At 44.5% G+C, this 70,359-nt stretch overlaps 3 protein-coding genes and 1 long non-coding RNA gene across 7 annotated transcripts in view; 3 read left to right on the top strand and 1 right to left on the bottom strand.

Annotated features, from left to right (window-relative positions):
* The window catches only part of LOC148214031 (zinc finger protein 202-like), a 7,052-nt gene extending 3,330 nt beyond the window's left edge, over positions 1-3,722 (top strand). Inside the window, exons 5-6 of one of the 2 annotated variants that reach the window (XM_088128912.1) lie at positions 152-281; positions 1,170-3,722. In XM_088128912.1, the coding sequence (XP_087985038.1) occupies positions 152-281; positions 1,170-2,836 (1,797 nt within the window). In that variant the 3' untranslated portion in view covers positions 2,837-3,722. Of the gene's footprint in view, positions 1-151; positions 282-480 lie in introns of both variants that reach the window. The other variant, XM_088128914.1, reaches the window with a different exon arrangement.
* An 8,663-nt stretch (positions 3,723-12,385) lies between these two features.
* On the bottom strand, positions 12,386-21,455 carry LOC148214030 (uncharacterized). Of its 2 annotated transcripts, none has more exons than XR_015793537.1 (3): positions 21,344-21,455; positions 18,684-18,776; positions 12,386-17,614 (listed from the first exon to the last, which is right to left on the bottom strand). It is a non-coding gene; the product is annotated as an uncharacterized LOC148214030 (long non-coding RNA). The 2 variants fall into 2 exon arrangements; XR_015793536.1 differs by having other exon boundaries at positions 18,684-18,781; positions 21,344-21,427.
* Positions 21,456-31,753: 10,298 nt separating this feature from the next.
* LOC103067752 (zinc finger protein 202-like) lies at positions 31,754-41,646 on the top strand. 2 transcript variants are annotated; one of them, XM_088128910.1, is made up of 6 exons: positions 31,754-31,988; positions 33,746-34,350; positions 34,652-34,766; positions 34,894-34,961; positions 36,303-36,432; positions 37,317-41,646. In XM_088128910.1, the coding sequence occupies exons 2-6, from the start codon at positions 33,817-33,819 to the stop codon at positions 39,044-39,046; spliced, it is 2,577 nt and encodes an 858-aa protein (XP_087985036.1). In that variant the 5' UTR covers positions 31,754-31,988; positions 33,746-33,816; the 3' UTR covers positions 39,047-41,646. The 2 variants fall into 2 exon arrangements, with proteins under 2 accessions (XP_087985036.1, XP_087985037.1); XM_088128911.1 differs by having other exon boundaries at positions 36,629-37,458.
* A 3,531-nt stretch (positions 41,647-45,177) lies between these two features.
* On the top strand, positions 45,178-65,867 carry LOC112543167 (uncharacterized). The gene is made up of 7 exons (XM_088128909.1): positions 45,178-45,305; positions 60,328-60,931; positions 61,240-61,354; positions 61,482-61,546; positions 62,897-63,026; positions 63,628-63,678; positions 63,915-65,867. Exons 2-7 carry the CDS (start codon positions 60,515-60,517, stop codon positions 65,735-65,737), a joined length of 2,601 nt encoding a protein of 866 aa, XP_087985035.1. The 5' UTR covers positions 45,178-45,305; positions 60,328-60,514; the 3' UTR covers positions 65,738-65,867.
* The last annotated feature ends 4,492 nt before the right edge of the window (positions 65,868-70,359 follow it).

The following is a 70,359-nucleotide window of genomic DNA, read 5'->3' as shown; positions in this document are numbered from 1 at the left end:
TTGGCTCTTTCCATTTTCTCACCTAAACCTTGGAATCCCACCAAGCGTTGCCATTTAACTTAGTGCATATCTTTGCTTTGGGAATTTGTGAAGAATAGGACAGATCTTGCAAATCCTCCTGGCCTGTTCTGTTCTTTTTTTCCTTGTTCAGGAGGGTCTTGTGTCCTTCGAGGAGGTGGCTGTGTATTTCTCCGAGGAGGAGTGGTCTCAGCTGGATCCTCACCAAAAAGCGCTGCATTGGGAAGTCATGCTGGAAAATTATAGGAACGTGGCCTCTCTGGGTAAGGGTTTGCTTCTCTCCCATCAGAGAGTTTGGAAGACATTTTGTAGTTAGATGCCATCAGCACACCTCTTTGGAGGGGGGGAAGGAAAAGATCTGCCCTTCTCCTGCTTGAAGGAAGGAAGGAGGTCAATGGCTCTCTGCTTAGATGCATCCCCTGCCATTTCTCATCTGGTGGATTTTTCCATTTCTTTTTAAAGGTATCAGTGAGAAACTCACTCCATGGCTTGAGGAGATGCTCAACTCCATCACACTGATTTCATCCTTTTGGGCCCAGATGCTTCCCTGTCTGTCCTCTGAAGGATTCTCATTTATTCAGGCTGTTGGGTTAATCACTTGTCTTCCTTTTGATTTCTATCCTGAGCCTTGGGGTTAAGGGCAAAATGGTGCTGCTTTTCCATTGCAAACATGCTGTTTAGGGTTAATAGAAGAGCTCTAGAACTGTTATCTCTGCAACCATTTGATTTTGGCCAGAGAAAAATGAAGAGCAAATGGAAGGCAGTTTGGGTAGGAAAAAAGGACAAATTTCAAAACTGATTTAGTTGTCACTGGTCTTTCCTGTTATTGACCACCCTTTGATAAATGTTAGGTTTTCTCCTAAGGCCTCCCTGGATGTTTCCCCGGGTTCTTCCTCAACTCAACGCTGACTCTCGGTAAGGTTTGACTATATAAGGATGATTCTAAACAAACCGGGTGCTGTAGATGTTTTCAAAGCTTTTATGGCTCATGATTATAGAAATTATCATTTCTATACCATGTGATTGTAAGGATACAAATGTGCGATATATTGAAATTTGAGGGAAATTCAGAAAGAAAATCGTATGACCTCCTACAGACTGATCTTTTCCCCCACCCTTGCTATAATTTTCATTTCTCTTTTCCTTTGAAGGTGATCATGGCTTTGAGAATAAAGATCCCAGTGAAAAATTCGAAGTGATCAGGCATGGAGGCGGAATGGAGAAGGAACTGGAGATGCAACTAGAAAGTCATGAGAGAAGCCAGTCAAAGACTTGGAATCAGGAAAGTTCATCTTCCATGGATCCCAAGACGCAAGGCTTTCTTGCCCAACAAGGAAAAATAAAGGAAAAGTATACTGGAAAAAGTGTAAGACTATTAAAAGACCAATTAGTTGTAAATGAACACTCTCCAACCCAAACCAAAAGAGAAGATTATATCTTGAGAGACAATAGAAAAAATCATAATTGGACTTTCACTCTTTCCTGTGCAAATGGGTCCCTTACTTCTCATAAAAGGATCCACACAGGGGAGAAGCCATATAAGTGCATGGAGTGTGGAAAGAGCTTCTCTCAAAATACATCCCTTATGTATCATAACAGGATCCACACAGGGGAGAAACCATATAAGTGCCTGGAGTGTGGAAAGAGCTTCTCTCAAAATACATCGCTTATGAGACATAAAAGGACCCACACAGGGGAAAAGCCATATAAGTGCCTGGAGTGTGGAAAGAGCTTTACTACTAGGAGTGAACTTACTTCCCATAAAAGGATCCATACAGGGGAGAAACCACATGAATGTATGGAGTGTGGAAAGAGCTTTAGAATGAGGAATCACCTTATTGCCCATAAAAGGATTCACACAGGGGAGAAGCCATATAATTGCATGGAGTGTGGAAAGAGCTTTTCTCAAAGTACATCCCTTATGAGTCATAAAAGGACCCACACAGGGGAGAAGCCATATAAGTGCCTGGAGTGTGGAAAGAGCTTTCGTACTAGGAGTGAACTTACTTCCCATAACAGGATCCACACAGGGGAGAAACCCTTTAAATGCACAGAGTGTGGAAAGAGCTTTACTTCTAGGAGTGAACTTAGTTCCCATAAAAGGATCCACACAAGGGAGAAACCATATAAATGCATGGAGTGTGGAAAGGCTTTTAGTGAAAACAGTCATCTTACTTCCCATCATAAAAGGATCCACACAGGGGAGAAGTCATATAAGTGCATGGAGTGTGGAAAGAGCTTTACTACTAGGAGTGAACTTATTTCTCATAAAAGGACCCATACAGGGGAGAAGCCATATAAGTGCATGGAGTGTGGAAAGAGCTTCTCTCAAAATACATCCCTTATATGTCATAACAGGATCCACACAGGGGAGAAGCCATATAAGTGCCTGGAGTGTGGAAAGAGCTTCAGGACAAGCAATCAACTTACTTCCCATAAAAGGATCCACACAGGGGAGAAACCATATAAGTGCCTAGAGTGTGGAAAGAGCTTTACTTCTAGGAGTGAACTTACTTCCCATAAAAGGATCCATACAGGGGAGAAACCACATGAATGCTTGGAGTGTGGAAAGAGCTTCAGAAGCAGCAGTCACCTTATTGCCCATAAAAGGACCCACACAGGGGAGAAGCCATATAAGTGCATGGAGTGTGGAAAGAGATTTACTACTAGCAGTGCTCTTACTTACCATAAAAGAATCCACACAGGGGAGAAGCCATATAAGTGCATGGAGTGTGGAAAGAGCTTCTCTCAAAATACATCCCTTATATATCATAAAAGTCTCCACACAGGGGAGAAAATGTATAAATGCATGGAGTGAGGAAAGAGCTTCAGAATAAGGAATCACCTTGTTCCCCATAAAAGGATTCACACAGGGGAGAAGCCATATAAGTGCATGGAGTGTGGAAAGAGATTTACTACTAGCAGTGCTCTTACTTACCATAAAAGAATCCACACAGGGGAGAAGCCATATAAGTGCATGGAGTGTGGAAAGAGCTTCTCTCAAAATACATCCCTTATATATCATAAAAGTCTCCACACAGGGGAGAAAATGTATAAATGCATGGAGTGAGGAAAGAGCTTCAGAATAAGGAATCACCTTGTTCCCCATAAAAGGATTCACACAGGGGAGAAGCCATATAAGTGCATGGAGTGTGGAAAGAGCTTCTCTCAAAATACATCCCTTATATATCATAAAAGTCTCCACACAGGGGAGAAAATGTATAAATGCATGGAGTGAGGAAAGAGCTTCAGAATAAGGAATCACCTTGTTCCCCATAAAAGGATTCACACAGGGGAGAAGCCATATAAGTGCATGGAGTGTGGAAAGAGCTTTTCTTGAAATACATCCCTTATGAGTCATAAAAGGATCCAGATGGGGGAGAAACCTTAGGAATGCATGGAGTGTGGAAAAAGCTTCACCAGAAATAGTTCTCTTTTTCCCATAAAAGGATCTACATGGGAGAAACCATATAAATGTGTCGAGCATGGGAAAAGCTTCAGGAGGAGGAATGACCTAATTTCACATATGCAGATCTGTTTGGTGAGAATCCATGTAAATTCTAGATTTAGTTGTTTAAATCTATACATTTTCTATTTGTGTACACTGAACTGGGAAAAGATTTCTTTGAGTTTGACCCTCACAGCCAGCAGCCCAAGAGAAATTAATTTACCATTGGAAATAAAAGGGTCGTTTTAATTATGAACTGTATTTTTGAACGTACTGTTATTTTAGGTGGCCAATGCTATTGCACACCAATAAGAGAAATTTATTGTTTATTAAGTTTACGTTTATCCCAGTGCCAGAAGGCATGGTTTGTCTCCTGTCCAGGAATAAACACGCAGGCAGAGAGAGAAGAGTTGATTTTCCAGAGCCAGATACACAAGAGGATCAGCTGTGGGGCAGCCATGCTCGGGTTTCCCCAGGAGTTCCCTTATAGGGTAGATCCTCTTGTTCCTGGAAAGGTGAGAAGGAATGCCGGCCCTTGAGGAATTCTTGGAAAAGGTGATCCCCGGATTCCAAGAGAGGTGAAATTTGTAGGATCTTTAGAAGGGAGCCTTCTCAAGTCAGGCGCCCTCCTGCGCTGGGGTTTCCTGTGGTTCCCTTACCTGGCATGGTCTAATTGGCATGTAGATCCCTTCAGAGAAGAAATCTTCGTATGATCTGATTGAGGCTTCAAGGAATGTTGGCCCTTCCTGCCAGGCCTTTAGTTATATAATTCTGGGCTGGGGTGGAGGACTCCCAATTCTTCCTGCTACGTTTTTAATCTTTTTAGGTGAGCCCGTTCTTACTATAATTTGATCATATGCCTTGACTGCTGTTTAGATAAACGATGGTAGGGTGAGACATATGGGAAGCTTTGAGTTCCTGCTGACATGGAGGGGGGGCAGATTTGATTTCCTTTTCACAATCCCTCCTTTTTCTTTTTGTGCAAAAACAGAATAATTTATGCACAATCCGTTAGGGAATCTTGTAGCTATACATCATCCTGTGACTCAGATTCGTATTTTTGGCCATTCTGCATCAAGATTAGGGATCCCTGCCTTGGGGGAAGGTGTTGATCTTACTTTGAGAACAGAAGAGCATTCCCTACAATGTCCAAAACAGGAGGATAAGCCCTGAGCAAAACAGCAAACAATTATTCCTATTACCACCAAGCCCATAATTCCCAGGAATGTTGTCTTCAGCCAGGCAAAGTCTGGTAACCAGGAGGGAAGCCATGAGAAATCAGAGAAGCCCTGAGTGTACCCAATGTTGTGAACCAAAGTTTTGAAATCCTCTATGCTTCCCTCTATCAATTTGGAATTATCAACTGAATGAAAAGAGCAAATTTCTCCAGGAGGGAGAAGGGAAATGGCTCAGGCGGGTGAATACAGGGCAGTCCACCCCTGGGGAGTCCTTGGGGCTCTCTGAGCTTGGTTGTTTTCTTGCAAACGTTTCTTGCTAGCACTGAAAATGTAACATAGCCGGGTAACGAAACGTTTGCAAGAAGACAACCAAGCTCAGAGAGCCCCAAGGACTCCACAGTTTGACCCTGAGCCGCACATATTCTCTTCTATTGGTTAGTCCACCCCTGCAAGCTCTCTTTTAGATCAGCATGCCCAGCCCTCTGCAGGATGCCCTGAGTTTCACTTGAGGTGCTTTACCTGCCCATCGTATGTATGGTAGACACATGGCCTATGAAGAATAAAAGCCTATTTAGAGTTGTGTTTGATCATTAGAGATTGCTGAGTTTCCACTCGCTCTCTTACAAAGTCAAAATAGTCACAAACTTTACAGTCATTCAGTGGCTTTGTGTAGACAGGGAATGTCCCTTTCCAGTAATGAAGCACAGAGGTGGAGACCAATATTTATACTGCTATTCAGCAATGGCAGTCTGGCAGTTGAAATGTCAGTGAATGCAGCGAGCAGGGTAAGAGGTAGGCGTTTTCAGCCAGCACAGGGACCTTTACTTTAAGCAGATTCTCGCCCCAAGTCAGGAGCTTGGAAGACTCCTCCTGAGGTGACCTCAATCCTCCTCTTGAGTTCCTGTTGAAGTCCACTGAAGAAAAGGACAATCCTTTGCCACTCTTGTAGGTAATATTATATTCAGAGATGCGAAGCATTTTTTTCTGGCAAGGCAGAATACTTTGCCTGCTTTCAAACGCCCGGTGCCTCCCTTCACCCACACGTTTGCTCCTGTGGCCCCGAATTGTCTTTCCCCCTTTCCTTTCCTCCCCTCTGGGCAGGGGGTTCCCTTTGTCACAGGAGGGGAGGGGATGTTGTGCAGGACCAGTTGCACCGCTCTCTCTCCCACTGTGCGGCTCCCTTCAGGTCCCTCTGGGCCTAGCTGGAGAAACATTCCTTGGTGCCCAGGGTCTATTGCATCCCCCCCCCCGGTACATCTATGCCCAGTAGTGCCATGTCTGTTATTTTTTATTTACATTGATGTCGCTGGGTACTTTCCGTGTGCTCCTGCACCTTCCTCATGGCAACCACCAGCATGAAAGCATCAGGGTCATACTTCCTCACATGGAGCGTGTGAAGCTCCTCTCCTGGGGGAGGTTTTGATATTGGGGAAGACTAGGTGGGGGTAAACAAAGCCTTGATGGAGCTTCAGGATTGCTTGATCTGATAGTGGTCTCCTCCCCTTCAACCATTTGTGGCCAGAGACAAGGTGGACTGGCTGCTTTGGGAGGCCTTCCGTGTGAAAGCCCAGTGCTAATATCCCAAGAGATCTCCAAAGATTGGCTTTGCCTCACAGGGCAGAGAGTGGCCGAATCCAGGTCCAGTGGATCACCTTCGTAGGGATCCTTGAGCCTTGTTAGGGTTAATTCGCTGATCATGCAGCGGAAGATGAAGCTGCTAGGCTGACTCTTACTGCCACAGGAAAGACAAATCATGGGAGGTCAGCATAACTCTAGAATTGCACCCCCAGATTGCAGGCCCTCCTGCTGTGAACGGGTGTGGGTGAATGCCAGCAGCCCTGAGACAAAACATGGACTGCTCATGACATTTCTACTTCGATGAAAACGTTATTATAGATGTCAAGTGCTAAGGACTTTAATATCCTCTCATTCCTAATAATTTCCTAGAATGACAACTTGAAAACCTGGAGAGAAAGAATCTGCACTGACAGGAATTTATAGAGTGCCTCGATTGCTTCCAGAGCCTAAAGTTCTTAAAAAGATTTTTTATTTTGTTTTCAGATAGACCATAGCAGTCCATGGAGGCTCTACCAAATATTGTCCTAAACATCGTTTCCCTTTTGTCCATAATATCCATATTGAGGGACAAAGATGAAAACCATCTCCCATTTCGTTTAAAAGTAAAACACAGGAAGACCCCCTTGAGGGCCAAGGCTGGATTCTTGTTGCAAAGCAGAGAAGGAGATTGCTGATCAAAGTGGAAATGCAAAGCAGTCCTGGGGGCAGCCCAGCAATTCAGAAATAGGGCAGAAATGGACCTCCCTCCCCCTTCTCTGAGCTGTTGCTCCTCTGAGGTTGCTGAGGTCTTCCTCAGAAAACTGGTCACTTTTTCCTAACTGTAGCTGCTGGAAGAAAATAAATTTGCAAAAGAAAACATTTGAAATGCAGATCTTTATTCTAAAAAGAAAGACTGACATTGTCCATTTCCTGCAATCACCTTTTTTACAAGCAAGCTCCCCCCCTCCCCCCCGCTTCAGGTCTGATGGACTGGAAGGAAAATATATCTTTTGAAAAACAGGATCAATATCAGAGATTACATGATTGGTTATGTTTGGCATTCTTTGCTACCCAAGTTTCAAAGAGCCAAATAAAACTTGAGACGAGACTTTTTTGAAAGTTAACAGATGGATTTTGATGAAGACACAGCTGGGTGAGCCCAATCAGTAATGGCTGAACCACACCTTACAAAGCAAACATCAGAGGCTTTATAGAAAGGTACAGGTGTAAAAAAATTCAAATCAGATCGTGCATCCTCTCATGTCCATACAAGGGGTTTTTGGGATGGTCTAGGGGAGGGGTAAAGGTGGGTCCTAAAGAGGTGAATCTAAGTTTAACTTTGTTCTTCTGGTTACCAAGGAAACCCTCCATGTCGGTCCTTTTCTCTTCCTTGGAATTTGGGGTCTCTACTGGCAACTCTCTCTTCCTGGTACCAGGCTAATTTACAGCTTGCTTGTTCAAGGACAGTCAGGCATCTAATGGCTAATTGTGGAATTCTGGGAGTTGAAGTTCACCCATCTTACAGTGGCCAAGCTTGAGAAACACTGGGCTAAACAAACCCTGTTCCTTTAATGGTTCTTCATGGGAAGAAGGCCACATGGAGCGTCATGCTTCGACCCCCTTCTCCCTTGCATCTCAGTCAGTTTAAGGATTCTTCTGGAAGAAAGCCAGTTGGCTTCCAGCCTTGAGTTCGGTTTTTGGGAATGAAGGGCATTATTTTAATACACAATTTTATACTATATATATATTTCACATAATGTATAAACATACATGTAACAGTGAACTCTATCTTATTTCTAAAGGGTTAACTTGCTTTTGCCTTCTAAAGAGCCCAGCATTCCCCCACCCCATTTCCTTTAGAAGCAATTAGCCAGATGCCTGACTGTCTTTGAAGCTATAAATCAGCTCGGTACCAGGCAAAGAAAGGAGAAGCCAAGAAGGAGAAGCCTCGCTTTCCAAAGAGATGAGGTGTTTCCTTTGTAACCAGAAGAACAAAGTTAAACTTAGATTAACCTCTTTAGGACCCACCTTTACCCCTCCCCTAGACCATCCCAAAAATCCCTTGTATGGGCATCAGGGGATGTACTATCTGATTACATTTGTAAATACTGTATCTATAAAGCCTCTGAGGTTTGCTTTGCAAGGGGTGGTTCTCTTCAACACTTTTGCCACTGTCTTGACTGAGCCATCCAGAATGTTTCTTGGCCAATAAAACTTCTGTTAGCTAATGAAGTCTCGTCTGAAGTTCTATCTGGCTCTTGGAACTTGGGTAAACAAATGAACCAAGGCGAGTGCCTAACATTTGAGAAACCCTGCTCTATCCAGTCCCCTGTGCTGTTGCTTTTCTCGTCTCATTTCTTACTTTCTCATTCCCACAGAGAGTCTGCCTCACCAAGAAAAAGGGAAGGTAAAGCACCTGTTTTGCACACAGAAGATACCCCGTGACTATCCCGGCATTTTCACGTAGGGTTGGAGGGTTTGGGGGCTTATGCAGGCAATGATCACTGATTATGCAGACAAGGGTCATTATGCAGACAAGTATATATTTTTCCAATCCAACCAGAGCTTTGTGAATGGCCACTGCCTATAGATCATGATAGATAATGATCACTGTCTGCCTCATGATGTTCAAGGAAGGCTCCATGTTTATGGAACCGGACTGTGGGCTATGCAAACGTAGGGCATGATTGAAAAGTTAGTCTTTTAAAAGCACAACTCTGTCCTGTTCATAACAGATGTCTCCCTCTCTGCTCTGTGTTAATGCAACTTCCTGCCTGATGGTTGCTGCTTCGCCATAGCAACCCAGGGGTTCTCTGTCTGTCTGTCCCGGTTGCCATGGTTTCCTCCATGGCACAATCACACTGAGCCAAGGTGTTGGCAAGAAAAGCTGAGTGGGAGCCAGACCAGGCCTGGAGGTTGGACTGGAGGCATCAAAGCTCTCCAGTTGCCATTTCCTCCCCTCCTTCCTGTCTCCATGTCTGGCCTTCCTTAACATCGTTCCCCATCCCCATCCTTCCCCAACCCACTCCTTCCCTCCCCCACTTCCCCTCCCCTCCTTCCTTCCTTCTTTCCTGTCCTTCCTTCCTTCTGGTCTGTTCTTCCTTCTTTCTTGTACTTCCTTTCACTCTTCCTCCTCCTCCTTTCCTTCCTGTCTCTGTCCCGCTCTCCCTCCTTTCCTTCCTTCCTAACCTTCCTTCCTCTTTCCCCTCCCTCCCTCCCTTTCCTTCCTTTCCTTCTTTCATTCCTTTTTTCTTCCTCCCTCCCTCCTGTCTTTCCTCTCCTCTCCTTTCCTTTCTAACCCTAACCCTGTCCTGACCTAACACTAACCGTAACCCTAACATTAACACGAACACTAACCCTTTCCTGTCCTGTCCTTTCCCTCCCCCTCCCTCCTTCCCCCCTCCCCTCCCCAATCCCCTCCCCTCCCAAACCCCGACCCCAACCGCAGCCCTTCACCCTTCCTCCCCCCTCCCAAGGCAAGGAGAGCCTCTATGCTCACAGCCTTTGGGAGAAATTGGGTGCTCCTCCTTTCGTAAGTATCCTTTGGAAATGAAAGGGCGACCCACCCCCAAGAAAACGACCTCGGCATGGGAAAGAGACAGGGGCAACAGGGACTCGGCCCCTGAAGGCTGGGCCCGGTTCAAGGACCGGGGTCTAGGAGCCAGTGGCTTATTGCGTTTATTATAATCTGCTTTGATCTAAAAAAGGAAGAGGAAAAGGGGCAGCGAATAATAGATGCAGAGATAGTATGTGGATATATTTGTGTGTGTGTATAGACACGCTATATCTGTAATAGACACACACTATAGTTTGCTTGCTCTCTCTACACCAGTGTTTCTCAACCTCTAACTTTAAGGTGGGCGGGCTTCAACACCCAAAATTTCCCCATCTCAATGCTGGCTGGGGAATTCTGGGAGTTGAAGTCCACCCATCTTAAAGTTGCCAAGGCTGAGAAACAGTGGCCTAGGCCATAAATGTGATTGGTCTGGTTTTGGCTTAGTAGGTTACATGAGCTGTAAACTCCAGCCAATAAACTCCAGACAAACATAGCTTAGGATAATGCACAAAGCCAGGTGTGGTTGACCAAGTTGTCTACTCGGCTCCATTTTGTGCCCTGCAATTGTAGGTCCCTTGTGCATACCCCAAAGACCTTTCACGGTGACCTCACAGTGCGAATAATACACATTTGTGTCCTTCCTGAGATGTCATGGCTCACATGAGGTCACTAGTGAGGTGGCTGTATTATTAACATCCCTTAGCCTGTTATTTCCTCCTCCTCCTTTAGTTCTCTTTTTATAGTTTTTCATGTTTTTAATAATTATTACATCTTGGCTTTATGTAATGACTGTGCGCCGCCCAGAGTCCCGTTTGTTGAGATGGGTGGCCGTAGAAATCTGATTAATAAATACAGAAATAAATCCCTCCCCCCCCCCCCGCCTTTAGAGCTCACGGAAATCTTCAACAGGAAAGGTTTTCATTGGCTATCTTGAGTTCTCCCCCTTCAAAAAAGAAAAAAACTCTGAGTCTGGGTATTTTTGCCCCAGAAGCCATCCTTCCTGCCTCTACGTTCGGTGTTCTCCATTTTCATGTGCACTGCAAAGCCCCTCTGACTTGAGACCAGGACACGCGCTTCTCTCGGTAGCTGGCTGAGTCGCTCAACGGTGGCTCGTTGCATTGGCTACCATGGCTGTGTTCACACATTCCTCTAAGCTGCCCATCCACCAGACCCCACATGGTTTGATAGCAGGCATTATCCCAACCCAGATGATCCCCTTCCTGCCTCCTTGTTCTCTATCTTGCTTTTGGAGTGTGTTGCCATTTTTTGTTATTCCAGTGTTCCAGCTGCACCATTTGCCCTCGGTGAGCCCGAATCAGGTCCTAATAAATTAAGGTGATCTTAGGATCTGCCGGCCAACACTCAAAGCTTTTGACAATTGTTGATTTCTCCCAACGGAGATGTATTGCATTGGGAATGTGTAATGGTATGTGGGAACAGCCTTGGGAGACAGGAGGAAGAGACGCAGACGCAGCAACCGGCATGTAAAAGATGCCTCAGCCCGCAGAAGGAGGGAGGGCGTGAGCCACGTTTCGGAAGGGACCCTCCCTAGTTTTCTGGAGAATAACAGGAGAGGAGGGGAGAAATACTTTCAGTCATGCAAGATTCTGCGAATGGAGCTTTGCAATCAAGGCAGAGCGAGTCCTCATGGCTGTGATTCTTGCCTGGACTACCTCACAGGGCTAACAGAATGAGACCCCCTCTTGGAATCGTGGCGTAAACACCAGAGAGGATTGGAGGTTTCTGTTAGGTCCTCAGCACGATAGGAGCCCGCGGATTGGAGTCTGTTCTGATAGAGCCTCTGCGTTGCAGGCACCCGGTTGAGCGGCTGGAGAACATGCAGAAGAATGTTGTGGGCAACGGTTTGTCTGAATGCCTTCTCTGCGGGGAAGCCTGGGGTTTCTGGGTAGCACTGCTGTGCTTTGCCAAGACTGCGAAAAGGTAAGCCCCCTTTTCCTCTGGCTTGAGCTGTGATCCCGGGAAGCCGAGCCTTTACGTGGCCCTTTCGTGCTTTTGAAACCTCTTCTGGAGTTTTTTGCCATCAAAGCCACCCACTTCTCCAGCTCCTGGAATTCCTCTTTCCTCCCATCCTCTATTGTTGCAGATTTCTGTGTCCAGCTCCACACTTCTGATGTTGGCTTTGCCAGCCCAGAAGGACCTTTTGGCCGCCCCAGATTTGCCAATTGCACATTTCACAGCTGCTTTGGGAAAACTTTGATGGATTGATTAAGTGCCACCCAGTCGTTTTCGACTCTTAGCCACCACGTAGATAGGTTTTTCTCCATGACAATCTATCCCTAACCTGTTCTTTTGGTCCTTTCAGCTAGCCAAAGTTGGCATTGTTTTCTTGGCACAACTTAGCTGACCTGGAAAAAGCAAAGCAGAATCTCACCCGGTAAACTCTCCGATGGGAGACCACGAGGAAACCCCAGGGTGGCAGACTGGACTGGAAAGTCGAGAAGACCTCTGAGAAGAAGGCAGGGGGCAAACCGTGGACGTCCCATGCAATCGCAAGCTTGACCGAAGGCCTGGTTCTCTTAGAGAGATGCGAACAGCAAGCAGAGAGAGAGAGCTGTATTTTGGATCCGTAGCCATCCAAGCTTCTGCCTGCAGGGAGCCGTCTTTCAATGGACTTGTCTCCTTTGGCTTTCAGAGTCTTGCAGACAGCACTGAAGGAACAGATGGTCATGGCAGGTCTTCAGGAGCATCCCATTGAGTCTTGGAGTAATAAAACTCAAAAAGCCAAACAGATCAGATTGTCGTGGTTCCTTCTCTCATTCATTCATTCAGTCAGTCAGTCAGCCATTCAATTCCTCCCCCACCAATCTCTCCCCAATGGGGGACTCTGGGCGGTTTACGTAAAACATTAAAACCATAAATACCGATAAATACATAAACTTAAAAATTTAAAAAAGATTACTAAAAAAGAGGAAGAGAGTCCAAGAAGATGAATTTGCTCACTTAACCCAAATAACCAAAGAAACTGTGAATATGTAGAGGGACAGGAAAGAGAATAAGGGAGAAATTTATCATATTGCCAACTTTCACATAACATTTTTAATCATAATTTATTCAGTTATTTACTTATATGGCTGCCCCTTTTGTGACACACAACTCTGTGTGGCTAACAACAGTAATAAAAACAATACAAGAAAGATCAGGTGTCTATTCCAACAATTGCACCCATTCATCCATGCCAGCATTCCTCAACCTTGACGACTTCAAGATCGTGTGGACTTCAACTCCCAGAATTCCCCACCCAGCATGGAGAGTTGAAGTCCACACATCTTAAAGCACGTTGGCTGGGAATTCTGGGAGTTGAAGTCCACGCATCTTAAAGCTGCCAAGTTTGAAAAACATTGATCTAAACCCAGCAATTCTGACTCCTGAAGTGGTTTCTGTCTGACACGTACTCAAGCCCAAACGATTCTGAATTTTATTTATATACTGCTCTTGGTCCTAAAGAAACCTGGACACAAAGAATTAGGAAAAGCAACAGAACACTGAGCTGCAAATGGATAGACGCTCCTACGGATGAAGCTATTCCTCTTTGGAGGAAGCAGCCTTACGCACAGCGGAGAAGGGACTAAGAAATAGGAAGCCGAACGAACGAAAGGCACAAGATGAGAAAAAGTAACAGAAGTGCCGTTTTACGCCCAAATAATTCACTCTCCTGCTCCATACCTTTCTGTCCTTGCAATCCATCCCTGTTTCCACCAAATCAGTCCACCATTCCATACAATCCCTCTTGTTTTTGGAGCTCCTCGCCTCTCTTTTTTATACAATCTCATCCACCGGCACCTTTTTTCGTCTTCCTCTCCACCCGTTCGCTCTTTCTTCATATCCTGGTTTTCTTTTGTACCGGTTACTCAGTTTTGTATCTGATTACCATTCCTTCATCATGCAGCCATATCGAGCTGTCCATTCTTGCTTGATCAGAGCCCCTTCTGAAACCCCCATTCTCCCTGCTTTCAATAGGGAGGTCCTCCTGATGTTGCCACCTCCCACTTCCATACCACAAGATGGGCAGAAGCATGCTCTTACTCATGGGGATTGCTGCTGTTTGCACCGTCATTATGTCCTTGCAACAGGTTGCATACGGTTAGGCCCACGAGGTAGTCGACCAGAAGCACAACCAGGAGTACGAGCTCTGTCTTTATTGTAAGGTTACATTAACAGAATCTTGCAAGTCTGAAAGAACCTCTCCCCCCCCTCGCCTTTACAGCCAGAGAAACTAGGGAGGGTCCCTTCTGAGATGCTTCCCACGTCCCATTCCTGCTGTGGGCTCAGCTGCTGCTTATCTGGCCGTTGCCTAGTCTGCGGCTCTTCCTCCTGTCTCCCAAATTGGTTCGCACAGACCATTACGCACACACCACCACCACCTTTCTAATGCCCCCGCCAGTTTTCTCCACCCATTTTTCCATCTGCAGTGAGCATTCGTCCACTTGCTGTACTTACCATTTGTGTATAACTTGCAATCGTTCAGGCCATTTTCCCTGACGAGGGCAACCGTCTTGGTCATGTTCAGAGCCATTCTCTTCCTTGCATCATGGGATCTCTTGCACATTTGCTGCAAATCATGTGGGGCCCCAGCCAACAATGTGACTCCTCCTACACGTATCCCTACATGTGTTCAACAACCCAAGGGAATCATGCAACCTTGTCTTGTCATCTGCTCGGCTGAGGACCGCTCTCTCAGCCTTCCATGTTTTCTTCCAACTGCGTGACCATTAAAACCTCGCCATCAACGTGAAATACACACATTAAAACGTGCCATTTTCACCTGCTCCAGAGCGTTTGAGGCCTGGGGCTGCATCCTGCAAATGCCTGGCTGAAGAAACATGCCAATTGTGATTAATTTAATTAATTTATTTATTTATTAACAAATTTGTATGCCGCCCAACTCCGGGTGGGTGACTCTGGGTGACTCTGGGTGGCTCACAATAATAAAAAAGGAAAAAAGCACAAGTCCCTCCAACCATGGGTAAAATCTATAAATAATTAAAAAACATATCTTAAAAATATCCTACGAACCTCCTATAATTTTTAGCCCTAAAAACCTGCAAGATGCTGGGGGGGCAAACCCATCACCCCACCAGCCATCTCCACAGGTGCGGGCCCCCCTCTGGGCCCCAGGCCTTCTGGCAGAGCCAGGATTTAATCCCTTTCCTGAAGGCCATGAGGGAGGGGGCATACTGGACCTCAGGAGGCGGGATGTTCCATAGGGCGGGAGCTGCAGCAGAAAAGGCTCTCTGCCTAGACCTCACCAATCGAAATTCCTTGACCGGTGGGGTCTGCAACCTGCCCGTCTGCTGGACCGAGTGGGGCGGGCTGAAATGACCGGAGTGAGGCGGTTCCTCAGATAACCTGGTCCTGTGCCATGAAGGGCTTTAAAGGTGATGACCAACACCTTGAATTGGACCCGGAAACAAACTGGTAACCAATGCAGCTCACGCAACAGTGGTGTTATATGTGCCCTCCTAGGGGCATTGAGAATTGTCCACGCTGCCGCATTCTGCACCAGCTGTAGCTTCCGGATACTCTTCAAGGTTAGCCCCATGTAGAGCGCGTTACAGTAATCCAACCCGGAGGTGACCAGGTCATGAGTGACCATGCGGAGGTCCTCCTGATCCAGGAAGGGGCGTAACTGCCGCACAACATGAAGTTGTGCAAAGGCCCTCCTAGCCACGACTGCCACCTGCTCTTCGAGCAGGAGTCGTGAGTCCAGGAGAACTCCCAGATTACGCACCGGGTCTGTCTGGAGTAGTGCGACTCTGTCAAGAACCAAAGATGAGAAGCTCCTAGATCTTGAGGCTCACCGTATCCACAGCCACTCCATCTTACCAGGGTTCAGCTGAAGCCTGTTGTCCCCCATCCAGGCCCCCACAGCCTCCAGGCACCGCGAGAGGGCATTCACAGCGTCACTTAAGGCACCTGGGATGGAGATGTATAATTGGGTATCATCAGCATATTGATGACACCTCACCCCATGGTGCCGGATGATCTCACCCAGCGGTTTCATGTAGATATTAAATAGGAGCGGTGAAAGCACCATCCCCTGCGGCACCGCACAAAGTAGGGGCCGGGGGCTGGACCTCTCGCTCTCTATCAACACCGATTGGGTTCAGCCTTGGAGAAAGGAGCTGAACCAGCACAGCACTGTGCCACCCAGCCGCAACTCCTGCAGCTGACCCAAAAGGATACCATGGTTGATGGTATTGAAAGCCGCCAAGAGATCAAGAAGAGCAAGGATGGATGCGCTCCCCCCATCCCGCTCTCGCCAGAGATCATCTAAAAGTGTGACCAATGCTGTTTCTGTCCCATAACTGGGCCTGAATCCTGATTGATAGGGGTCCAGATAATCCGTTTCCTCCAGGAGCCTCTGAAGCTGCTGCGCGACCACCTTTTCCACCACCTTCCCTAAAAAGGGGAGGTGGGAGACTGGATGAAAATTGTCCAGAAGGGTGGGGTCTACCAACGGTTTCTTGAGGAGTGGGTGGACCAAAGTGCCTGGCTGAAGAAACAGGCCAATTGTGGTTTATTTAATACCATAGTTAAGCAAGCATGACTTTACAGTGGTACCTTTGTTCACGAACTTAATTCGTTCCGCGACTCTGGTCGCGACCCGAATTAGTCGTGACCCAAAGCAAATTTTCCCATAAGGTTCAATGTAATTACGGTTAATCTGTTCTGGCGTGGAGGACAGGGAGGCGGTTATTGCTTGGAGGGAGAGTCCCCCTCCCTATGACCATGTGTCACGGGTGGGAAAATGGCCACGGACGTGTCACGGGCGGAAAATGGCCGCGGACCACGTGTCACGGGCGGAAAAATGGCCACGGACCACGTGTCATGGGCGGAAAATGGCCGCGGACCATGTCACAGGAGGGAAAATGGCCGCGGATCCTGTTCGTCACCTGATCCGGCATTCGCAAACCGAGGCAAACTTTTGTGACCAGAGCTATTCGTGAACCGAATTGGTCGTGAACAGAAGCGTTCGTGACCCGAGGCACCACTGTATATGATGGGTAAGAGGCCACTGGTTTAGGGCGGCTATTTGTCCAATCAACTGCAAAGAAAAAAACATTATCCATAGGTTGCCTTCAGGTGAAGACTGAGAGCAACGTCAGAGCGCACACCCATCTGTGCAATGTGCCAAGATGGACCCGGCTCTTAGAAGGGGCGTTTTCATGGCCGGTGATCCTGAAGTCAAGGTGGGCCAGTAGAAAGCTGAAGTCGCCCCTGAATTGTGCTTGGTTCTGTTGGCAGAGATACAGATGCAATTTTCCTTGCTATATTACCTTTTCCTGAGATTTCTTTTTTCTTTTTTTTACTTTGGAGCCCTAGGGTTTCCTTGTGGTCTCCCATCCCCGGACTGACTGCTTTGCGGATCAAGATCAGCCAAAGTTGGCTGGGTGCTGCCAACTGGTTGAGCCATTTTGAAGTGTGCCGCTCCAGCAGGAAAATCCACAAATATCTTATGGAACCCGCTGAATTTTTAGAGCCACTTACGGCAGAGCGATCCAGGCCAGAGTCAAAGAGTAGGAAGGCGGCGATCCAGGAGGAAGAAGACAAAAGTGGGTCCAATCCTCGTTCACCCCAATCCTTGTTTGCTGGACAGAAAAGATTTGGGGGGGGCATTGTAAGGGCAGGGCATGAGGGAAGGGAGACCCAGCTTCTGCAACCTAAAATTTACCAATTCCGGCTTTTGGAAACTCATTACGGGCCCAGCCAAGTCCCCTCACGTAGTCCCCTGAAGCTTTCGAGTGATGGGATTTGTAGTCAAACAGGCGGGGGTAGTCTGGCCATTCACATGTGCCTGTTCCTGCTCCTTTCCTCCTGCCCCCAGACAGCTGATATCTATCAAAGCAGAAATGCTACAGTTAATTAGGCTGCAGATTAATGTGCTCCCAATCTTTCTTGGTCCTCCTTTGGAACTGTAAAAATTAACTTTTTGGAAGATCCCTGAGGCTTTTTGATAAAAAGAAATAACTGGTGTTCTAATGAACTGTAAATAATCTCTGCAGATGTTTGTGGTTTTTTAAAAAATTCTCTCTGCCTGGCCTCTCTGAACTGAAGGAAAATCTGTTTTCTGGGTGATATTGCAGTTTTCTATTGTGTGTGTGTGTGTGTGTTGAAATTACAAAGGAAATGTACGTTAATGGATTTTCAGATTTTACAAGCCTCTACAAGAGGGAACACTTGATACCAAAATCCAATTTAGCAGTGGCATATTTTACAAAGATTAGTCCAGGCTGATCCAACCAGACACAGGTAGTCCTCGGCTTACAACCACAATTGGGACCGGAACTTCGATCACTAAGTGATGTTGTCATTAAGTGAGTCACCCCGAATCACATGGTCGTTAAGTGAATCCGCTTCCCCCATGGATTTTGCTTGTCGCCAATGGCGATCACGTGACCCTGGGAAGCTGCACCCGTGATCAATACATGCTGGTTGCCAAGCACCCACATTTTTATCTTCGGCTGCAGGGACACTGCAACAGTCATAAGTGCAGGAACCTGTAAGTCACTTTTTTTCAGTGCTGTCATAACTCTGAATGATCACTAAATGAATGGTCATAAGTCGAAGACTTCCTTTGTACAAAGGCAGGAAATCTGGAATTTTGGGTTCAGAATAAGAGGACAAAATTACTTTCGAAGAGTGACTCAGCTTTTTTCAGTATACTCCAGCAGCATTCCCTATAATTTTGGTAGATCATTTCCAAAGGTCCAATTTTTGTAAAAGGCAGAAATATTGGCTGCTCTTTTAATCTAAGTGTAAGCACGCCATCATGGGATTAGTTTTTCAGTTTCTGCATGACCCGGCCACTGTGACATATTAAGCAAAGCATAGTTAAACATCCTGGCTTAAACTAGACTGCAGTGTGGGCTGCCTGAGTCCCCCGAAAAATGTCTAGGCAGCTTACATTTAAAACCGTACGAGTAGCATTCACCATGCTGGCTGGGGAATTCTGGGAGTTGTAGTCCACCCATCTTGAAGTCCTCAAGGTTGGGAAAAGCTGTTCTAGGGTAAATATTTATTTATTTAATAGACTTGTCCCCGCCCATCTCCCCACAATGGGGGACTCTGGGCGGCTTACAACAAATTAAAATCAGAAATACATGATTAAAAGTTATAAAAAACCAGGCTTACAGAGATAAAAAGCCTTAAAAATCCAAGAGGTGGATAGAGGCCAAACCAGGCCGCTAAGGGGCCAGCCAACCGCATTTCTGACATCCTCCCTCCCCCCCCCAGGCCAGATGGCAGAGCCAAGTCTTCAAATCCCTCCGAAAGGCCGGGAGTGAGGGGGCCTGTCTCACCTCCAGGGGCAAGAAGTTCCAAAGGGCGGGGGCTACAGCAGAGAAGGCCCGCCTTCTGGACCCCGCTACTCGGAGTTCTTTTGCCGAGGGGGTCCGGAGCATGCCCTCTCTGTGAGATCAGGTGGGATGGGTTGAAATCGTGGGGGCGAGGCGATCCTTCAGGTAACCTGGCCCCATGCCATGTAGGGCTTTAAAGGAGATAACCAACACCTTGAATTGGACCCGGAAGCAAACCGGTACCCAATGCAGCTCACGGAGCAAAGGTGTTATATGGGTCCTTCTTTGGGCCCCAAAAATTGCTTGTGCGGCTGCATTCTGGATCAGCTGAATCTTCCGGATACTCTTCAAGGGTAGCCCCATGTAGAGCGCTACCCTTCATAATATCATAATATATGATCACACCAACAACGTTTTAGCCCAGTTGTTCTGCAAAGTCAGCCTCTTGGAGACGTTTAGGGTTAGGTATGACACGGGGACCCCAAAAACTGGGTTTCAGTAAACTAGGATTAACACAGCATGGGAACGTGAACACTGAAGAAACTGAGTGAGCCACGGCTTTTAACCATGAAAGTGCTGTAAGGACATAGCAAGCAGTTTGGGTACAGTCTGTTTCCTAGCCATGGGTCTAGCTGATTAACAAAGTGCTGACGAACAGCATTCAGCATTTCTGTTTCAGGGTCCCTGGATAAAACTGTCACTATCAAGGAGAAAATGCCTTCTATCATTTACACCTTGATAATCAGATATTTGAAACGATTATCATTGCAAGCATTCATGCCAATATTAAACCTTTTTTTATATCTCTTATTTGATCTACCATTTAGTGGTTTCAAGTCTCTGTGGCTATTAAAATGCCCTTGTTTACTGAAAGACATTCTTTCTGTAGGAACATTTACTCCTCTGGCCTTTTGACCTTCTACCCCTTTAAATCTACAATACTTAGCAATATGCCCAATCCTTGAGCACAAATAACATCTCCTTTCCTTAAGAGCAGGTCTTGTTCCTAATACTGACCTTTCTCCAGGTGTGGTATCCATTACCCTTTTAAGGCCAGTCTCTCTCAAATGAGCAATTGTATAATCTAAATCCACTTTTGCAATAGACTCAAGCATAGTCTTTTGGTTTGCAAAGGATTGGGGTAGACTAAGTAATATACAGGTGTGAAACTCAGAGCCAGATATCTCTGCTCCTGCAGACTGAAGCTCTGAAACGAGCTTTAAGATTTCATCTAAGTGCTTATCAATACTAGTGCCTTCTTTCATCCTCATACTATACCTTTCTTTCAAAAATATCACATTCTTATTTGATCTAATAAAATATTTTCCCTTAAGAGCATTGTATAAATCTTTAGCTGTTCTATATTTAGTCACTAGTGGACTTTCTTGGTCTTCTATACAGGCATAAAATATCATTACGACTTTTGCTTCTTTCATTTTATACTCCTTCTGCTCCAATTGGCTTTCAGGCATATCTTCATCTATGATGTCCAAACAGTCCTGTACTTGAGGGGAAACTCTTAACCTTGCAGCCCACATTTGAAAGTTATTCCTATTCAACTTTGGAATTACAAATAGGCTGTTGTTATTACTTACCCCTGTTGGAAACCTTGAGTAGATCCAATACCTCCATCTCTTTACAGACATTTTAAAGCCACTCTATGCAAACTCCTCTGCTAAATTCTCCTTTAGTTTAAAAGATTTACTATCAATATTTCACTTACATAAATCACCTTATCTTTTCAAAAATTTAATACCATTAAAAAGAAAAAGGCCTCTTTGCTTTGCTGTCTGGATCAAAAGGAAAAACACCAAACTTAATAATGACTTTTAATGTCTTCTCTTAAAAAGGCTTATCAGCTTCTCAAGCCCAACCATCCTCTGCTACCCATTTGTTGGGAAATGAGATTAGGAGGAGACAAGGAATATAAAGGTCAACCTTTATCTCTATTAAATTATACAAAAGAGAAACCTTGAGCACAAAATAGATCTTCAACAATACAACAGTGACAACAAAAAATATAAATAACATAATACAAATCTACCAAGACAGCAGGGAAAAAGCAGTGAGCCTAAAAAGGTAAAATCAGAAAAGCAGGAGAACAAGTAAGAAGAAAAACGCTTCTCTTATACAGAGTTTGCCACCTGATTCAATGATGTTCACAGCCAAAAACAATCTCTTGTTAACTCCATAGTTAATACTGTTAAACCTGTAGATCTTGCAAATATCCAACAGAACAAAGCTTAAGAGGATGTCCTGGTTCACTCACCCTCCTAAGACATGTCGAACTGCAGAGGATCCAACCCTGTTTCAGCCTCATCAGCACGTGGTGAGAAATCAGGCACAATCTCGGGCACCTCCTTCCTTGCAGGGCTTTTCTTCTTCCCTGCTGGAGATTTGCAATGCAAACTCTCCCTCTCTCCCCCCCCCCCCAAAGTGCATGGTGTTCCCTCTCTTTGCAGAGGGAGCCCCCTGGCGGATGCTGTGTGCAACGCAGGACCTCATGCAAAGAGGGGAGAAAGGGGGTTATTTCCATGGGGTCAGGAGGAAGGGGGCTATGGTGTCCCCCCCCCCCCCGATCAGGAAGCCTTCTCCATCCAGCTGCTTTGGACAACTGTAGAACATCTCCAAGCTTCCATTTTTAAGAGAGGTTCTGGAGAAAGTTGCGTCCCGAGTAGAGGGAGCAGATGGAGGAAAGGAGCAGACAGGAAATGGAATCCAGCATTTTTCTTACTTAAGAGAGTAAAAATAATCCTGTCTTGATTCTCTATCCCAGAAAAGAGGTGAGTGGGAAACTCTGACAGGCTTTCAAGATTCTGTTCTTCAGTCCCACAACAACATCGCAGAGCCCCCAAAGGCTCTGTGGTGTCCAGTTCCCGACGTGGCTTGCCTGAAAGGGCTGACGCTCAGATTCTGGCCAGGATACAGGATGGGAATCGCATTGGTTGCACTTATGGATGACTTATGGAGAGACCAGGATTGGGGGAGTGCAGTCCTACTGGGTCTCTCAGTGGCCTTCAGTACCCCTGACCGTGGCCTTCTTCTGCAACGTGTCTGAGGGAATGCCCTGCTTTGCAGTGGTTCTCCTCCTTCCTGAAGTCCTGATGGTGGAAGTCTTCCCTCTCCTTCAAGCAACCGCCTGCGTGTTTATTCCCGGCTCAGAGGCGAACCTCCAAAGCTTTCTCTCTAACAATTTGCCGAGGCAGCCAGGAGCCCAAGACTAACCAGGTCAGCGGACCAAGCCCGGGCAACTTCACCCGCCTGGCACCAGACCATTAGCCGGTAGGGTGCTCCCCAGACTCTGCCCGCTTCGACATTGGTAGTAAAAGGAATTTTGGTTTTGAGCCCAACAGTTGCTTGAACCTGAGACTTCATTGTTGGTAACTGCCCTTTTTTGTGTCTTGTGCCCAGTGAATGTGTGAGTGTGAGATTCTCTCTTTATATTTCAATCCAGACTGGTGACCAGGGCTGTGGGTCTAAAAATTCAGTTCCAGCCACGCCCAGAGTCCTTCTTGGACAAGGACTGGGAGGTCCTAGAAAGCAGGTGGGCCTGACAAGACTCATGTGCCTCAACAGGTAGCGCAAGGTCGTGCGCTGGACTCTATCTGGACAAATACCGGCCTGCTTATCTTGTCCCTCTCTCAGTCCAGAACCAGGGAATGAGGAGGAGGGCCAGGAGTTCACTGGGAAGTCTCTGGGTGTAAAGGATACGCCTAACACCTTCGGGGACATGCATGTCATCGATTAGGGAAGATGGGGAATGAGCAGCACAAGGTCTCCCGGCCTCCCTCCAGAAAGGATGCCCCTCGCCTGGGACGGGGGTTATTACCCATACAGGCGGGGATGAGGAAGAGTTGTGCTCGAGGTTTGTGTCTGGAATGGGCTCAGGTGACTGACACAGCTGGTAGACCAATTTGGCCTGCAATGGGGACCTTCGACTGCACCATCTTAAAATCTCTGCAATCGAAACAAAGAGCTTCCCATCTGCCCTGTTGGTTCTGCTGGGCAGGATTTTCTAATCCCAAGTGTTACTTTTAATTCCTACACTAATTAGGTAAGTTCTTGTGTGTGCCTCCTGCTCATTTCTACTCCCAACGTTGTGTGTGTGTGTGTGTGTGTGTTCCCCTTTCCCTCAGCTCTCTGTAAGTAGGGAAATGGGATTTCTTTTCAAGGGATGTCCTTAGGCCTTGAGACCTTCCACCCCTAACCCTGGATTTCCCCAAGTCTCAGCCCACATAGCGGTTAGAATTATTTCTTCCCAGTTCGTTTCTGAGCTGGGAGCAAAGAGAAAACAGGCAGTTGCACGAAATTCAGCTTTTTATTCTTCACCCAAAAGCCAGAGCAGTGACGGCAGGCTGATGGGTGGGCGGCCGCGCCTGACCCCCCCATCTTGACACAATGGAGGCTTTTTGTTTGGCCTCTGCTTCAGAATCCCACCCCTTCCTCAGGACCCCCGTGTCCCACTCAGCACCATTCCGTACTAGGGATTGACTCCCTCCCTCCCTCCCTCCTTCCTTCCTTCCTTCCTTCCTTCCTTCCTTCCTTCCTTCCTTCCTTCCTTCCTTCCTTCCTTCCTTCCTTCCTTCCTTCCCCTGCCCCTCAACCCTTAAGTAAGCACCTTTTCCCCAGGAAAACTGTCCTTGGAATGGAGACCTTACTTTGACTCTATGGGGACAGATTTGGATGTCTCAAAGCCCTCCAAGCTTACAAAATTAAGGGAGGAAACAGGATTCAGAAATCCTTAATGAAAGCCCAAATGCCTCAACACTAAATATAAATGTATATATATGTGTGTGTGTAAATACGAAATCCCCTTCATGGATCACTGCCTTGTCGTGGCGAAGGGGCTTGCGTAACTCAGTGAAGCCATGAGCTATACCGTGCAGAGCCACCCAAGACGGACAGGTCATGACAGAGAGTTCTGACAAAATGTGGTCCACTGGAGAAGGAAATGGCAACCCACTCCGGTATCCTTGCCAAGAAAACCCCATGGACAATGTCAAAAGGCTAAAAGATATGATGCCGGAAGATGAGCCCCTCAGGTCGGAAGGTGTCCAATATGCTACTGGGGAAGAGCGGAGGGCAATTCCAAGTAGCTCCAGAAAGAGTGAAGCGGCTGGGCCAAAGCCGAAAGGACGTTCAGCTGTGGATGTATCTGGAAGCGAAAAGAAGGTCCGATGCTGTAAAGAACAATATTGTATAGGTACCTGGAATGTAAGATCTATGAACCAAGGCAAGCTGGATGTGGTCAAACATGAGATGACAAGATTGAACATCGACATCTTGGGAATCAGCGAACTGAAATGGACGGGAATGGGTGAATTTAATTCAGGTGACCATTATATCTACTACTGTGGGCAAGAAACCCTTAGAAGAAATGGAGTTGCACTCATAGTGAATAAGAGAGTTCATTCCAAACTGTTTGGAGCTTCTGTGTGACAGGCAGCAAAGACAGAAAGAGGAACTTGGGGACCAAAGGAGGAGGGGTTTACACTGCCATTTTAGGGACACAGATGTGTGAGGAGCATGATAAAAAGGAGGAACATCTGAGGGAATACGCTCAAACAAAAAAAGCAAATGTCATTTGCATTATATAATTACGGACAACCATTGAGCGCATTATAACACTCAGTAGGGCAATGTTAAACCTATCATGAGTGCTAAAAAGGGCTTCAGCTTGGAAAAAGGTCAGTGTGAATTAGTATATATTTGCAGATTAATTCTCAGTGTTCCTTCATAAATTTTGTAGGTTAATGGGAGTGGAGTAGAGCCGGCCTGACACTAATTCAATTCAAATAGCACCAATTCAGAGTGGACTCTCTTCTAATTTGTTGCAATAATTTGTGGCTTGGAACCGAGAGGTTTCTTTGCTTTTATGTTCAAAATGTCACTTTCCCTCCTTATGCACGATAGGTAAGATCGCAAAGATCTTTAAGAGAGATTTAAGAGAGTAAAACTGGGGGGTTTGCAGGAAAGGATGGAGCTAGAAAGGGAAGAACATTGGGTCTATGCCCCAACCACTGATGCCGAAGAAGCTGAAGTTGACCAGTTCTATGAAGACCTACAACACCTTCTACAACTAGCACCAAAAAAAGATGTCCTTTTCATCATAGGGGATTGGAATGCTAAAGTAGGAAGTCAAGGAGTAATCGGAATAACAGGCAGGTTTGGCCTTGGAGCACAAAATGAAGCAGGGCAAAGGCTAATAGAGTTCTGTCAAGAGAACAAGCTAGTCATAGCAAACACTCTTTTCCAACAACACAAGAGACGACTCTACACATGGACATCACCAGATGGTCAATACCGAAACCAGATTGATTATATACTTTGCAGCCAAAGATGGAGAAGCTCTATACAGACAGCAAAAACAAGACCAGGAGCTGACTGTGGCTCAGATCATGAGCTTCTTACTGCAAAATTTAGGCTTAAATGGAAGAATGTAGGGAAAACCACTAGACCACTCAGGTATGACTTAGATCATATTCCTTGTGAGTACACAGTGAAGGTGATGAATAGATTTAGAGGATTAGATTTGGTAGACAGAGTGCCTGAAGAACTATGGACGGAGGTCCGTAACATTGTACAGGAGGCAGCAACTAAAACCATCCCAAAGAAAAAGAAATGCAAGAAAGCAAAATGGCTGTCTGATGAGGCTTTACAAATAGCTGTGGAAAGAAGGAATGCGAAAAGCAAGGGTGAAAGGGAAAGATATAAGCAACTGAATGCAGATTTCCAGAGAATAGCAAGGAGAGATAAGAAGGCCTTCTTAAATGAACAATGCAAAGAAATTGAGGAAAACAATAGAATGGGGAAGACTAGAGATCTCTTCAAGAAAATTGGAGATACCAAAGGAACGTTTAGTGCAAAGATGGGGATGATAAAGGACAAAAAATGCAGGGACCTAACAGAAGCAGAAGAGATTAAGAATAGGTGGCAAGAATACACAGAAGAACTATACAAGAAAGATTTTAATGTCCCCGATGTCCATGCTGGTGTGGTCACGGACCTTGAGCCAGACATCCTAGAGAGTGAAGTCAAGTGGGCCTTAGGAAGCATTGCTAACAACAAAGCTAGTGGAGATGACAGTATTCCAGCTGAGTTATTTAAAATACTAAAAGATGATGGTGTTAAAGTGCTGCACTCAATATGCCAGCAAGTTTGGAAAACACAACAGTGGCCACGGGATTGGAAAAGGTCAGTTTACGTTCCAATTCCAAAGAAGGGCAATGCCAAAGAATGCTCAAACTATCGCACAATTGCACTCATTTCACATGCTAGCAAGGTTATGCTCAAAATCCTATACGCTAGGCTTCAGCAGTATGTGAATCGAGAACTACCGGATGTACAAGCTGGGTTTCGAAGAGGCAGAGGAACTAGAGATCAAATTGCCAACATTCGCTGGATCATGGAGAAAGCACGAGAATTCCAGAAAAACATCTACTTCTGTTCATTGACTATGCAAAAGCCTTTGATTGTGTGGATCACAACAAACTGTGGCAAATTCTTAAAGAGATGGGGGTACCAGACCATCTTACCTGTCTCCTGAGAAATCTGTACGCGGGCCAAGAAGCAACAGTTAGAACCGGTCATGGAACAACCGATTGGTTCAAAATAGGGAAAGGTGTACGACAAGGCTGTATACTGTCACCCTGCTTATTTAACCTATATGCAGAGTACATCATGAGAAATGCCAGGCTGGAAGAATCACAAGCCGGAATTAAGATTGCAGGGAGAATCATCAACAACCTCAGATATGCAGACGATACCACCCTAATGGCAGAAAATGAAGAAGAACTAAAGAGCCTCTTGATGAGGGTGAAAGAGGAGAGTGCGAAAGCTGGCTTGAAACTCAACATTAAAAAAACTAAGATCATGGCATCTGGACCCATCAATTCCTGGCAAATAGAAGGGGTAGAAATGGAAGCAGTAACAGACTTCATTTATTTGGGCTCCAAGATCACCGCAGACGAAGACTGCAGCCATGAAATTAAAAGACGCTTGCTCCTTGGGAGGAAAGCTATGGCAAACCTAGGTAGCATATTAAAAAGCAGAGACGTCACCTTCCCGACAAAGATCCGCATAGTCAAAGCTATGGTTTTTCCAGTAGTAATGTATGGCTGTGAGAGCTGGACCATAAAGAAGGCTGAGCGCCGAAGAATTGATGCCTTTGAACTGTGGTGCTGGAGAAGACTCTTAAGAGTCCCGTGGACTGCTAGAAGATCAAACCAGTCAATCCTAAAGGAAATCAACCCTGATTGCTCATTGGAAGGATTGAGAATGAAGCTCAAGCTCAGATACTTTGGTCACCTAATGCGAAGAGAGGACTCTTTGGAAAAGAACCTGATGCTGGGAAAGATTGAAGGCAAAAGGAGAAGAGGATGGCAGAGGGTGAGATGGTTAGATAGCATCACTGAAGCAATGAGCATGAAACTGAGCAAACTCAGGGAGGCAGTGAAGGATAGGAAGGCCTGGCGCAATATGGTTCATGGGGTCACGAAGAGTCGGACACGACTTAACGACTGAACAACAAATACTAAATATGAAATATATGTGTATGCAATATATAAAAACTTCTAACATAGCTAATACTCTAGCTGAATATGTAAGGCTGCTCTTTTCCTTAACTCTCCCCTTTTGATTTTTGTCTTCCTCTCTGCCCCTGGTTGTTCCACAAATTCCTACTGAACCAATGTAAGAGAAGAGAAGAGAAGAGAAGAGAAGAGAAGAGAAGAGAAGAGAAGAGAAGAGAAGAGAAGAGAAGAGAAGAGAAGAGGAGGGGGGGGGGAGGGGAGGGGAGGGGAGAGGAGGAGAGGAGAGGAGAGGAGGAGAGGAGAGGAGAGGAGAGGAGAGGAGAGAAGAGGAGGGGAGGGGAGGGGAGGGGAGAGGAGGAGAGGAGAGGAGAGGAGAGGAGAGGAGAGGAGAGGAGAGGAGAGGAGAGAAGAGAAGAGAAGAGAAGAGAAGAGAAGAGAAGAGAAGAGAAGAGAAGAGAAGAGAAGAGAAGAGACGGCATAACCAAGTATTGCCAATGGGCAATAAAATCTGAATGATGACTAGAATTCTATACTTGGTGGTGTGCATTCCTGACATGCCACATATTTAATCTTTTTTAAAGTACTTTCATAGAGACTCCTCTTGTACTTTGATTTCTCTTTTGGAACTGACCTTTTCTCCTTTTCATTTCTCTTCTTGAGGCATGTGTGCTGGTGTACGGTTTGTAAAGCCAGTTCACAACGTGAAGCAAAGCCATACATACTTGAGCCATTGGGGTGGTGTGGGGGTAGGAGACCTAACCGTATTTCCACCCTCCATCACATCTGGGATTCTGGGCCTTTTCATGGAGCTCTGGGTCAGAGGAGAGGAAATCTCCTCTCCGTGGAAAGGCCCAGGACAGCTCCTGTGGTCAGGAAGTGGTAACCTTCAGTAGAGGAAGTTGGAAGTCTGTGTGGACTGCTTTGAACTGCTGGGAGTGGGTCTCAATGAAGGCGGAAGGGCTGGGCGAGGTGGTCCTTTGAAAGGCAGCAGACGATCCACATAGACGGAAGCAAAGAAAAGCACATTGTATGTCGTAAGTGGGTGTGTGAGGGGTTAGTGTGTTGTGAACAGGGAAGATGAAGGTGGACGTCCGTTTACTGGCAACTCTGTCTGAGGGGCTGATCTCAAGGTGGTGATATCAGCAAAAGGGGAGTTAATTAATAAAATGGGAGTCAGACTGGGGTCATAAGCTATCAGGCTCGCACTCCCCACCAGAACATGTCAAGGATACACCCTTATACTCACATTCCTTCACAGGACATGTCAAGGAGCTCTGCGATTAAGCATGCAGACTGCTTAAAGCAGGAAAAGGCAGATATAAGCCCAGACAAGACTTAACATAACAAAGGCCCCAAGGCCCCCAGGCATCCCAGATGCAGAAAACCACAGGTCATCATGGGCACCGTCACATCTATGGGTTGGAAATATGTAATGTTATTATGGGATGTTACTTATTAAGTGCGCATGCTCAACCATGTAACGAATCATGTAATCTCTGATATTGATCCTGTTTTTCAAAAGATACACTTTCCTTCCAGTCTATCAGACCTGAAGCTGTGGGGTGGTGGGGGGGAGCTTCCTTCCCCTCTAAGGTAAAAAAGGTGATTGCTGGAAATGGACGTCAGTTAGGAAAAAGTGGTCATTTCTCTCAGGAAGACCTAGGCAACCTCAGAGGAGCATTAGCTCAGAGAAGGGGGAGGGAGGTACATTTTTGTCCTATTTCTGAATAGCTGGGCTGCCCCCAGGAGTGCTTTGCATTTCCACTTTGATCAGGGTCAGGAACTGGACACCACAGAGGCTATGGGAGCTCTGCGATGTTGTTGTGGAACTCAAGAACAGAATCTTGAAAGCCTGTCAGAGTTTCCCACTCACCTCTTTTATGGGATACAGAATCAAAACAAGATTATTTTTACTGAACAAATGGGCTTTGGTAGAAAATTTACCCAAGCCATTGAAACAATATATCACAAGCAGACTGCAAAAATTATGATAAATGGAGATTTAACAGAACAGATAGTCATAACAAAAGGGACGAGACAAGGTTGTCCACTATCGCACTTGTTGTTTGTCTTAACATTAGAAGTGTTGAACAGGAATATAAGAGAAGAGAAAGAAATAAAAGGAATGAAGATCAAAAAGGAAGAGTACAAATTGCAAGCCTTCGCAGATGACCTAGTATTTATACTAGAGGACCCACTGGAAACAGCACCTAAATTAATTGAAAAGATAGAAGAATATGGAAAAGTAGCAGGATTAAAAATAAACAAAGATAAAACAAAGATATTAACAAAGAATATGTTAGCAAGGCAAAAGAAAGAATTGGAAGAAGTCTTGGAAATAACAAACAGGGTTAAATACCTAGTTCTTCCAACGCTTGCATAGTCACAAACAGGGTTAAATACCTAGGGATATATATTACACCAAGATGTAGTACATTGAAGGAGGATAATTATGTTAAACTTAAACGACAGATTGCAATAGATCTGACAAAATGGGAGAATTTACAATTATCAATGATTGGGAGAATATCCACTATTAAGATGAATATATTGCCTAGGATCTTATATCTATTCCAGACAATTCCAATTCGTTTAGGGAAAGAGTTTTTTGATGATTTAAATAAAATTGTATTGAAATACATCTGGCAGGGTAAAAAGGCAAGAATAAAGCTTAAATTACTACAAGATGCAAGAGTAAGAGGTGGGTTTGCCTTGCCTAACTGGGAATTATACTATCAGGCGACAAATCTGATGTGGGTAAAGGACTGGATAACTTTAAGAAATAATAGACTATTGACCTTAGAGGGACATGACCTGTTGTTGGGCTGGCATGCTTTCTTATGGTATAAGGGAACGAAAACACAGGGCTACTTTAGAAGGCATTATATTCGAGAGGCATTGTTTTTAAACTGGGAGAAGACAAGAAGACAATATTATTTAAAAGTTCCACGATGGATATCCACTATTGAAGCCTTTTCTTATTCAATAACATATAAAAAGGAACAAACAGTTAGATATACTGAGATATTGAATGAAAAGGGTGAACTTAAAACTATGCAAGCGTTGGAAGAACAAGGTATAAAAATGAACTGGTTCTCATATTTGCAAATACAATCTAGATTCGATAAAGATTTTAAAGCAGAAGGTATTTATGATGAGCTGACTGTTTTAGACAAAATTTTGATGGGTACTGATGAAAAGGTGATTAAAAAACTTTATGGACATTTACTAGAATTTAAGATGGAGGAAGAACAGGTTAAAGATACAATGATCGCATGGGGGAAAAATTTTGGATACGGAATTGATTTAGAGAAGTGGCAAAAATTATGGTCTCAAAACTATAAAATGACAATGTCAACTGCATATAAAGAAAATCTGTATAAGATGTTTTATAGGTGGCATTTACCTCCAGCAAATTATATATATATAATCAATGGATAAAAATGATATAAATCCTATTATGAAAGCTGGTGTTATAGACTAGTAACAAATGAATAATAATTGATAATTGATAAATATATAAATATGTGTTAGATAGATGACATGAGATTTTATATAAATGATGAGTGAAGATTATGAAAGGATGGCACAAATGATTGGTAACTGGCTGACACACGGTTTAAAATGGAAGATGGTTTTTTTTATGCTTTTTATGTTATTGTTTGTTTGTGTTTGTTGTAAAAAATAAAAAATTTATAAAAAAAAAAAGATTATTTTTACTCTCTTAAGTAAGAAAAATACTGAATTCCATTTCCTGTCTGCTGCTTTGCTCCATCTGCTCCCTCTAAATGAGGAAGCAACTTTCTCCAGAACCTTTCTTAAAAATGGAAGCTTGGAGATATTCTAAAGTTGCCAAAAGCAGCTGGATGGAGAAGGCTTCCGGATCAACGGGGGGGGGGGGGGGGGGGCGGGGACACCACAGCCTCTTCCTCCTGATCCCATGGAAATAACACCCTTTTTCCCCTCTTTGCATTAGGTGCTGCATTGCACACGGCATCCACCAGGGGGCTCCCTCTGCAAAGAGAGGCGACAACATGCGCTTCAGCATTGGGCCACTGGAGGGCAATGGCCACAGGTGTCTTTTCAGAGGAAGGTGGGAAAGGAGTGACATCACTACTTCTTGCCTCTCTAGGAAGCTGCGCTCTCTCTCTTTAACCCTTTGAGCTTCGCAGGCTGTAAAAGGCTGCAGGAAAGTCTTGTAGAGAAGAGATCCAGAGGAGGCCCTGGGGGAGGAAGGAGAATTTGCATTGTTGGAAATCTCCAGCAGGAAAGAAGAAAAGCCCTGCAAGGAAGGAGGTGCCCGAGATTGTACCTGCATTCTCACCACGCGCTGATGAGGCTGAAATAGTTTGGATCCTCTGCAGTTCAACGTGTCTTAGGAGGGTGAGTGAAGCAGGAAAAGCCTCTTAAGCTTCGTTCTGTAAGGAATGGTTAGACTAACTGCTTATTTTGCTTCTGTACCTCAAGCTTCTGCTGATTGTGAAGGGACATTTTTAACACTTTGCAGAGGTAGAAAAGGAAATGCAAAGATGTAGTTAAACTAATGTCTTGCTTTCAAGCTCCTGGACGCATTTCCTGAGCATGCATGAACCTTTGCACCTATTGTTCTTTAACCACATTATGTAACCACATCCTCTGCAATAAGTTAGTTTTCTCAGCCAAAAACTTAGCAATGCTTTATGACCCCCGGTAGCAAATGAGAACTAATAACTTAACGATTGGTTTATGCTGCTTAAGCTAATGCTTTGACAGCCTTGGAAGGCGGGCACACGGGTGTGTGTGTGTGTCCCTCCTCCTAGATGTTTCCTGATGACAAAAAGGGATAAAAGCTGTTGCAAACTGTTCTAGGTGTGGCTGTTCTCTGTCTTTTCTCTGCCAGCCGGACAGAGAGTGGTCCACCCTGCTTTGCTTCTGGCCAGAAATAAAAGCTGTATTTGCTTTGGAAGAACCTCTGTCTGGAATCTCATTGGAAATCATAGAATCCAGGCCAGCGGACCTTACAGTTCCTGCAAGCCCTGTGCTTTGTGTGAATGCAGCCCCTGCGGTTGGGGGGTCTGTTTGGGCTTCGGGCAGGTTGTCTGAACCCGCCTGGGTGTCCTGGTGTGACTTGGCTCTTAAAAGCCAACCCTGGAGAAAGGGAAATGGAGCATCCCGAGCCAGGATCATTTCGCTGGCATTTCATTGTATCTGAACTGGACTTTGGGGGTTTGTTAACCTGTTTGGGGTTTGGCATGTTGTGTGAATCCCGCTTGAAGGGAAATGTAGATACGGGTTTTTAAAAAGCCAACCCTTCCTTCTGAGAAAAAAACAGGAAATGCTCCGAGATGCATTTATTGGGCATTCCAAGTCCTTGATGGAAGTCAGTCCCCTATTTTGCACCACACACACATACACTACGCACACAGAAGCACATAAACACTGGACTCTTGGCCACAAAGGCTGCCAGATTCGTTTACCGGCAGGCAACAGCAGCCAGTCAGGGGAAGTCTCCTGGTAACTCTGTTGAAGCGCTTCGGCAAAGAGGTCCCGTCTCTCCAAGGAGAGGAGCCTCGAGCGAAGCTTTCTGTCAAATGTACTGCATTTCCCGGATGAGGAAGTAACTACAGGAAAAATTGAATCGCTTGCATTTTGTCACATTGTCGGGCAAGCGTGCTTGGTTCCATGTTGCATACTACCATCCCATAATGAGCTTAGCATGTTCTATGTTTTCTAAAATCTCCACCTAAGGGGTGTGTGTTTCACTATGCTAATTAACTTTCAGGTTACAACTAGGTCAGCCGGTGGTCTCGCAATTGTGGTTTTTGAACATCTCAAAACCTAATCTTCCCCTCCCCAGAGCACCCTCCCTGCCAAGTATCCACAACAGCCAAACCTCTCAATCCCCTATTTTGCAACACACAGAGAAAAACACACAAATAACCACTTGTTATCATCCTCTTGCAGCTTAGTAGTATGCAACCCTCAAGAGGTAAGGTTCAGGTATGCCAATCAGCTCCCCGGGCCTCAGTTCCTATCTGCTCAATGCCACCCCAGTCCTATACCAACTCAGAAAAATGGCGCCTTCCATGGGGATGAGTGTTGTTCAATGGTGAAATCCATCACTTGCTAATTCTTGGAATTTCTATTCTTTCCCATCTCAGACACACAACCTGGAAGCCTTTTGTAGGTCTTCGCATACAGACAAAATTCTCCCTTGGGCAAAGAGGGCTGAATGGCCTGCTGTGGTCATTCCTGCAGCTACAGGAACAGTCCTATGAATGAAAAGGCATTTGGAGATCCACAACTTTCCCTGGACCCCTTTGGAGTTGCGTTACAGGACAGAGAAAGAATGGAGACACAACTCTTAGCAAGTGAGGGAAGTGGAGAAGGCCATTCTGCTGTTCACCCTGGGAGCTGTGGGGAGATCTGGGCAAGAACTGGGCAGAAGATCCTAGAGGAGGAAACCACCCATCCAGACATTCAGCCCCAGACCTTCAGGAGCATCCAGTACCAGGAGGCTGAGGGTCCCCGAGGGCTTTCCAGCCGTCTCCACTACTTTTGTCATCAATGGTTGAGACGAGAAAAGCACACAAAGGCGCAGGTGCTGGACCTGGTTGTTCTGGAGCAATTCCTGGCCCTTCTGCCCCTGCAGATGGAGAGATGGGTGCGGGAGTGTGGAGCAGAGACCAGCTCCCAGGCAGTGGCCCTGGTGGAAGGCTTCCTCCTGAGCCAGGCAGAGGACCAAAAGGAGCAGGTTGAGTTGCAGGTGAGAGACATTCATTTTGGGAGCCCAGAAGGGGTCTGAAGGGATCTGCTTGAATTTTTAACCCCTCACAACGAGAGTTTTCTGGCATTTGTAATATGTGGATATGTTTCACTAATTCTTGTAGGACATTGTTGCGTTATCCATTCTAGAAGATAGATTTGGGACAGCCGTTCCTTTCTCACTTTCCAGCCTTGCTTATGGACACTGGGGGCTTTGAAGTTGTGTACAGAGAACAAGAATCCACTTCATATTGTGGGATGTCTTTTAATTCTTCTTCTTTTCTCCTGTCTCCTATTTCAAGTCCTTCGCTGTGGACATCAGAGATCCTGAGGGAAGGAGGAATCCATCCAGTCCCCCTCAAGAGCTGTTTTTCAGAAGGATCTCTCAGGAAGATCAAAGTCAGGACACCTCAGGAGGTAAGTGAAGGACCTCCCATTCCCCAGAGAGATCCCAGCTGTCTCATCTTCTCTATGTCTTCTCTTCTCTAGAATGCCTCCTCCTATTTTATTAATTCTGCACTTTAAAATTCTCTCTCCCTCACAGGGAAGACTCAAACAAAGTTGCCTGCTCTTTCTGGTGCAGCTGAAACAGTGGCTGAACCTCCAGCTCCAGTAAGAAGAGGAAATTTATCTATTGAATTTGTATTCTCCCTTTCCTTCAGGCAGTGAAGCTGGTGTATGTAGGACTCTCTCCTTCCATTTCCCCCCCTTTTTTGGGCCTGGGTGTTTTCTTGTCCTTGAGCAACATTGAATGGGGAATGGAAGATACAGATTGCTCTCAGTCACAATAGCCTGCTCTGAAGTCTGTGGTTCGGATAAAAGGGTTTGTAATTCGTTCCCTGAGATTCTAATTAGGAAATCTGTTTTTTTAAGACTGGTACTTAACTCACCTTCTGCTAGTTACTCTTCCTAGTATTTGTTTACAATAACTGATTGTTTAAAAATGTTCCTCAAGTGATAGGAATAATATTATTACAACCATAGCAACCACTAAACAGAGACCCATTCTTTTTTAAATTTTTTGACTTGGAATTGTGGAAGCCTGCTCAAAAATAACTAAATACTCAGATTGGCACAGTGCCATTTTTAAAAAGCCCTTTTTCCAACCAGTGATAAGGAATACAAGCACATCAGATTAAGACATGAGCCAGGCTATTAACATCCAATGAAAATGGCCGGATAGAAAAGATTTTAAGTAGAAACTGTTCTGAAAGAGCATATAATCAAGCCCCTTTTGCCTCGCAAAGTAATTTCTAATCTTCTCTTTTCTACCTGGATTTGGAGGCCAAAGAATCCAGCTTGGCAAAGGCTGAGAAATGTCCTTCCCAGAAAATTCCCTCTGCTTTGTTGTCTCCCATTCAGCCAACGGCTCAGACTACTAGCACCTTTCTTGCAGTCTGAGGAGGAGAAGAACGCGGCTTGTGTGCCTCTGGATATTGTTGGCCCCCCACCCAAATCCCTGGCTGTGCTCCCCCAGCACTTTCCTGAAGTTGTTGAGCATGGGCACGACTAGTCCTTCTGGGGCACCAGAAGCCCCTTGCTGAAATGCTACAAAGAATCTCCTTGCCCCCCGATTTTCTTCTGCAAACACAGGAAGGATTGGAGATAGGTGGGGTTTCTGAAGGCCATCTGCCAGTTCTCCTCTCAGGACACTGAGAGTCTTTTGAAGGTGGGCGCATGGATCGTTTGATGGATCGATCCAGAAGGAAATTGGGGTTGCTTTCACTGAATGGCACTGAGAGTCTTACAGAAGCAATCAAGTTGATCAAGCCTGCCAGAAATATTTCTTGAGTCAAAAGCTTTTGGCTCTTTCCATTTTCTCACCTAAACCTTGGAATCCCACCAAGCGTTGCCATTTAACTTAGTGCGTATCTTTGCTTTGGGAATTTGTGAAGAATAGGACAGATCTTGCAAATTCTCCTGGCCTGTTCTGTTCTTTTTTTCCTTGTTCAGGAGGGTCTTGTGTCCTTCGAGGAGGTGGCTGTGTATTTCTCCAAGGAGGAGTGGTCTCAGCTGGATCCTCACCAAAAAGCACTGCATTGGGAAGTCACGCTGGAAAATTATAGGAATGTGGCCTCTCTGGGTAAGGGTTTGTTTCTCTCCCATCAGAGAGTCTGGAAAGACATTTTCTAGTTAGATGCCATCAGCTCATCTCTTGGAGGCGGGGAAGGAAAAGATCTGGCCTTCTGCTCGAAGGAAGGAAGGAGGTCAATGGCTCTCTGCTTAGATGCATCCCCTGCCATTTCTCATCTGGTAAATTTTTCCATTTCTTTTTAAAGGTATAAGTGAGAAACTCATTCCTTGGCTTGAGGAGATGGTCAACTCCATTCCACCAATTTCAGCTTTTTGGGTCCAGATGCTTCCCTGTGTGTCCTCTGAAGGATTCTCATTTATTCAGGCTGTTGGGTTCATGACTTGTCTTCCTTTTGATTTCTATCCTGAGCCTTGGGGTTAAGGGGAAAATTGTGCTGTTTTTCCATTGCAAACGTGTTGCTCGTGGTTAATACAAGAGCTCTAGAATATTTTCTCTGCAACCGTTTGATGTTGGCCAGAGAAAAATGAAGAGCAAATGTACGGCAGTTTGGGTAGGAAAAAAGGACAAATTTCAAAAATGATTTAGTTCTCACTGGTCTTTCCTGTTATTGACCGCCTTCCGATAAATGTTCGGTTTTCTCCTAAGGCCTCCCTGGATGTTTCCCCAGATTCTTCCTGAACTCAACACTGATTCTGGGTTTGATTTGACTATATAAGGGTGATTCTAAACAAACCGGATGCTGTAGATGTTTTCAAAGCTTTTATGGCTCATGAGTATAGAAATTATCATTTCTATACCATGTGATTGTAAGGATACAAATGTGCAAGATACTGGAATTTGGCAAAAATTCAGAAGGAAAATCATATGACCTCCTACGGTCTGATCTTTTCCCCCACTCTTGCTATCATGTTCATTTCTCTTTTCCTTTGAAGGTGATCATGCCTATGAGGATAAAAATCCCAGTGAAAAATTCGAAATGATCAGGCATGGAGGTGGAATGGACAAGGAACTAGAGATGCAACTAGAAGGTCATGAGAGAAGCCAGTCAAATAGTTGGAATCAGGAAAGCTCCATGGATGCTGAGACGCAAGGCTTTCTTCCCCAACAAGAAAAAATAAAGGAAAAGTATATTGGAAAAAGTGTAAGACTATTAAAAGACAGATTAGTTGTAAATGAACACTCTCCAACCCAAACCAAAGGAGAAGATTATATCTGCAGAGAGAATGGAAAAAATCACAATTGGACTTTTGTTCTTTCCTGTGAAAATGGGTCCCTTACCTCTCATAAAAGGATATCCACAGGGGAGAAGCCATGTAAATCTTTGGAATCTGGAAAGATTTTCAGAATAAGCCGACAAGTTACTTCACATGAAAGGATCCAGACAGGGGAGAAACCACATAAATGCACGGAGTGTGGAAAGAGCTTCAGGACAAGCAGTCACCTTATTGTCCATAAAAGGACCCACACAGGGGAGAAGCCATATAAGTGCACGGAGTGTGGAAAGAGCTTCTCTCAAAATACATCCCTTATGTATCATAAAAGGATCCACACAGGAGAGAAACCATATAAATGCCTGGAGTGTGGAAAGAGCTTTCGTTCTAGGGGTGAACTTACTTCCCATAAAAGGATCCATTCAGGAGAGAAACCACATGAATGCTTGGAATGTGGAAAGAGCTTCAGAACAAGCAGTCACCTTATTGCCCATAAATGGATCCACACAGGGGAGAAGCCATGTAAGTGCCTGGAATGTGGAAAGAGCTTTCGTAGTAGAAGTAAACTTACTTCCCATAAAAGAATCCACAAAGGGGAGAAACTTTATAAATGCATGGAATGTGGAAAAAGCTTCAGCACAAACAGTTCTCTTATTTCTCATAAAAGGACCCACACAGGGGAGAAACCATATGAATGCATGCAGTGTGGAAAGAGCTTCTCTAATAATACATACCTTATAAATCATAAAAGGATCCACACAGGGGAGAAACCCTATAAGTGCCTGGAGTGTGGAAAGAGCTTTACTCAGAAGAGTCAACTTACTTCCCATGAAAGGATCCATACAGGGGAGAAACCACATGAATGCTTGGAGTGTGGAAAGAGCTTTAGAAGCAGCAGTCACCTCATTCCCCATAGACGGATCCATACAGGGGAGAAGCCATATAAATGCATGGAGTGTGGAAAGACTTTTCGTCGAAACGGTAATCTTACTGCTCATCATAAAAGAATCCACACAGGGGAGAAGCCATATGAGTGCATGGAGTGTGGAAAGAGCTTCAGAATGAGGAGTAAGCTTATTCAGCATAAAAGGATCCACACAGGGGAGAAACCCTATAAATGCATGGAGTGTGGAAAGAGCTTCAGAATGAGGAGTAAGCTTATTCAGCATAAAAGGATCCACACAGGGGAGAAACCCTATAAATGCATGGAGTGTGGAAAGAGCTTCAGAAGAAGCACTCAACTTGTTGCCCATAGACAGATCCACACAGGGGAGAAGCCATTTAAGTGCACAGAGTGTGGAAAGAGCTTTCGTACTAGAAGTAAACTTACTTCCCATAACAGGATCCACACAGGGGAGAAGCCATATAAATGCATGGAGTGTGGAAAGAGCTTTACTCAGAGCAGTAATCTTGCTTCCCATAAGAGGATCCACACAGGGGAAAAGTCATAAAAATGCATGAAGTGTGGAAAGAGCTTTACTACTAGCAGGGATCTTACTTCCCGTAAAAGGATCCACACAGGGGAGGAACCATATAACTGCACAGAGTGTGGAAAGTGTTTTACTCAGAAGGGTCATCTGAATTCCCATAAAGGGATCCACATAGGGGAGAAATCATATAAATGTGTGGAGCATGGAAGGAGCTTCACGAGTAGGAATGACCTAATTTCACATAAGCATATCTGTTTCGGTGAGAATCCATGTAAATTCTAGATTTATTTTATACATTTTCTATTTGTGTACACTCACCTGGGAAAAGAAGATTTCTTTGAGTCTGATCCTCACAACTGGCAGCCCAAGAGAAATTAATTTACCATTGAAAATAAAAGGGCCGTTTTAATTATGAACTGGATTTTTTAACCTACTGTTATTTTAGGTGGCCAATGCTATTGCACACCAATAAGAGAAATTTATTTTTTATTAAATTTACGTTTATCCCAGTGCCAGAAGGCATGGTTTGTCTCCTATCCAGGAATAAACACACAGGCAGAGAGAGAGTTGATTTTCTGAGAGCCAAATACACAAGAGGATCAGCTGTGGGGCAGCCATGCTCGGTTTCTCCAGATGTTCCTTTAGAAGTGCCCTATAGGGCAGATCTGTCAGGTTCAGCCCAAAGAACTCCACGAGACAGCACATATACAGTTCTGTTGCACTTATTAGCTTCCACCTCCAAGACAGAATCTCTCCAGACTGAATCTAAACTTCCCACACCAGCAAACCAAAACACCATGAATTTCTTAGGGTGGTGCCAGTCTCACCTTCCTAACTTTCCCACGCTCCTGCTGGGGGCTAAGGAAATGCTTATCTCCCTGAGTATGGCCTTCATCATAAGATCCTATTGTTCTTGGAAAGGTGCGAAGGAAAGACGGCCCTCGAGGAATTCTTGGAAAAGGTGATTCCCAGATTCCAAGAGAGGTGAAATTAGTAGGAACTTTAGAAGGGAGACTTCTCAGGTCAGCTGCCCTCGGGCGCTGGGGTTTCCTGTGGTTCCCTTACCTGGCATGGTCTAATTGGCATCTAGATCAATTCAGACAAGAAATCTTCTTATGATCTGATTAAAGCTTCAATGAATGTTGGCCCTTCAAGCCAGGTCTTTAGTTATTTAATTCTGGGCTGGGGTGAAGGACTCCCAATTCTTCCTGCTACATTTTTAATCTTTTTAGGTGAGCCTGTTCTTACTATAATTTGATCATATGCCTTGATTGCTGTTCAGATAAACGATGGTAGGGTGAGACAAATGGGAAGCTTTGACTTCCTGCTGACCTGGGGGGGGGGGGAAGTTTGATTTACTTCTCACAATCCCTCCTTTTTCTTTTTGTGCAAAAACAGAATATTTTATGCAGAATCAGTTAGGGAATCTTGTAGCTATACATCATCCTGTGACTCAGATTCATATTTTTGGCCATTTTGCATCAAGTTTAGGGTTCCCTGCCTTGGGGAAAGGTGTTGATCTTGCTTTGAGAACAGAAGAGCATCCCCTACAATGCCCCAAGTAGGAGGGTAAACCCTGAGCAAAATGGCAAACAAATATTTCTATTACCACCAAGCACATAATTCCCAGAAGTGTTGTCTTCAGCCCGGCAATGTTTGGTAACCAGGAGGTAAGCCATGAGAAATCAAAGTAGCCCTGATTGTAGCCAATGTTGTGAACCAAAGTTTTTACATCCTGTTTTTTTCCCTGTATGAATTTGGAATTATCAACCGAATTAAAAGAGCAAATGTCTCCAGGAGGGAGAAGGAAAATGGCTCAGGCGGCTGAATACAGGGCAGTCCACCCCTGGGGAGTCCTTGGGGCTCTCTGAGCTTGGTTGTTTTCTTGCAAATGTTTCTTGCTAGCATTGAAGATGTAACTCAGCCAGGTAACGAAACATTTGCAAGAAAACAACCAAGCTCAAAGAGCGCCAAGGACTCCACAGTTGAACCCTGAGCCGCACATATTCTCCTCCATTGGTCAGTCCATCCCTGCGAGCTCTCTTATGATCAGCCCATCCAGCCCTCTGCAGGATGCCCTGAGTTTCACTTGAGGGGCTTTATCTGCCTATCGTATGTACGGTAGAGACATGGCCTATGAAGAATAAAAGTCTATTTAGAGTTTTTGTTGATCATTAGTGCTGAGTTCGCATCCGCTCTCTCACAAAGTCAAAATAGTCATCAATTTTATTTCAGTAGCTTTGTGTCAACAGGGAATGTCCCTTGTCAGTCATGGAGTCCCTTGTGAGTTCCTATTGAGGTCCACTGAAGAAAAGGACAATCCTTCGCCACTCTTGTAGGGGAGTCTCCTTCTATTTGGAAATGTGAAGCATTTAATAATGCTCTAAAAATACATGCCTTATAAATCATAAAAGGCCAGCAATGTTTGGTAACCAGGAGGTAAGCCGTGAGAAATCAGAGAAGCCCTGACTGTAGCCAATGTTGTCAACCAAAGGTTTGAAATCCTGTATGCTTCCCTCTATCAATTTGGAATTATCAACCGAATTAAAAGAGCAAATGTCTCCAGGAGGGAGAAGGGAATTGGCTCAGGCGGGTGAATACAGGGCAGTCCACCCCTGGGGAGTACTTGGGGCTCTCTGAGGTTGGTTGTTTTCTTGGAAACGTTTCTTGCTAGCACTGAAGATGTAACCCATCCAGGTAACGAAACGTTTGCAAGAAGACAACCAAGCTCAGAGAGCCCCAAGGACTCCACCATTCGACCCTGAGCCGCACATATTCTCCTCTATTGGTCAGTCCACCCCTGCGAGCTCTCTTACGATCAGCGCGCCCAGCCCTCCGCAGGATGCCCTGAGTTTCACTTGAGGGGCTTTATCTGCCTGTTGTATCTACTGTAGACACGTGGCCTATTAAGAATAAAAACCTATTTAGAGTTTTCGTTGATCATTAGAGAGTGCTGAGTTCGCATCCGCTCTCTCACAAAGTCAAAATACAGTGGTACCTTGGGTTACGAATGCTTCTGTTAACGAACTTTTCAGGTTATGATCAGCTCCGGCCACGAAAAAGTGCCTCGATGCGCGAACTCTGGCTCGGGGTACGGACAGGATACGCGGCCATTTTCCCTCCCATGACATGTAGTCCGCAGCCATTTTCCGCCCTGACACGTGGTCCGCGGCCATTTGTCCGCCCATGACACGTGGTCTGCGGCCATTTTCCACCCTGACATGTGGTCCATGGCCATTTTTCCACCCGTGACACGTGGTCCGCGGAAAGTAAAGTAAAGAAATAAGGGAAACTAAGAGCCCTTTTTCATAAGGTTTCAGTCCCCCCTTTTTAAATTCTTAATATTTCAAACCAAGAATTTAAACCTTGTAAGGAAAGGTTTTCTGTACCAAGACGAGGTACTTGTTTTTCTGCAGAGAACTTGGTCGTGTACAGGTGCTACATGTAGAAATAAAGATGGGGAAGCAGTAAAGACATGTGCAGGTTAATAAACCAGAAACAATTACAACTACTAAGCTAATAAAAAGATGGCGCAGCCATGAACAATTAGGCAGCCAGGAGGTTAACCAAGACCAGTCCCACCTAGAATTATGCCAATCTTCAACATACTCTTCTCTATCTTTTCGTATTTCTGCCACAATGTGAGCAATCTGTTTATGGTCAACCAGGAGTCCTTTTGTCTGGTCGTGGAACATGCAACATGACTGATTAATATACACGCAAACACCCCCCTGACTCTTCAAGATCATATCTAGGGCCGTCCTATTCTGGAGGACCGCATCCTTAAGGGAGAGGACTTCATCTTGTTAGTGTTCCTCCAGATTCAATGTAATATTCTCCCATTTTTCCAATGCCATAGAAGTGTTGTAAAGAAAAGAGGCAAGTTTATGTATATCTTTGTAATTCTGAGCAACTCCCACCGCAGGGAAGAGACTCCTGCCAGTGAAGGTTCCCGTAGACCATTCTAGGTGTTCTGCTCTCCTTTCCCGGTGGAAAGTATGCCTAGTAGAGTATTGAATAGCTTCTAGTGGCACCATATGAATGCCACCAGGCCATAACCACCCTATAGTGCAAGTCCCTGACCGGGCAGGTGGCATTTCTTTAAGTCCCTCATTGCCACATAACCACCAGACTCCTGAACCTAAACAGATCGGTCGTTTAGATGTTACAACCTGTAGAATAATGTTGAGAGTAGGAAGAAAGGTGCCTGATTTAAAGGAGTCCTGGGGAAAAAAGTTTTCTAGCCATTGAGTAAAAGAACCATCAAATATAGGAACTGACTTGTTAAGCAGCAACCATCCAGGACTATCCCATGTAAACTTATACACACACACCCCTCAGTCCCCAACAAAATCATTTCCCCCCCCTTCTGAAAACAAAAGGGGGCATCAGGTATGGGGTGGAGAAACTGGAAAGGTTTGGGATCCGTATAGCCTGAGTTAAAACTCTGAACTGAGTTATTATACCCTCTGTCCAAGCCTAGGGGTATTGGCAAAACAACTGCCCCTTGCTGGCTATGAGTAGGGAAATAACTGCAAATCCAGCCAGCAGGAGGGTTGGTTTCATTAATAACCAAATTATGAAGTTGTATCAAAGTATTATGTGACCAGTCAGCGATTACTACCTGAGAAATGAAGAAAAGAAATGACAAACAGAAAAGAAAGAGCGACATGCTGAATTTTCCCAATACCTCCCCTTCTGTTCTCTGTTCCATCCACCGGATCCTCTGGAAATCGGGAAGGGCAAGGAGTGTCCTTACAAATCCTTACAAGTCAAATATGCTTTGAACCTTCATTACCCACAAACATATTCAGTGTCTTTAGTGTCCCTTTGAGAAAACCGGCCTGAGGCCGTCCAGTCCTTGAACTTTCCACTGGGCTTTTGGTTTCCGTTGCTGATATTGTGATGGGACGATGTTGTCACCCGGCGGAGGGGCAGCCTTTGGTGCTGGTAATGCACCCACGCTTGGATCCCCTCCACCTTCAGGCTGGATGGGGTCACCAAGAGCACCTGGAATTCTCCCAGTCTTTGCCAAGAAGGACTTGCAGAAGTCTGGAGGCGGCTGAAACTGAATTTTTAGACCCACAGCCCTGGTCACCAGTCTGGATTGAAATATAAAGAGAGAATCTCACACTCACACATTCACTGGGCACAAGACACAAAAAAGGGCAGTTACCAACAATGAAGTCTCAGGTTCAAGCAACTGTTGGGCTCAAAACCAAAACTCCTTTTACTACCAATGTCGAAGCGGGCAGAGTCTGGGGCAGCACCCTACCGGCTAATGGTCTGGTGCCAGGCGGGTGAAGTTGCCCGGGCTTGGTCCGCTGACCTGGTTAGTCTTGGGCTCCTGGCTGCCTCGGCAAATTGTTAGAGAGAAAGCTTTGGAGGTTCGCCTCTGAGCCGGGAATAAACACGCAGGCGGTTGCTTGAAGGAGAGGGAAGACTTCCACCATCAGGACTTCAGGAAGGAGGAGAACCACTGCAAAGCAGGGCATTCCCTCAGACACGTTGCAGAAGAAGGCCACGGTCAGGGGTACTGAAGGCCACTGTGAGACCCAGTAGGACTGCACTCCCCCAATCCTGGTCTCTCCATAAGTCATCCATAAGTGCAACCAATGCGATTCCCATCCTGTATCCTGGCCAGAATCTGAGCGTCAGCCCTTTCAGGCAAGCCACGTCGGGAACTGGACACCACAGAGCCTTTGGGGGCTCTGCGATGTTGTTGTGGGACTGAAGAACAGAATCTTGAAAGCCTGTCAGAGTTTCCCACTCACCTCTTTTCTGGGATACAGAATCAAGACAGGATTATTTTTACTCTCTTAAGTAAGAAAAATGCTGGATTCCATTTCCTGTCTGCTCCTTTCCTCCATCTGCTCCCTCTACTCGGGACGCAACTTTCTCCAGAACCTCTCTTAAAAATGGAAGCTTGGAGATGTTCTACAGTTGTCCAAAGCAGCTGGATGGAGAAGGCTTCCTGATGGGGGGGGACACCATAGCCCCCTTCCTCCTGACCCCATGGAAATAACCCCCTTTCTCCCCTCTTTGCATGAGGTCCTGCGTTGCACACAGCATCCGCCAGGGGGCTCCCTCTGCAAAGAGAGGGAACACCATGCACTTTGGGGGGGGGGGAGAGAGGGAGAGTTTGCATTGAAATCTCCAGCAGGGAAGAAGAAAAGCCCTGCAAGGAAGGAGGTGCCCGAGATTGTGCCTGATTTCTCACCACGTGCTGATGAGGCTGAAACAGGGTTGGATCCTCTGCAGTTCGACATGTCTTAGGAGGGTGAGTGAACCAGGACATCCTCTTAAGCTTTGTTCTGTTGGATATTTGCAAGATCTACAGGTTTAACAGTATTAACTATGGAGTTAACAAGAGATTGTTTTTGGCTGTGAACATCATTGAATCAGGTGGCAAACTCTGTATAAGAGAAGCGTTTTTCTTCTTACTTGTTCTCCTGCTTTTCTGATTTTACCTTTTTAGGCTCACTGCTTTTTCCCTGCTGTCTTGGTAGATTTGTATTATGTTATTTATATTTTTTGTTGTCACTGTTGTATTGTTGAAGATCTATTTTGTGCTCAAGGTTTCTCTTTAGTAAAATTTAATAGAGATAAAGGTTGACCTTTATATTCCTTGTCTCCTCCTAATCTCATTTCCCAACAAATGGGTAGCAGAGGATGGTTGGGCTTGAGAAGCTGGTAAGCCTTTTTAAGAGAAGACATTAAAAGTCATTATTAAGTTTGGTGTTTTTCCTTTTGATCCAGACAGCAAAGCAAAGAGGCCTTTTTCCTTTTTCTTTTTTCTTTTTAATGGTATTAAATTTTTGAAGAGATAAGGTGATTTATGTAAGTGAAATATTGATAGTAAATCTTTTAAACTAAAGGAGAATTTAGCAGAGGAGTTTGCATAGAGTGGCTTTAAAATGTCTGTAAAGAGATGGAGGTATTGGATCTACTCAAGGTGTCCAACAGGGTGTAAGTAATAACAACAGCCTATTTGTAATTCCAAAGTTGAATAGGAATAACTTTCAAATGTGGGCTGCAAGGTTAAGAGTTTCCCCTCAAGTACAGGACTGTTTGGACATCATAGATGAAGATATGCCTGAAAGCCAATTGGAGCAAAAGGAGTATAAAATGAAAGAAGCAAAAGTCGTAATGATATTTTATGCCTGTATAGAAGACCAAGAAAGTCCACTAGTGACTAAATATAGAACAGCTAAAGGTTTATACAATGCTCTTAAGGGAAAATATTTTATTAGATCAAATAAGAATGTGATATTTTTGAAAGAAAGGTATAGTATGAGGATGAAAGAAGGAACTAGTATTGATAAGCACTTAGATGAAATCTTAAAGCTCGTTTCAGAGCTTCAGTCTGCAGGAGCAGAGATATCTGGCTCTGAGTTTCACACCTGTATGTTACTTAGTCTACCCCAATCCTTTGCAAACCAAAAGACTATGCTTGAGTCTATTGCAAAAGTGGATTTAGATTATACAATTGCTCATTTGAGAGACTCTGGCCTGAAAAGGGTAACAGATACCACACCTGGAGAAAGGTCAGTATTAAGAACAAGACCTGCTCTTAAGGAAAGGAGATGTTATGTGTGCTCAAAGATTGGGCATATTGCTAAGTATTGTAGATTTAGTGGGAGGCCCTCCCCTCCAGGCAAAACGGATGCTCTGATATTTATACAGTTCTAAAAGAAGGGGAAGGGAAAAGAAACGTATATGCATACATATTCATATGATGATGCAGGGATACCTAAATAAGCAATAGTTCTCAAGTGACTCTCTGCCCCTCTGTTATCTGCTAGTAAAACAATAGTGTCACAGGGAAGAAGACACAAATTAGTTCAAGGTGCCAAATGCCAGGAAGATGCCCAGGTTGCTGTGGGGATGTTTGCGATAAGGAGTTTACAACCGGCCTGGTTCATATCAGCTTCAAGGATGCTGCCACATGCCTTTATGTTTCAGTCTTATTGAGGCGATCCCATTCATCTGAGGCCTCTAGAAACTTGTCTTTTTCACCCAAAGATTCATTTTTCTCACAGTCCTCTCCCCCCTTTGACCTTCAGAAAGGTCAAATTCCAGGTCAGACTGGAGAACTGGATTGAGCCTTACACTCTTCTGGAGACAATTGTTAAAAAGACCCATGAAACATTGTCCAGTACACAGTAATAGGCTTACTAGGGCCAGAAGAGCTGGGCATCCTAATGCCAAATTTCTCAGCCACCCAGTTCCAGGCAACCAAGAGGTGAGCCAATTCCACAGATTACTGGGGGCTTGTTCAGTGATATGTTTTGCCAGATCTTGAAATCTTGCACAGTGGCTTTCACACGCAATGAATTGTCTGTCAGGTTAAAGCAGCACATACCTGGAAATTCCTCGCACCCATGGGCCATTTTGAATAGCACAAAGTCAGTGGCCAATCTATTTTGTAAAATTGCTGTTCTTAATTGTTCCTGTTCTTCGTTTAGAAGAGCTATAGCATTTGAAGACTTGTTGATGCTTTTTAGAACTAAACAGGCCACTTTTCTGAGCTCCAGGTCAGCACGGCTTGCTAGACCTGGTGTTCCAGCTACGGATACAACAAGCCCATAAACATCTTTGGTATTCAACAGCCCTATGTGGTCATCACAAGTATTGTCAAGTGGGGGGCCCTCTATTCGATATCTGCCCACTCGCCTGGGCTTATGATGAGAATAATTTTGAACAAGTGGTTCTGCATGAAATGAAGTCAAACGCCCAACTGCCCAGGGGCCTCCTGAGGATTGTGCTGGGAAGTATGGAAAGGCATAGTTTCCACACAATAGATACCAGCCCTTTGGTAAAGAGCGAGAAACTCTTACAGAGGTGAGCTGTATTACCTCTGAGCATTTTTCAAGAGCTGGTAGGGAAAGGCATGTCTTTTTATTTTCACAGCCATCTATTTGCACACAGTTGGTACCTGGCAAATTGCCCTTGGTTTCTACCTTGTATAATGCTTGGTTGGTCCACTGGCGTTTGGTGGTTGTGGACTGAGAGTACAGGAGGGTTTTCCCCATGTAATCAAGGGTAAGTGGGTTACGTGTAGGGAGTGGTGCAGCAATGGAACGGAGCACGTTTAAAAGCAGTTCAGGTACTCCTATAAAACATGCTTTAAGCACAGAATCCAGTTGGTTCCCTCAAGAGCACAAAAAGGTTCACCAGGAGGGATTATTGAATGAACCAAAGTCAGATAGGAATTGTTAGTAGGCAACCAATCTGGTGGGTATTGCATCTTATAACCTGACATTTGTAGATAAACCAAGCTGGCTATAATAAAAATAAACAGAGCCATAGTTTTGTTATGAGGCAAAAAGTTAAGAAACACAATAAAAAGTAAACAATTTAAGTGACTGCAGGAGTCCAAGTATTAATATTAAACTAGCAACAAGAGTCCATTTAAAACTTGTCTTCAGAGCTCTCTGGGGTTTCGTAGTCAAAACTTCACCCTTCTTTCTTCTTTAATCTGTTTGTTCCCCAGGAGCTTTGAACACAGTCCTTAGTATTGCTTGCGGCTGGGGCTGGGGCTGGAGCTGGAGCATGCCTGAGTTGACTTAAGTGAACCCACGAGGTTAGACCTTCAAGCTTTGCACTGCTGTGAGCTACTAACACCACTTGGTATGGGCCTTTCCACCTTGGGGAGAGACAGTCTTTCCTTTGATGCACTTTTCGATACACCCAGTCTCCTGCTTGCAACTGGTCAAATGGTTCAGTTTCAGGTAGCCCACTCTGATTACAATGTTGTCTGACTCGCTCTTGGGTTTGGGGCTGCTCCTGTTGAAAAGATTGTATAGCATGTAAGTAACTTGACCATGGGTCAGGATGAACCCCTTCTGGAATGGGGATCGAGCCAAGGCCCAGAGGCATTGGTCGCCCATATACAATTTCATAAGGAGACAATTTCAGTTCCTTTAGGGGCGAGCTTCTGATGGCCAACAGTGCCATGGGGAGTACATCTACCCATCCCCATCCAATTACTTCTACTAGCTTGGCCAGACAATTTTTCAGTGTTCCCACCATCCTCTCTACTAGCAAGGATGCCTGTGGCCTGTAGGCACAATGGTGTTTTAGCTCTATTCCCAGGGCTGTACTCATTAGTTGGATGACTCGATTTACAAAATGTTTCCCTCGATCTGAGTGAATGACTGCTGATACACCCCATTTTGGCACCAGTTCAGTTAACAAACATTTGGCCACTGCACTGGCATCTGCTTTTCTGGTAGCGAATGCATCTACATAGTTACTGAAGGTGCATATTACAACCGATAGGTGCTGCTTCTGTTTGCACGGAGGCATGTCAGCAAAGTCAGTCTGTATTGTTTGGAAAAGATACTGCCCTCTGGGCAGTCGGGAAGGACGTGGCCTCAGTCCTCTCCCCTTAGAATGGGCCAGGCAAACAAATGGCACAGTTGCCAACTATCTTCTGTGCTTCTGCATTAATCCCTTCACCTGCCCGATGTTGCTTAAATCTCTGAGCTAACGCTTCTGCTCCTTCATGACCTTGATCATGTAGCGACTTCAAAATGTGCTTAACTGCCATCCTGGGAATGATTACTTTCCCTTTTAATTTCCAGACTCCTCCTTCCTCCTTTGCTGCTTGGTTCTGTTTCCATTTCTTTTTCTCTTGGTTAGTGGCATATTCCTGTACCTGAACTGCATCTACAGGTACAGTACAAGATGATAATTGCAGAAATTTCTGTTCTGGCTGTGGTTTGAGAGCGGCTTGCTTTGCTGCCCCATCAGCCAACTCATTGCCTTTAACTCCTGAATGTGCTTTAACCTTGACTATTGCTAAAGCTTTCGGGTTCTGGATGAGATCTGAAATAGCACGAATTAACAGGCCATGTTTAATCTCTGTTCCACTGCTTGTCAGGAATCCCCCGTTTTTCCACAGTTGACTGTAATCTTGAGCTATTCCCCATGCATACCTTGAATCAGTATAGATGTTAGCTGATTGTGTCCCTACATAAGACCAGGCTCGATGTAAGGCTACTAGTTCTGCTACTGTCGATGCTGTCGCCTTCCATAACGGAATGTTCTGTGGTGACTGCATGGCCGGCCTTGCGCTCTCCCCCCTCTGTGGTGAAACTAGTACCATCACAGTACATTTCAAAGTCTGTGTTAGGAGTGGGTTCATCTTTTAAATCTTCCCTTGGCTTTGTTGCTGCTATTGTGAAAGATAAACAGTCTTTGTGTTCTTGTAGGAAAAATTCAGCTGGATTTTGAATAGGAGCTTTAGAAAGTGTTACCCTTGGATTCTGCAAAAGTTGCATATCATATGATGTGAGGCGGGATGCTGAAATAGGTAGCAGATGCCCATGGTTTAAAAGGGCCTGCACCTCATGAATCGTAGACAAGGTGGATATGCTTGGGCTACTGGATCCAACTTGTAAGACACATAAGCTACTGGTCTTTTTGAGTCCCCATGTTCCTGAGTTAAAACACCATGAGCATAGCCCTCTTCTTCAGCGACAAACAAATGAAGTTCCTTGGTATAGTCAGGTAGTCCCAAAGCTGCTGATTGGACCAGATCTGCTTTTAATTGCTTAAATGTCTGTTGTTGAGCAGGACCCCAAGTAAAAGGCTCAGCAGTGGTGGCTTCATAAAGTGGCTGTAGTTTCTCAGCCACTTGTGGAATCCACTGGCTGCAATAGCTCACTTTTCCAATAAAAGACCTCAGCTGTCTGACTGAGTTGGGGGGTGGCATTGCACAAATGGCTTGAATCCGTCCTGGATCAATAGCTTTCTGGCCATGTGATATTATGTGGCCTATAAACTTAACTTGAGTTTGTGCAAATTGTAGTTTGTTTTGGTTTATTCTATAGCCTTCTTCATAAAGAAACCGTAATAAGGCTAAAGTGACTTCTTTGCCTGCATCTTCTTCTGCAGCTGCAATTAATACATCATCAGCATATTGTAAAATTGTGGTCTGCTCTGGCAAGCGGTTTGAAAAAGCTAGCGGACTTTTTGTAAGAGTCATTGAAAACCATGTTGGGCTTAAAGCCAGACCTTGAGGGGCACGTAAATAAGTATATTGAAGGCCCCGAAAGGTGAAAGCTAGTAGGTACTGAGAATCTGCATGCAGTGGAAGTGAGAAAAAGGCATTTGCTAAATCCAACAATGTGAAAAATTTTGCTGTCCCCGGGAGGACTGATAGAATTGTATAAGGATTGGCTACCACTGGTGTTATTAACTGAATAACCTTATTAACCTGTCTTAGATCGTGGACCAGATGGTACTTGGGGGGAGTGTCACTTCCTGGTTTCTTTACAGGAAATATCGGCGCATTACATGAGCTGGAGGTCTCTTTAAGTACCTGTTGCCTGAGCAACGAATCAATCACAGGCATTATGCCCTGCTCTGCTTCTGGCTTTAGTGGATATTGGGGCAAACATGGCCCAGATTTCCCTGGAAGGAGCTCCAATTTAAACGGACTGGCCCTTTTTATTAAACCACGATTCCCTTCTTCAGTTGCCCACACCCCCCTTTGTGCTGCTTGCAGATACAAAGGCAGGGGCGGTGTGACAACTGTAGCAGATAAAAGCTGAAACACTGCTTCACGGACCTCTTGTACATTAACGTCATCCTCTTCTGGAATTAACAATTCCAATTTACCATCAGGAGACACGCAATCTGGCACTTCCATTTACACAAGAGGTCCCTTCCCAATAGGTTTGGGGATCCATCAGTGCCAATAAGAAAAGCATGTTCAGCAGTCAGTGGGCCCAGTGAAAATAAAGCTGGCTCCGACCAAACATGTTTAACAGGAATGCCAGAAATTCCTGTGACTAAAACTCCTTGTCAAGTCCACAATGTCCAGCTCTCAGTTCTGAAGCATTCTCACGCAACCAGGCTTGGGTCAGATAAATACTTCTTTATTAAGAGGTACATGTAGCTTGCAAACAGAACATTGCTAAAACTAACGCCTTGGGTAAACCTCCCTCTATTTATCCCCCCTCCCCTTATTGCCTGGCATCGTGACTCCTCTTCACCTGTTGTTGACCTCTCTCCTTCCTCCCCGAGCTTCTTCCTGGTTCTTTGGGCCCCAGCTGCCTGGCCGGCAATCAGCCTAAATTGCCCATATATGGTTAAGCTGCTTCCCAACTCCCCTTACAACCATTAACATCCACCCCCCCCCTTTAGTTACAAGTGGCAGAAACAAATCAATCCAACTCCCAACAAATGCAATACAATGGAAAACAACAACAGTTGGGTGATGCAGGTTCTGACACTCCTCTTTTTGTGGGCTGGAGTATTTCCTTAGCATCCTAGGCTCTTATCACCGACAAGTCTGCTCCAGTATCCACCAAAGCCTTAATATTTTGAGACCCCATTTTAATATTCACTTCCCCCGACCAGTGGTTGTGACTTGAAGAGGAGCCACAGTTGCCCTCCTGGGGCACCCCTAGTCGAATAAATCCTCAGCAGGAGCAGTGGCAAGGAGTCCTGCAGGAGCTTGATTCTGGGGGCACTCCTTTCGCCAGTGGCCTTGGTTTCCACAAAGGAAACATTCTGAATTCCTTCCGTTGCTCTGAAAATTTCCTCTTCCTCACCTCATGCTTCCTCTCCATCCAGATCCTCTTCTCCTGTCATAGACATACTTATCCTGAGGATTTCTGGTGGGCCCTTGACCCATATCTAATTGCAAGGCAGCTATTCTGACTTTATGCTTTTTCTTTTTCTCCTGAAGTAAATGCTGACACCAGTGATGGATGGCTTCATCCCTGATCTTATTGAGGGATCTACTTTCCCATCCTCGGAGATGGATTCTCACTCTGTTTCCTAGCCATGGCTCTAAATGATTAACAAAGTGCTAATGATCAGCATTCAGCATTTCTGTTTCAGGGTCCTGAGTTCCCCCATATTTCTGAAAGGCAGCTATCAGTCTCTCATAAAAATCACTAGGATTTTCATCTATTTTTTGTTTCACATCAGTGATTTTAGTCCAATCCATTACTGTTGGATAAATAATTGTAATGGCATTAGCAAAAGAATGTGCATTTGCAAATAATTGCTGAAGATTCTCTGCTCCATTAGCAAGTTTTGGAGTTTCTGCTGGCCAGCTGGATTCCCTATAAATTCTGGCCGCTGTAGTAGGTGGCACAATATGAGAAATTAACATTTTAAAGTCAGCATGAGTGGGACGATATGTATCAATACATAGTTTTAATTCATCCCTGAATTTAGCTGGGCTTTCATGGATAGGTGGAAATCGTCTTTGAAAGGCTTCTAATTCTCGGGGATTCCAAGGAACATGTACTTCTGTAACTTCCCCTGTGCCACTCGGTACTTGCCTTATAGGATATAATTGAGTGTGAGATCTAGTGTGACTCTCCACAGGGCTGATAATGGTGGGATCTGCTGGTCCAGATGGGGAAAGGGGGCTGGAGCAGCTCTTTCCCCTACACTCGCTTTGACAGCTGGTTGAACAAACTGCCTCTCCTGCAAAGTTTCTGTTTGCTGATTAAAAGGAGGGGCCGTTAGCATGTTTTCCAAGGGAGGGTCTTCCCATTGTAGTAAAGTTAACTCTGTCTCCTCAATTAATTTTGACAACTGGGGATAAAGCCGTGCTAAAGATTGAAATCTTTCCATCTCGGTTGATGGTTTGCTAGCAGCTTCTTTGTTTTCCCTGTTAACTTTCTCTTCTCGGTTTGCTTGTGTGTCTGATTGCAGCTTTTGAAAGTTATTTTTCCAGCTGCTGGCTCTGCTTTCTGCTTCTCGCCTATCAATTTCTGTACTCCAAATAGCAAATTGCTTTAATTGTTTTTCTTTCTTTTTGGGTGGGAGACTCAAAACATACCTGTTAACTTTATTGAGTCTGTTTCTCTCCCAACTTCCCCAAAGTGGCCACTGAGCACCACTATAACTCTTATGCCATTATGCCATTGTTCCATATATTTAATTATTTCTAAACCAAACTTTTGCTGCATAAATCTAACGAGCTCCTTGTGGAGCTTCCTTCAAAGCATGCTTTGTTTGCAAATTACCCATTTTTTCTTTCCTCCCAGAGACCCTTTTTAAGCTTTAAATTTACTTATCTTTAATTTTCAGTCTCTGCCCGCGTCCAGGATGTGGAGGCTCCACTTTTGCCGGCTTTTTTCCCTTCCTGCATTGATTATTCCATTCCTTTGATTCACATGTACGGGCTGTTACGACCGGGGAGGATCAGCTTTTATGTGATCCTTAATACTTTCACTCAAAAACCTCTCACAGCCTGCCTGGACATATTAACACTTCCCTCCTTACCTATCAGCAGCTTAAAGCGACTTCATTCAGAGAGAAGCAATAGAGAAAGGGAGTTTGAGCAGAGCCCCGGGGTCAGGAACACACTCACGCTGCCAAGACCAAATTCTCCCTTGCTTTCTGGACACTCCCAGTCATCGCAATTAAGCTCGCAGGAAGCCAGGGGCGGCTAAGGATTTGGCCTGGCCCAAATTTCCTGACAAACCTCCCTAGCCAAAATAGACTTTTAGACACAGACAGTTGCCTTACACACACCCCTAAACAGTGCCCTTATCTGGCAGCGGGAAAGGGACATGGGATCGGGCTCGCAACAACACTCACCCTGAAGGGTGCCCTGCTGTCGTTTCCGGTTGCAGCTTGAAAACTGTGAATCCCACTTCTGACCCCAGTTTCTGTGGGATCAAAACGCAGGACACAAATGCAGAATAATCAAGGCTTCACTGCAGTGTTTCTTGAGCAGTACGTACTGGAGGGGGACCCCACCAGAAGTTAGTGGGAGGCCCTCCCCTGTAGGCAAAACGGATGCTCTGATATTTATACAGTTCTAAAAGAAGGGGAAGGGAAAAGAAACGTATATGCATACATATTCATATGATGATGCAGGCATACCTAAATAAGCAATAGTTCTCAAGTGACTCTCTGCCCCTCTGTTATCTGTTAACTGCTAGTAAAACAATAGTGTCACAGAGAAGAAGACACAAATTCGTTCAAGGTGCCAAATGCCAGGAAGAAGGCATCCTCCCTCAGGGCAGATGCCCAGGTTGCTATGGGGATGTTTGCGATAAGGAGTTTACAACTGGCCTGGTTCACATCAGCTTCAAGGATGCTTCCACATGGCTTTATGTTTCAGTCTTATTGAGGCGATCCCATTCATCTGAGGCCTCTAGAAACTTGTGTTTTTCACCCAAAGATTCATTTTTCTCACACTCTTAAGGGAAAATATTTTATTAGATCAAATAAGAACGTGATATTTTTGAAAGAAAGGTTGTATAGTATGAGGATGAAAGAAGGAACTAGTATTGATAAGCACTTAGATGAAATGTTAAAGCTCGTTTCAGACCTTCAGTCTGCAGGAGCAGAGATATCTGGCTCTGAGTTTCACCCCTGTATATTACTTAGTCTACCCCAATCCTTTGCAAACCAAAAGACTATGCTTGAGTCTATTGCAAAAGTGGATTTAGATTATACAATTGCTTATTTGAGAGACTCTGGCCTTAAAAGGGTAATGGATACCACACCTGGAGAAAGGTCAGTATTAGGAACAAGACCTGCTCTTAAGGAAAGGAGATGTTATGTGTGCTCAAGGATTGGGCATATTGCTAAGTATTGTAGATTTAAAGGGGTAGAAGGTCAAAGGCCAGAGGAGTAAATGTTCCTACAGAAAGAATGTCTTTCAGTAAACAAGGGCATTTTAATAGCCACAGAGACTTGAAACCATTAAATGGTAGACCAAATAAAGATATAATCAAAGGTTTAATAATGGCATGAATGCTTGCAATGATAATCATTTCGAATATCTGATTATCAAGGTGTAAATGATAGAAGGCATTTTCTCCCTGATAGTAGTAGTTTTTTCCATATTTGTCGGTTTAGAGAAAATTTCTGTGAACTTGATACGGAAAATCAACAAAGGCTAAATGTTCTTGGAATTGGAACTGCACCTTTAAGAGTTTTTACTTCTACAGGTGAGGTAGTGAACCTTACTTTAACAAATGTTGCTTTTGTTCCTGAAGCCTCAAATAATTTGCTCGGTACTAAAAGGATCGTGAAGAATGGTTATCCTGTAATCCTTAAATCTAATACAGGAAAAATGATCAATGATAGAACTGGTCTGGTGCTTAAAGTTGATGAAAAATATGGATTCCATTCTATCATTAATGTTAATGATAATATAACAAATGAGAGGAGGCCTATGAGTCAAAGTAGGCAAGATATCTGTGATCATAAAACTTGTCTTTATTCATGGCCTGTGAGGTTTGCTCATAGGAACATGCAAAGTATTGAAAAATTATTGACAGAAAGTGGAATTAATGCTGTTAAATGTGATAAAGCAAAAGAAAGGTGCGAAATCTGTATAAAAGCAAAGGGAACAGCTCCTAGTTATTCAGGTCAATCCAATGTACAAGATAAGGATTTTTTGGAAGAGGTTTATTCAGATCTAGTGGATCCTATGCCATTATCTGCAGGTAAGAACAGATATTTTCTTACCTTTACTGAATTTAAGAGCGAATATAGTTATGTATATATACTTAAAAACAAGGATGAGACCCTTGAAAGATTTAAGTGCTATGTAGCCACAATTAAGAACCGATTTGGTAAGGCACCCTTAACACTACGTACTGATGGAGGTGGAGAATATTGTAATGCAGATTTTAAGAGGTTTACGGAACAGGAGGGCATAGAACATAAAGTAACCATATCTTACTCTCCACAACAGAATGGATGTTCTGAGAAGTTGAATCGAATATTACAGGGGATGTCTAGATCTACGTTGATACAAGCTGGACTACCTGACTCTTTATGGGCCGAAGCAGTAGTTACAGCAGCTTATTTGCATAACAAAATTCCTAGTAAAGTGACAGGTAAAACACCTTTTGAACTATGGTTTGGAAAGAAACCAAGTTTAAAGCATATAAAAAGCTTTGGTGCCAAAGCATATTCTTATGTTCCAAAAGAAGAAAGGGGGAAGCTTGATCCACGAGCTGAAATTGGGAATCATTGTTGGATATCCTCCTGGGAGGAAAGGGTATAGAGTCTTTGATCCTAAACCCCTTGAAGTTAAATGTTGCAATGTTGTATATGTGGATGAGAGAACTAGAATGCAAAAGACCATTGAGGCTATGCTAACAACTGATTTACAGAGCAGAGATACCATTCCACAAGAACTGGTCACCAGGTTACCTATAGAGATCATTGATCAATCAGTAGGTCCATCTTTGGGACATACTGTTATAACAGAATGGGAAGTAAGAATTAAACCATGTGAAACAGAAACAGAACAACCAACTAACGTAAGACGATCAGATAGAAGTAATAAAGGTAAACCTCCAGAAAGATATGGATTTTGTGAAAACTTGCAAGAACCAGTAAATTGGGAAGAAATTAGTAAGTTACCTATCCTAGAAAGAGAAAAATGGATAGAAGCTATGGAGGAGGAATATCAGTCTTTACAACAAAATCATGTTTGGACTCTTACTGAATTACCTCCTAATAGACAGGCTATTGGAAATAAATGGGTATATAAAATCAAATATAATTCAGATGGGAGTATAGATAAATATAAGGCCCATTTGGTTGCGAAAGGTTTTTCCCAGAGATATAGAGTTGACTATTTTGATACGTTTGCACCAGTGGTTAATGATACAACATTTAGGACATTTCTTAATGTTGCTTGTTCAAGAAATATGTTTGTAGACTAGACGTTAAAACAGCTTTTCTTAATGGAGATCTTTCAGAAGAAATTTATATAGTGCAGCCTGAAGGATTTCAAAAAATAGGACAAGAAAATCTTGTTTGTAAACGTAATAAGAGTGTTTATGGGCTTAAACAATCAGTCAAAAGCTGGTATGATAAGTTAACAGGCCTTTTATATCAAGGATTTAAGCCAGGAAAGGCTGATCCATGCTTATATAAACAAGAATGGACAATATAAATATATCCTTACATAGATGATTTATTAATATGTTGTCAACACAAGGAGGATGTTAATGAAATAGCTAATGAATTAAAGTCTGAAATATAAATTAAACTGCTTGGGGAAGTAAAATATTATCTAGGAATGGAAATTGAAAAATTTAATGATGGAAGTTTTCTCTTAAGTCAAAAGCAGAAGATCGTGGACTTCATAGAATCTGTTGGCATGAAAAATTGTAAGCCTGTAAGTACTCCATTAGAATTAACGTATTTAAAATTGAAGGATGGACAGACATTTACAAATCATGGTAAATACCAAGAAGCTATAGGTAAACTCCTTTATTTTACTCAAACCACGAGACCTGATATTGCAGCAGCCGTTAATATCTTAAGTAGAAAAGTGAGTTCACCAAACCATCATGATTGGAATGCTGTAAAGAGAGTGGGGAGAAGGAACAGAGGACTTAAGATTAAAGGTATCATCTTGTGAAAATCCTAGATTAGTTGCATACATGGATGCTAGCTGGGGAGGAGAATACAAGTCAACCAGTGGATGTCTGTTTTATTTTCAAAATAGTCTTGTTGATTGGACTAGTAGGAAACAGACTGTTGTGGCTCAATCCTCAGCGGAAGCAGAACATATATCAGCAGCAAATGCATGCAACGATTTGGAATGGATTCTTCATTTATTAAAGGACTTTGGTATTAATGAACCTATACAGTTGTGATGTTTGAAGACAACCAAGTCTGTATATGTAAAGGAAAAAGTATTAAGGCGAGAAGTAGAGCAGTTGGATTAAGGTGTCAATTTGTAAAGGATTTATAGCAGAAGGGACTAATAGGTATTGTATATTGTCCTACAGATGAAATGGTCGCTGACATTTTAACCAAGCCATTAACAAGAGAAAGGTTTGTACATTTTTGTGAAATGTTGAATATGTTTAATTTTAGTTAATAATGATTATACTGATAAGATCTGGAGAAGGGGTGTTGGATATTTGCAAGATCTACAGCTTTAACAGAATTAACTATGGAGTTAACAAGAGATTGTTTTTGGCTGTGAACATAATTGAATCAGGTGGCAAACTCTGTATAAGAGAAGTCTTCTTCTTACCTGTTCTGCTGCTTTTCTGATTTTACCTTTTTAGGCTCACTGCTTCTTCCCTGCTGTCTTTGTATATTTGTATTATATTATTTATATTCTTTGTTGTCACTTTTGTATTGCTGAAGATATATCTTATGCTTAAGTTTTCTCTTTTGTATATTCTAAATAGATATAAAGGTTGATATTAATATTTCTTGTCTTCTCTTAATCTCATGACCCAACACGTTCTTCAAGCTCTGTGTTTTGTGTGAACTCGGCCCCTCCTGTTGGGGGATGTGTTTGGGCTTAGGGCATGTTGTCTGAACCCGCCTGGGTGTTGTGATGTGACTTGGCTCTTAAAAGCAAACCCTGAAGAAAGGGAAATGGAACATCCCAAGCCAGGCTCACTTCACTGGCATTGCATTTTAGCTGAACTGGACTTTGGGGGTTAATCTGTTTGGGGTTTGGCATGTTGTGTGAATCCCACTTGTAGGGAAGTGTAGATATGGATTTTTGAAAAGCCAGCCCTTCCTTCTGAGAAAAAGAAAAGGAAAATGCTCCAAAATGCATTTATTAGGCATTTCAAGTCCTTGATGGAAGTCAGTCCCCTATTTTGGACCACACACTACACACAGACAAGTAAAGAAACACAGGACTGTTGGCCACAAAGGCTGCCAGATTCATTTACCGGCAGACAACACCAGCAAGTCAGGGGAAGTCTCCTGGTCACTCTGTTGAAGCGCTTCGGCAAAGAGGTCCTGTCTCTCCAAGGAGAGGAGCCTCGAGCGAAGCTTTCTGTCCAATGTTCTGCATTTCCTGGATGAGGAAGTAGCTACAGGAAAAATTGAATCGCTTGCATTTTGTCACATTGTCGGGCAAGCGTACTTGGTTCCATGTTACATACTACCATCCCATAATGAGCTTAGCATGTTCTATGTTTTCTGAAATGTCCACCTTAGGGTTGTGTGTTTTAGTACGTTAATTAACTTTTAGGTGACAACTAGGTCAGCCGGTGGACTCACAATTGTGGTTTTTGAACATCTCAAAACCTTATCTTCCCCTCCCCAGAGCACCCTCTCTGCCAAGTACCCACAGCAGCCAAACCTTTCACTTGTATCATCCTCTTGCAGCTTAGTAGGATGCAACTCTCAAGAGGTAAGATTCAGGAATGCCAATCAGCTGCCCGGCCCTCAGTTCCTATCTGCTCAATGCCACCCCAGTCCTTTACCAGCTCAGAAAAGTGGCGGCCTCCATGGGGATGAGTGTTGTTCAATGGTGAAATCCATCACTTTCTAATTCCTGGAATTTCTTTTCTTTCCCATCTCAGACACACAACCTGGAAGCCTTTTGTAGGTCCTTGCGTACAGACAAAATTCTCCCTTGGGCAAAGAGGGCTGAATGGCCTGCTGTGGTCATTCCTGCAGCTAGAGGAACAGTCCTATGAATGAAGAGGCATTTGGAGAGCCAAAGGTTCCTCGGACCCCTTTGGAGTTGCATTACAGGACATAGAAAGAATGGAGACACAACTCTTAGCAAGTGAGGGAACTGGAGAAGGCCCTTTTGCTGTCCAGCCTGGGAGCTGTGGGGAGATCTGGGCAAGACCAGAGCAGAAGATCCCAGAGGAGGAAACCATCCATTCAGAGGTTCGGCCCCAGAACTTCAGGAGCATCCAATACCAGGAGGATGAGAGTCCCCGAGGACTTTGCAGCCGTGTCCACTACTTTTGTAGTCGGTGGTTGAGACCAGAAAAGCACAGGAAAACGCAGATGCTGGACCTGGTTGTTCTGGAGCATTTCCTGGCCCTTCTGCCCCTGCAGATGGAGAGCTGGGTGCGGGAGTGCGGAGCAGAGACCAGCTCCCAGGCAGTGGCCCTGGCAGAAGGCTTCCTCCTGAGCCAGGCGGAGGAGCAGAAGAAGCAGGTCGAGTTGCAGGTGGGAGACCTTCATTTTGGGAGCCCAGAAGTGGTCTGAAGGGAATAAACAATCTGCTTGAATTGTTAACCCCTCCCGAATAGAGCTCTCTGGCATTCGTAGTAAGTGGAGATGTTTCACTAATTCTTGTAGGACATTGTTCCATTATCCATTGTAGAAGATAGATTTGGGACAGCTGTTCCTTTCTGACTTTCCAGCCTCCCTGATGGACACTGGAGGCTTTAAATGTGTGTTCAGAGAACTACAATACACTTCATGTTGTGGGATGTCTGTTAATTCTTCTTCTTTCTCCTGCCTACTATTTCAAGTCCTTTGTTGTGGACATCAGAGATCCTGAGAGAAGGAGGAATCCATCCAGTCCCCCTCAGGACCCGTTTTTCAGGAGGATCTCTCAGGAAGATCAAAGTCAGGACACCTCAGGAGGTAAGCAAAGGCCCTCCCATTCCCCAGAGAGATCCCAGCTGTCTCATCTTCTCTATGTTTTCTTTTCTCTAGAATGCCTCCTCCTATTTTATTAATTCTGCACTTTAAAATTCTCTCTCCCTCACAGGGAAGAGTAGAATGCAGTCTGCTCTTTATGATGGAGCTGAAGCAGTGGCTGAACCTCCAGCTCAGGTAAAAGGAGGAAATTTGTGTATTAGATTATATTCTCCCTTTCCTTCAGGAAGTCAAACTGGTGAATGCAGCACTCTCTCCTTTCATCCCCCCCCCCCTTTTTTTGGGCCTGGGTGTTTTCTTGTCCTTGAGCAACATGGAATGCAGAATATCAGATTCAAGTTGCTCTCAGTCACCTTAGCCTGCTCTGAAATCTTTGGTTGGGATACAAATTGGTTTGTAATTTCTCCCTGAGATTCTTATTAGGAAAGCTTTTTTTTAAGACTGGTACTTAACTCACCTTCTGCTACTTACTCTTCCTACTATTTGTTTACAATAACTGATTTTTTAAAAAAGTTCCTCAAGTGATAGGAATAATATTATTACAGCCATAGCAACTGCTAAACACAGACCCATTCTTTTTTTAATTCTTTGACTTGGAATTGTGCAAGCCTGCTCAAAAATAAGTAAATACTCAGATTGGCACATTGCCATTTTAAAAAATGTTGTTTCCAACCAGTGATAAGAAATATAAGCACATCAGATTAAGACACAAGCCAGGCTATTAACATGCAATGAAAGTGGCCAGATAGGAGAGTCTGTAAGTAGAAATTGTTCTGAAAGAGCATATAATCAAGGTCCTTTTGCCTTGCAAACTAATTCTTCTGATTTGTGCCTGGATTTGGAGGCCAAGGAATCCAACTTTGCAAAGGCTGAGAAATGTCCTTTCCAGAAAATGGCCTCCACTTTCTTGTCTCCCATTAAGCCAATGGCTCGAACTACTAGCACCTTTCTTGCAATCTGAGGAAGAGAAGAATCCGGCTTGTGTGCCTCTGGATATTCATGATCCCCCACCCAAATCCCTGGGCTGTGCTCTCCCAGCACTTTCATGAAGTTGTTGAGCGTGGGCATGATCGGTCCTTCTGGGGACGCCGTAAGCCATTTGCGGAAATGTTAGAAAGAATCCCCCCTGCCTCCCCCCCCATATTTCATTCTGCAAACACAGGAAGGATTGGAGACACTGATAGGTGGGGTTGCTGAAGCCCATCTTCCAGTTGGTTCTCTCAAGACAGTGAGAGTCTTTTGAAGATGGGCACATTGATCGCGTGATAGATCGATCCAGAAGGAAATTGGGGTTGTTTTCACTGAATGGCACTGAAATCCTGCAGAAGCAATCAAGTTGATCAAGCCTGCCACAAATGTTTCTTCAGTCAAAAGCTTTTGGCTCTTTCCATTTTCTCATCTAAACCTTGGAATCCCACCAAGCGTTGCCATTTAACTTGGTGCATATCTTTGCTTTAGGAATTTGTGAAGAACAGGACAGATCTTGCAAATCCTCCTGGGCCTGTTCTGTTCTTTTTCCTTGTTCAGGAGGGTCTTGTGTCCTTTGAGGAGGTGGCTGTGTATTTCTCCGAGGAGGAGTGGTCTCAGCTGGATCCTCACCAAAAAGTGCTGCATTGGGAAGTCACGCTGGAAAATTATCGCAACGTGATCTCTCTGGGTAAGGATTTGCTTCTCTCCCATGACAGATTTTGGAAAGACATTTTCTAGTTAGATGCCATCAGTTCATCTCTTTGGAGGGGGGGAAAGAACAGATCTGGCCTTCTCCTGCTCGAAGGAAGGAAGGATGTCAATGGCTCTCTGCTTAGATGCATCCCCTGCCATTTCTCATGTGGTGAATTTTTCCATTTCTTTTTAAAAGTATCAATGAGAAACTCATTCCTTGGCTTGAGGAGATGGTCAACTCCAACCCACCGATTTCAGCTTTTTGGGCCCAGATGCTTCCATGTCTGTCCTCTGAAGGATTCTCATTCATTCAGGCTATTGGGTTAATGACTTGTCTTCCTTTTGATTTCTACCCTGAGCCTTGGTGTTAAGGGCAAAATGGGACTGTTTTTCCATTGCAGACATCCTGTTTAGGGTTAATAGAAGAGCTCTAGAATTTTTTCTCTGCAATCATTTGATTTTGGCCAGAGAAAAAGGAAGAGCAAATGTACGGCAGTTTGGGTAGGAAAAAAGGACAAATTTCAAAATTGGTTTAGTTGTCACTGGTCTTTCCTGTTATTGACCACCCTCTGATAAATGTTCGGTTTTCTCCTAAGGCCTCCCTGGATGGTTCCCCAGATTCTTCCTGAACTCAACGCTGACTCTGGGTAAGGTTTGACTATATAAGGATAATTCTAAACAAACCGGATGCTGTAGATGTTTTCAAAGCTTTTATGGCTCATGAATATAGAAATTATCATTTCTATACCATGTGATTGTCAGGATACAAATGTGCAAGATATTGGAATTTGGCAAAAATTCAGAAGGAAGATCATATAAGCTTCCTTAGCCTGATCTTTCCCCCTATCCTTGCTATCATGTTCATTTCTCTTTTCCTTTGAAGGTGATACTGGCTACGAGAATAAAGATCCCAGTGAAAAATTCGAAGTGATCAGGCATGGAGGCGGAATGGACAAGGAACTGGAGATGCAACTAGAAAGTCATGAGAGAAGCCAGTCAAATAGTTGGAATCAGGAAAGCTTATCCTCCATGGATGCTGAGACCCAAGGCTTTCTTGCCCAACAAGGAAAAATAAAGGAAAAGTATACTGGAAAAAGTGTAAGACTATTAAAGGACCAATTAGTTGTAAATGAACACTCTCCAACCCAAACCAAAGGAGAAGCTTCTATCTGCAGAGAGAATAGAAAAAATCACAATTGGACTTTCGCTCGTTCCTGTGAAAATGGGTCCCTTATGTCTCATAAAAGGATCTCCACAGCGGAGAAGCCATGTGAATATTTGGCATCTGGAAAGATTTTCAGAACAAGCTGTCAAGTTACTTCACATGAAAGGATCCAGACAAGGGAAAAACAACATGCATGCACAGAGTGTGGAAAGAGCTTCAGGAAGAGCAGTCAACTTATCATCCATAAAAGGACCCACACAGGGGAGAAGCCATATAAGTGCCTGGAGTGTGGAAAGAGCTTCAGTCGCAGTTATTCCCTTACTTACCATAATAGGATGCACACAGGGGAGAAACCATATAAATGCATGGAGTGTGCAAAGAGCTACTGTAAAAATACATCCCTTATGATACATAAAAGGATCCACACAGGGGAGAAGCCCTATAAATGCATGGAGTGTGGAAAGAGTTTTATTAGTAGCAGTCAACTTATTTCTCATAAAAGGACCCACAAAGGGGAGAAGCCATATAAATGCATGGAGTGTGGAAAGAGTTTTATTAGTAGCAGTCAACTTACTTTCCATAAAAGGATCCACACAGCAGAGAAGCCATATACGTGCATGGACTGTGGAAAGACTTTTACTCAAAACGGTAGACTTACTTCCCATAAAAGAGTCCACACAGGGGAGAAGCCATATAAATGCATGGAGTGTGGAAAGAGCTTCAGAATAAACAGTTATCTTATTGCCCATAAAAAGATCCACACAGGGGAGAAACCATTTAAATGCATGGAGTGTGGAAAGAGATTTACAATGAGACGTGGTCTTACTTCCCATAAAAGAATCCACACAGAGGAGAAACCATATAAGTGCATTGAGTGTGAAAAGAGCTTTCGTACTAGGGGTGAACTTACTTCCCATAAAAGGAACCACACACGGGAGAAACCACATGAATGCATGGAGTGTGGAAAGAGCTTCAGAAGAAGCAGTCACCTTATTGTCCATAAATGGATCCACACAGGGACAAAGCCATATAAGTGCATGGAGTGTGAAAAGAGCTTTCGTACTAGGAGTGAACTTACTTGCCATAAAAGGATCCACACAGGGGAGAAACCATATAAGTGCATTGAGTGTGAAAAGAGCTTTCGTACTAGGAGTGAACTTACTTCACATAAAAGGATCCACACGGGGGAGAAACCATATAAATGCATGGAGTGTGGAAAGACTTTTCGTCAAAACAGTGTTCTTACTTCCCATCATAAAAGAATCCACACAGGGGAGAAGCCATATAAGTGCCTGGAGTGTGGAAAGAACTTTACTAGTAGGAGTGATCTTACTTGCCATAAAAGGATCCACACGGGGGAAAAACCATGTAAATGCATGGAATGTGGAAAGACTTTTCGTCGAAACAGTAATCTTACTTCCCATCATAAAAGAATCCACACAGGGGAGAAGCCATATAAGTGCATGGAGTGTGAAAAGAGCTTTCGTAGTAGGAATGAATTTACTTCCCATAAAAGGATCCACACGGGAGAAACCATATAAATGCACTGAGTGTGAAAAGAGCTTTTGTACTAGGGGTGAACGTACTTCCCATAAAAGGATCCATAAAGGGGAGAAACCACATGGTTGCTTGGAGTGTGGAAAGAGGTTTAGAATAAGTAGTCACCTTATTGCCCATAAATGGATCCACACAGGGGACAAACCATATAAGTGCCTGGAGTGTGGAAAGAGCTTCAAGAGTATGTTGGAACCTGCATCAACCAACAATTAATTTACAAAGCATAGCAGTCAATGGGAGTTTGATTGATTTGCTTTTGCCAATTGTGACTAGGAAGGGGGCCTAGTAGTTAATGGTTGTAATAGGAGTAGTACTGGGAGATGGTGAGAAGCTTAACCTTATATGGGCAATGAGGCCAGACCGGATTGCAGGCAAGGCCAGTGGGGGCCTGATGGCCAGGAAGGAGCTATGTATCCGTGGGAGAAAGGAAAGAGGTGTGTGAGAAAAATTTTAGTAACCTTTTTTATGTTTTAATGTTAGTTTTGAATGCATTTAATAAAGCCAAGATAACTGAAATGTGACCTGTATGGCACTGACAGGAAATAAGAGGAACTTGCAAAGTGAAGGAAATTGCAAATTTGTTGATGAGAACAGAAGTGCCAGGGACAGGGCACCGGGATGTGTTGAAATTTGTTCTGGGAATGATATGATCGTCATAATTGTGGTTTATTCTTTGAAGGGATAAAAAGGATAGCATCCAAGAAAATGATGCCTCTTGGTCAAGCTGTCAGTTTGATGGCTCGAACAAGCAGGTTGGCACTGCAATGTGTTTCTAAGTAAATACCTTCTATGTTTTGATTGCATTTTACTTTTACGCTGAACTTATTTTCAATAAAGCTTTTAGTAGAACTTAGAACTTTGAAGTGACTTGGTTTATCGTGTGTCTGCCTCCCGTGTTTAACGTGGTTTTTTCCCTGACAGAGGTCACCACCAGGTGAAGAGGAATTGAGGCACCAGGGCAACAAGGGGAGTGGGGATAAATAGAGGGAAGTTTACCCAGGCTTTAATTTTAGCAATGGTTTGTTTCAAGATGCATGTACCACACAATAAAGGAGCATTTATCTGAACCAGGCCTGGTTTCATGAGAATTCTTCTGAATTGGGATTTGGACTTTGTGGACTTGACATTTTGCTAAAACTCCTTGATACTGGATTTTACCCAAGAGGGAACTCTACAAGGAAAATCCAGCAACTTATAATGGCCTGAGAGGAGCTACAGAAAAATTCACCTGAGCTGCCAACAGAGGAGGAGAAAGAAATACTGCAATTGGAGGCAGCTATTACCAGGTGGGACCTTGGAGCAGTTGGGGACATTTGGATAAGCCCCACCACTGATAGGGGTCGAGGAGAGTCATATTCCCCTCCCAAAGCGCAATCTGGGGCCCAGCTGAAGGATCCAACAAGGTGCCTAGCCCACCGCTGGGGGCCCACTGAGAGACCTGAGCTTTTGGGAAGTCTCTGAAGATTTCATACCAGTGGTGCCAGCACGTCCTCGATGGTCGAGAGCCATGGGGGCAGCGACCGGATTTACCGCACCATGGGATGAGGGGCAACAGGTGCAGGAGCTGGAAGGCGAAGTACGCGCCCTGAAGGAGCAGATAAACCTTCTTGAGTAGCAGAAGGCAAAGGGCAAGCTGGGACCTATGGCTATGCTTCCCGTACAAACTTCCAGACCCAGACAGGGGCCTGCACATCTCACCAAGCCCTCCCCGATTGCACCAATGGAGCCACCAACCCTTCCCCCTCCTCTGCCTCTGGACCAGCCTCCCGCAAGGCGAGGTTGGGAAGCGGACCAGGAACCAGCAGCCCAACAGCCCTATCAGAAGGAGGGGGACCTATTGAAGAGATGGGGTCTAGAAGATAAGTACGGCGGAGACCCTGCCCAGCTGCCTGCCTTCTTGAACCAGGTGAGACTCTGCATGGGCACATGTGGGCACCTTTTTGCAAGTGATGGCTGGAGGGTGCTGTATGTATCCCTCTTCCTAGTAGGCATGGCAGCTGAATGGGTGAACGACCTGAATGAAGCGGAGGCAACAGAACTGGGGGACTTTGACCGATTCATCACCACACTATGTGACTGATTCAAAGACCAATGTGCCCGCACACAAGCAGCGGAGGCAATCAGGGAGCTAAAGCAAGGGGCTTGTCGGTAACCGAGTATGCACTGGAGTTCAAACGCTTAGCTGCAAAGCTCCCCGACTGGCCAGAAGGGTTCCTCGTGCGGTTGTTCCAAGAGGGGCTGAATCAAAGGCTATTTGAAATGGCAGTGGTTCGAGGTTGCCCGGAAACCTTGGCGGGATGGATCACCCACGTCTCCATATTGGAGACGCAACTGGCAAAAGTCAAGCCACAGGAAGTGGAGGTGATATGGTAGCCACCGAGTACAGCGTGACAACAAGCGAGGAAACCCGCAACAAGGGGGATAAAAGCCTCGGTAATGGTGCGAGCAGCGGGGAAAACCTGCTTCATCTGCAGTGAGGAGGGGCATTTCGCGGCAGCCTGCCTTAAGAACCTATGGCTAAAGGGTGCGGCAAAAACGAAACCTGCTGACAAACCTGCAAAGCCGGCGAAAGCAACAAGGAAAAGTAAGAGGGGAAGAGGAGCGGGTTGTAATTCCCTACCTCTCGGACAGCAAGGAAGATGAGGTGCTACTGGCGGGAAATGTGAGTCACCTGCTCTAAACCACGCCCGAGAGCAGGTGGGAAGCCCAAGGCGTGACCAGCCGAGACCGAGCAAATCGAAGACATCCGGGTGAGTCCAATGATGTCTGAGGTGGTGATCCAGGTGCTGCAATCGACTCGAGCCCGGCTCACAGCTTTGATTGACTCCGGGTGCTCCCAGTGTTTAATCAGCCCTGTGCTAGTCACCAGATTAAAATTAAAAGTGCACCGGCTGAAAACACCCATAATGTTCAGGCAAGTGGATGGAATCGCGGTGGGGGGTGGCGCGGTCCACTACTATACAGAGGCTTTTGACCTAAAGGTTGGGACAGACTGGGAGACTTTAAAATGTCTGGTGGCGCTGCTGGCTAATTACCCCCTCATTTTGGGAATGTCCTGGCTGGAGTTGTGGAACCCATGCATCAACTGGCGGGCAAAGACTCTAACCTTTCTGGATGCCGGGAATGAGGTTGAAAAGATGGAGCCCAACCAACGAGGGGAATTGGGGTTAGCAGCCCTGAATGAACAGCGCAAGGGAGGAAACCCCACGCGGGAGGGGCTGATGAAATCCCAAAGCAGTATAGAGACTTGGCAAAAGTTTTTAGCAAGGCTGAATCTGACCAATTGCTGCCACACTGCCCCACTGACTGCGAGATTGAGCTGGTGCCAGGAGTGAAGTACCCAACCCCAAAAATGTACTCAGTGATGTTATGCAGAGTACAGCTATAACTACAGTTCTTGCCAAAAATACACACCAGCGTTAGAGAGATTAAAAGGATGCAATGTCCTTATCTTGTTCTCCAAAGAAATCCAGCCAGAAAGTATAAACCATATCTGGTGTTTGTTGAGAAAAATGAAAACTACATAAAATACAAGTTTCATGCAAAACATAGAAAAAATCACTTCTTCTCATATATGTGGCATCCAAGACTTATCCACTACACAAGTTTAACAAAATCTCTAGCCAAAAACTCTCAGAGAAGAGGTACACTACTTGGTTATTAGTTACTACTACATAACCTATAAACCTGATTACATGATGGCTAAAATCCTACTGAGAAGTGAGGCATGTAACCACCCACACTTTACTGACACTATGCACCTCCTCTTGAGTAACTAACAAACGCCAAGAGGTGGCAGTAAATAGCAGTATACGTGCAAACTAACAAAAATAAATGGAGATGGCCTGCTTTTGTAGTCTAAACAATGTTTGGAGATAGCGAGTTGCATTTCTTCCCATGAGAAAATCCTAACAAATGACTCAAAAGGAAATGGGGGCGTTGCGGGAATTCATTGACAAAAACTTGAGCCGGGCTTCAGAGTGCCCGCTAAATCCCTCTTAGCGGCGCCAGTATTGTTCAGAGGAAAAAAAGACAGAACTTTACGGTTATGCACAGACTATAGGGGGTTAGATGCAATATGTACAGAGAACAAGTACCCACTGTCATTAATGAAAGATTTGTTAGCTCATTTGGCAAAAGGAAAGAATTTTACCAAACTTGATTTGAGAGATGCATATTTTCGTGTGCGCATAAAAGCGGGGCAGGAATGCAAAACAGCACTCCGATGCCCGCTTGGCCGCTACATGTATCGAGTTCTCCCATTCGGATTAAAAGGCACACCCAGGGTATTTATGCAACTGATTAATGAGGTGTTGCATGAGTTTCTCTACCAAGGAGTGTTGGTGTACTTGGATGATATTTTAATTTACACCGAAACAATGGAGGAATATGTGGAATTAGTCAGGAAAGTGTTGGAAAAACTGCTAAAGGCACAGCTGTATGCAAAACTGTCCAAATGTGAATTCCATAAAGATTGCATTGACTATCTGGGCTACAGAATCTCTAATAAGGGAGTGGAAATGGACCCCGGTAAAGTCCAGGATGTCATAGCCTGGGAGGGCCCGAAAACCAGGAGGCAACTGCAAAGTTTTCTTGGCTTTGCCGA

Source organism: Python bivittatus, unplaced genomic scaffold (assembly GCF_059951505.1).
Source record: "Python bivittatus isolate LINGU-HERP-01145 unplaced genomic scaffold, Pbiv_v1 ctg000820_np1212, whole genome shotgun sequence".
In the NCBI taxonomy this organism is placed as follows: domain Eukaryota; kingdom Metazoa; phylum Chordata; class Lepidosauria; order Squamata; family Pythonidae; genus Python; species Python bivittatus.
This window is presented reverse-complemented; position numbering and strand designations above follow the sequence as displayed.

What these genes read in the sequence shown, in the direction of transcription:
- LOC103067752 (XM_088128910.1), top strand. Translation starts at nt 33,817, where the DNA reads ATGGCCTGCTGTGGTCATTCCTGCAGCTACAGGAACAGTCCTATGAAT. An exon ending in AGGAGCAGGTTGAGTTGCAG is followed by an intron (nt 34,351 to 34,651) that starts GTGAGAGACATT and finishes TCCTATTTCAAG; the next exon opens with TCCTTCGCTGTGGACATCAG. An exon ending in TAGGAATGTGGCCTCTCTGG is followed by an intron (nt 36,433 to 37,316) that starts GTAAGGGTTTGT and finishes TTTCCTTTGAAG; the next exon opens with GTGATCATGCCTATGAGGAT.
- LOC112543167 (XM_088128909.1), top strand. Translation starts at nt 60,515, where the DNA reads ATGGAGACACAACTCTTAGCAAGTGAGGGAACTGGAGAAGGCCCTTTT. An exon ending in TGGCTGAACCTCCAGCTCAG is followed by an intron (nt 61,547 to 62,896) that starts GTAAAAGGAGGA and finishes TTCCTTGTTCAG; the next exon opens with GAGGGTCTTGTGTCCTTTGA. An exon ending in TCGCAACGTGATCTCTCTGG is followed by an intron (nt 63,027 to 63,627) that starts GTAAGGATTTGC and finishes TTTTCTCCTAAG; the next exon opens with GCCTCCCTGGATGGTTCCCC.